General features: G+C 37.8%; 1 protein-coding gene, 1 long non-coding RNA gene and 1 pseudogene across 6 annotated transcripts; 2 read left to right on the forward strand and 1 right to left on the reverse strand.

The window, feature by feature from the left end:
- Nucleotides 1–9,611: 9,611 nt before the first annotated feature.
- On the reverse strand, nucleotides 9,612–10,887 carry LOC145792329 (uncharacterized). Its single transcript, XR_014331712.1, has 2 exons — nucleotides 10,581–10,887; nucleotides 9,612–9,970 (listed from the first exon to the last, which is right to left on the reverse strand). It is a non-coding gene; the product is annotated as an uncharacterized LOC145792329 (long non-coding RNA).
- A 1,984-nt stretch (nucleotides 10,888–12,871) lies between these two features.
- LOC114301935 (putative mitochondrial protein AtMg00810) lies at nucleotides 12,872–22,207 on the forward strand. 4 transcript variants are annotated; one of them, XR_014332659.1, is made up of 4 exons: nucleotides 16,253–17,051; nucleotides 17,338–17,421; nucleotides 21,880–21,969; nucleotides 22,102–22,207. XR_014332659.1 is itself a non-coding variant. In XM_082874223.1 (3 exons), exons 2-3 carry the CDS (start codon nucleotides 16,433–16,435, stop codon nucleotides 17,373–17,375), a joined length of 657 nt encoding a protein of 218 aa, XP_082730349.1. In that variant the 5' UTR covers nucleotides 15,562–15,899; nucleotides 16,418–16,432; the 3' UTR covers nucleotides 17,376–21,082. The 4 variants fall into 4 exon arrangements, 3 of the variants coding, with proteins under 3 accessions (XP_082730348.1, XP_082730349.1, XP_082730346.1); XM_082874223.1 differs by lacking the exons at nucleotides 21,880–21,969; nucleotides 22,102–22,207 and adding an exon at nucleotides 15,562–15,899 and having other exon boundaries at nucleotides 16,418–17,051; nucleotides 17,338–21,082; XM_082874222.1 differs by lacking the exons at nucleotides 16,253–17,051; nucleotides 21,880–21,969; nucleotides 22,102–22,207 and adding an exon at nucleotides 12,872–12,996 and having other exon boundaries at nucleotides 17,338–21,082.
- Nucleotides 12,994–31,592, forward strand: LOC114301931 (uncharacterized; annotated as a pseudogene). The gene is made up of 7 exons (XR_014332657.1): nucleotides 12,994–14,903; nucleotides 26,719–27,041; nucleotides 28,030–28,308; nucleotides 28,424–29,319; nucleotides 29,941–29,997; nucleotides 30,453–30,500; nucleotides 30,981–31,592. The product of XR_014332657.1 is annotated as an uncharacterized LOC114301931 (transcript).
- Nucleotides 31,593–72,089: the final 40,497 nt, after the last annotated feature.

The raw sequence follows: 72,089 nt of genomic DNA on the forward strand, positions 1-72,089 counted from the left end.
CAACTTACTATCAACTCCTACAGGGTGATTAACGGTATTATAACTTTAGCTAGGCAGGAGAATCTTAGGATCACCCTGGCCGACCTTCAGTACTGTTATACAATGTGCCCCCTTAACCTGAAAGATAGGGGCTTCGTATATTACCTTAAGCCGAGGTCTACTGAGTTCAAAATTGTAACCGACCTCCCAGACTCCAACAAGGGGGCTAGGGATGACTTTCTTATTGCTTCGGGAAGTTGGGAATTTGGCCCAGATGAAGATGTCCACCTCTACCCTCTTCCTCGAACAATTACAGAGGGCAAGGGTAAGAGCCCAGTGCCAACGCTTAGTTGTTTTTATTTAAGTCCTTAAAATTTGTCTGTTTCTAATGTCTGTTTGCTTGTCCTGCAGATCTTCATCAACCACCAAAGAACTTCCGTCAATCCTTCTTTCCTGGTCCAGATTTAAAGAAGCTTCTTGGTCTTCCAATCCATAAGCGCAAGGCTCCCCTGTTACTGAACTTCATTCCAACATATAAATCCACTTTACCCGACGTCCCGAAAAGGAAGAAAAAGAGCCTTTCCCCTCCTACTGCCACAACTTTAACTGCGTCTTCATCCCGAACAGATCAAGGATCCACCTCTGACCCTGCTGATCTTCCATCTACCTCGGCCCCCTACTTAATACCTATTCCAGAACGAAAACGCCGACGTAGACTAATAAAAACTGCTGAGATGGTGCGTCCAAGGCCTGTCGCTCAAGATCTTCTGGCCGACCTTCCAACCGACGCTGATGCTGTACCTTCCCAATCAATGCCCCCACCAAAGCCGAAGAGAGTTAAAAAGGCTCAGCCCAAGGCCAAGGCTACAGATGCCGAGGCTGAGGATGCTTTGCCTATTTCTAAACTGGCAGAAAGCAAAAAATCAGCCTCTACTTCCACCAAGAGGTCTGCTGAGGGCCAATCCTCAGGGTCTACACAATCGAAAAAGGCGAGGTCATCGTCAGCGACGACCTCGGCTTCAAAGAAGCCCGACGTCCCCTGGGCTCCTCAACTAACTCTGGAGGATAGGCCCATCATGGCTAGTGAAAGTGCTGACGACATTAACGTTGGTGTCGCCCTCAATACTGCTCTTCTTCTTCCCAAGGATTTAAATCGAAATGCTGACCTTAGTGAGTATGAGAATTACGCTCTCATGCTCCAACACTCCGTTCAAGTAAGTATTTCTGTTTGCACTTGTGATTTTTCCTTCCGTTTCTTACTGAGAGTATTGTCTAACACTTCTGTTTTTCTGTAGGGATTAGTAAAATTAAAGGCATGCTTATACTCCACTAATCATACTTACTGCATGAAAAAGTGCATCATCGAATTTATTATTGAATTGTTTGGAGGTGAATTACACTAACAATTCTTATAATTTGGGGCTTGTTGTCACGACCCAAACCCGGCTCTATGGGTTTAGCACCGTAACCGGCCAGTAATCCGAGATTACCGAAGGCCTGCTTAACAGTAATACAGTAAAACAGAGTACAGGGCCTGGCGGAAGCCAATACAGTAATTAAACAATGCCCAACGAGCTGTGACAGTCTGTATGCAAAAGATTTTTCATGCATTCATACATAAACAGTGCAGAACAGTATACAAAATTAACAGTCACACAGTACAGGGACCTAATCCCTGTATAACAGTACAGTAAACAGTCAGTCTATACAGAACAGTTAGACAGTACAGAAGACAGGCGGGGGAAACGACCAAAACACCCCCAAGCCATAGCATGGCAACTCGGAACCTCGCAGTGAGGCGCAAAGGCTGGCTTGACAAAACTGGAGTTACCCTGACGCTCCTAGCTCCGATCTGGTGCCTGTACACCTACATATATATATGAGCAGTGAGCTAAAGCCCAGTGAATAACACAATATGTAAAGAGGTTAAGAATGAATGTCCTTACAGTATGAAAACAGTTCATTTCAATCAGTATTTCAGTCGTTCAGTACAGTAAACAGTCATATGTGGTACATCCATTAGCCTAACAGTAACAGTAGGTCTTGAAAGACTGAACAGTAATGATGGCCATCAGTCAGTAAACAGTAGTGGTTCCACGAGGGAACCGACAGAGAATTCTGTCGCAGTAACAGTAACAGTAAACAGTAAGTACTAAGGATGCCACAGTACAGTTCAGAAATAAAGGACATACATTCATTCAGTAAATAATACCAGTTCAGTAAACAGTTCAGTTCAGTATTCGAAAGATAATCAGTTGAACATATCTTTACACAATTGTTACTCACAGAATTCGGGCTACAGTAAGCTAGAGCGTGTCTCCCCAGTTGCCAACCCTACACAGTTAACAGATTGAACACACTAAGCTACACAGTTGGGAAATCTCATAACTTAATCCCTAATTTGCCTTAGTGTGTTCTACAATGATATCCTCATCTAAATGTCTTAAACTAGGCCTAAGAATGCCTAGGATGGGATGAGGATGCAAAAATACTCTTAGAAAACATTTTGCAAAGTTTGCTGAAAATAGGAGCTTCGCTCGAGCGAGACTTTCTCCGCTCGAGCGTAAGTCCAAAATCAAAGGCTTCGCTCGAGCGAGGAATCCTTCGCTCGAGCGGTCTGCAAAAACAGTAAAAATACTGGATGCTGTGATTTTACGCGCGATCGTCGCTCGATGGTCGCTCGAGCGGAGCCCTGGACAAAGGTGCTCGCTCGAGCGGGGAATCCTTCGCTCGAGCGAGGAAGCCAAATCTGGAATTTCCAGATCTGCCTTCCAAGCTCAAACCAAGCATTCAACCACTCCAAACTCGACCTCTTGGGACCAAATTCTGGAAAACATCATTAAATTCAATGTATAACAAGTTTCAAAGCTCAATTTGTGAATTCAAGCCCCAAAGGTGAGTCAATTAAAACCACATTCAAACCCATTTTCAAGAATATGAAGAACATGCAACATGCAAGGATTTAAACCAAATCAAAGCTTCAAAGCTTGATCAAATGAGCTCATTCTTTTCAAAACAAGATGAAAACATGGTCTATAACAACCATATGAGCATGCATGTACCAATGTCCATGTAATCAACCTCAAAATGCAACAAAACTAACATGCATGCAAGAAATGATCTTCAATCCATCATTAATGAACCAAATCATGACTTAGTTCTACAATGAAGCATGAACCATGCAAGAACTAGTTCAATAACATCATTAAGAAGATAAGATCCTTACCTAGAGCTTGAATTAGAAGACTAGGAGCTCAAATATGCAATCTATACTTCAATTCCTCAAACAATTCCAAGCAATTCAAGATGAAAACCAACTCCTCAAGTCTCTCTCTCTCTAAGGTCGGTTGAGGCAAGAAGAGGAGAAGAAATGTTTGGTTTGATCACATACGTGGAGTGTAAAAGGCTCAAGTGTGTGTGTGTGTGAGATAGTGGCCCACTCAAGGGCATAACGGTAAATAAGTCCAACTCTTTAATTAGCTTATTTAATCTAATTTAATCATACCTAATCAATTTTCAGATAAATATATCATAAAATCATATTAATTATGAGGGTCACGGAACATCAATCGGTTTCTAATTCGGCCGCCGATAAGGCCTTCAATTAGCAGTTTAAACATATAAACATGAACAGATAATCAGACAATCAAACAGATAGAATGCAATTAACTAACATATACTCAGTCAATTCAGTTTCAATTTCAGTCAGTCGTCAGTCATTATCAGTTTCGTTTAACAGTAATCGGTGATTATCGGTAATCGGTCAGTCATTAATCAGTAAACGGTATGAGGGTTGTTACACTTGTATTACTTAATCTTAACATTTTAATTGTTATACATTTAATCTTAAATTTTAAATTGCGTTTCAAATAAAGACAATTGAAGACGTTATTCCATTTGAAAGGCAAAGTCGTTATATAACTTATTTTGTGTTGGTTAATTTTTATGTTGTTTGAAATATAATCACTCTGTTTGTTTTCAATTTTAAGAATTCACTTTTCAGAAAATTTTAATTTTTCGTTTTTCATATATTTTGGTTTTCACCGAATTCTTTTAATAGTTTAAGCAATTTTTGTAAGATTTTTAAGCACACCTAACATGAATACATTTAGAGCATCTCCAATGCACTAGGTATATAATACTTGTTAGTTAAAATGCCTAGTGTAATTCACTTTTTTCAATTCCAATGCACTAGGCATATCATTAGGCATTTTGGCTCAACTCATATTCACTAGCTACATGTAGTTAGCCTTCAACGCTAGGCAAAATGTATTCAATCATTAGGATTATTTCCCTCCATCTTTGTTGTTGACGTGGCATTTTGTAAAATTAATAGTATTTGGATAAATAGTTAAAATAAAGAGCATGGTTAAAGTAAAAACATAAAACAATTGATAGGCAAAATAAAATATATACTTTATAGTAATATTTAGATAGGTAAAATGCCTACTATCGTTGGAGATGCTCTTAGAAGGTATAATATTCGTGAAAAAATCTTTAAACTATTCATTAAATACTAAAAATATAAATATATATATATATATATATATTAAATTTCAGTACATTTTTCGTATTTTTGTGTATTTATTAATTTTTTAAAATAGTTTTTTACAAATAATTTATTATTTAGATACATCTAAATAAGGTACATAGAAAAAAGTAAAAAAATTGCTTAAAATTTAAAAAATATTCACTAAAAACAAAAAACACGAAAAGTAAAAAACTCAATTTTCAGAAAACTGAAATCAAACACATTGAATGATTTTTTTTTTAATGAATAATGTTGAAACTTTTTTTGTTATAAAGTTCTATTTTATTTCGTTTCAGAATCTTTTTTCAGAATTTTTTTCTAAGAAACTAAAAATTAAATTAGTGAAAAAAATTAAAAACACATCATTTTAATATAATTTTATCTTTTGGGAGTGTAGAAATAATTTTTTTAAATTATATATATATATATATATTTTTATTTTCATTAAATTAGTTTTTATTTTTTGAAAAGTCAAATGTGGTGACAATTTTAATGTCATTATTAAGCCAATCCATTAAATAAAAAAATCTAAAGTTAAAAACATTTCATATATTAAACATATCAATTTTATATTAAAAACCTAATAACCATATATTACATGATAATCATAAAAAAATATCTGTTAAAAATAAATACAACCATCTATTACATGATAACCATCCAAAAATATTAATAAAAACAATCACCCATTACATGATCATGATCCAAACGCATGCTAAAAATAAATTTGGTAAAAAAATAAAAATAAATAAAAATATAAAAGATTTATCATTTTATATAATTTTATCTTTGGTAAGTAGAAATAATTTTTTAATATTTATTTTTGTCAAACTAATTTATATTTTATCAAATTGATGATTTTATTCTTAAAATAAAATAACAATGTTTTCAATTATCATTATTTAGAATGAAATTCAAAATTCAGGATAAAATGTATCACAATTGAAAAGTCATAGATCAAAGTAACATAAACTCAAAACTATAAGGACCGTTCGTATAATTTCTCCAATTGTTTATTTTATTAGAGTAAAAATTGTTATGATTAATACCATTCATAGTTCATGCAAACCTTAATCAAGTTGTCATCACGATTGTATTTCATTGGTTATCATTCGATAAGATTAGGTTTGACAACTAGACATTTCTATGTTTGGGATAATTTAAGTTATTGCTTTTATTACATTTCTAGTAGTAGTGTGTGTTCATAATTAAAGCCTGAAACATTATAAATTGACAATTCCTCATTGTGGATTCTTATACTTTCTTAAAAGAGTTTTAATTGAGCTAATAATAAATCATGCTTGAATAATTTGATTTTTATAATTCATATAAGCTTAATAAATCGAGTAATAACTAGTTCAAATTTATTTAAAAATTTAAGAACTTCTTAATAAACTTATGTAATATGATTCATTTAACAATACTAAACATGAAAATCTGAAGATATGAATCTGCAACTAAACACAAATGTGCAGCTTTTGGGGAGAGAGGACAGAGGGTGTGGAGCAGAGGGAACATGATGGCCTCCATGTTTACATATCCTCCCCAATCCATGCCTGTGTGACCTCTGACCTGTAGTCAGGGACGGATCCAGGATTATGACTTTGGGGGGGGCTAAAGTACGTTTAACCTCTAACCTATAAAATTTGAAGTTCAATACCAATTTCTTCTAACATGAAAAAAAAATCAGTGATGTTACGATAAAATATTGAACTATATATTCCTTGTCAACATAGTCTAGTACCAAAAGATGAGCATACAATTGAGAATATTTTTTTGCCCATATTCACTTACAAAAAGTAGTAACTATTTCGACATGCATTTATTTACTAAAGTTAAGCATCTTCAATTGAGCTCGACGTTCTTTCATAATATCAAAAGCATGAATGATAGAGTCTACATCAAACCCTCGAGCAATGTCTTTTTCAATGTACATAATCAAGTAACTACCCAGAAAACCATCTTTCATCCTATTCCTAAAAGTCATAAAATATATGGCAGCACAAAATAACATTTAGATTTTTATCCAAATTCTTAGAGGAAATTAACAAATCATAACCTAAAAGCCTATTCAATCATCAAGAAATCACACAACACAGTACCTGCCAATTACAATAAATCATAGTATTAAAAAAAAATCACAATATTTAGTTAACAATTGTACCAATAACAATTGTCAGATATTCATCGCAACTCCTGCCTTCTCCACCTTATGTCAGCCTCTCTGCCATAATTTCACCCAAAAAAACAACCAGCTTGCATTGGCCCCACATTGTCATTAAATTATTATTTATTTTTAAAAAAATTCAAAATCAATTGTTAACCCAAATAATGTTAGAGGTGGAGGGTTCTGATCTGTGTGTTGAAAGAGTGTATGTGTATTTATTTTTTTGATTGGCATAGTAAAATAAAAGAGTGTTGGGAGAGATAAGCGAAATCTATTGACAGTGAGGGTGTAATTATGGGTTATGTGACGTAGGAAGTTGGGGATTTGGGTTGTCAAGTTTGGGATACCAAAACTAAAACTTGGGTTGAAGATTTCTAGTTGTTTGCAAGCTTATGGGTGACCAATAACAACCAATAACAAATTAATGGCAAAATAATCGCATTATTCAGTCTAAAATCACAATGAATCATATTATTCAGTCTAAAAACAGAATAATCACATTGAAGCTGAAGGAATATCAGATAACTAACCAGTGAGAGTCCACGGTTTCACCGTCCACGCCGACCAACTCTGACGAAGTCCAACAACAAAGCTTCTCCGTTTCTTTCCTCATCTCTTCGCTCCTCTCCTCTCTTTCGAATCGCAACAAGTCACTCAGATTAGTTGTTTTCTTTTCTTTTTTTAATCTTAATGCTGTGTTTGAACAAGCTTCTCTAGCAAGCCTTATAGTTTATATATTTGTAAAAATTTCATATTTTACACTTTGACCCATTAAAGTTTCTAAAATTTTGCTTTCATCTTGACCTAATTTAAAAAATACATATACATGAAATTTAAAATAGATTATTATATATGTTAACTAATTCCAAAAAAAAAAAAAAAAAAATTCCAAATAATTTAAAAAATTGGGGGGCTACTCTATATAATTTTGAAATTATCTCAAAAAAAATTTGGGAGTGCGAACTCCTATAATTTTAAATTATTTTAAAATCCCCCCTCCCCCCAGATCCATCCTTGTCTGTAGTCACATTATCAAGATTTCAAAATGAGTTTCAATGCCCTCAATGGCATCAAATCTCTTGAGACTCTCCCCAACCCAACTTCAATCTCTCTCTCTCTCTGCGCGCGCGCACCAACTAGATGCTTTTTACCATATTTTTGAGTTGGGTCTAATCTGGTGAGTTTGGAACCCAAACACCGGGAAGGAATGGCAGCATGTTTATGTCAGCAATACAACAGTAGAAACCATAAAATAAAAAAAATATTCATTCTACTGTGTTCTTGGAAGTAGTTGCATACTTTGAAATGTGTTAAAAAACAATAGTAATAATAACCTATATCACTTAAAATTTTAGAAAACATTTGGTTTGAGTTTTTTGAATTAAGTTTTTTGAAAATTCAGTTTTTTGATTTTTATGTTTTTTTATTTTTAGTGAATATTTTTAAAATTTTAAACATTTTTTTTTATTTTTTTAGATGCACCTTACTTAGATGTATCTAAAAAGTAAAAAATTTGTGAAAAAATATTTTAAAAATTTAATAAATACATAACAATATAAAAAATGTACTGAATTCTCGTATTTTTTTTTGTATTTTTGATATTTAGTGAATTTTTACAATTTTTTTACTTTTTAGGTATATTTATGTTAGGTATGTCTAAAAAGTAAAAAAAATTACTTAAAATATTAAAAAAATTCACTAAAAACAAAAAAATACGAAAAATAAGAAAGTAGAATTTTATGAAAAGTATTTTTGAAAAAACACAACCAAGCAAGCTGATTACATTTTCATATAAGTTTTTTTTGGGGGGGGGGCTGGAGTTCTTATTTATGATAAAATAATAATAGTATAACAATTGTATCAACTCTGTATAGTAATAACAAGCGTTGATACTTTTTACACTTTCTTCCTTGTTGATGTAAGTTTTTACATGTATTACTTTTTTCATCAATAAAGTTTTATTTTGCTGATAAAAAAAAAAAAAAAAAAGAACTCTGTGTAGTGACGTAGAATTTTCTTTTTCAGCCTCTATAAAAGAAAATGAAAAAGAAAAAGAAAATTAGATTGAGATATGTCATGCTCTGACTGAATTCAAAAGGCAAATGAGTTGGTGAAAGACTGTGGGGCCATCCAAAGGGGAAAAGAAGTGAATAAGACACGACATACCAGAGGGTATAGCAGTTTAAAAGTCAAAGGTCATCTTTGATTCACAAGATTAATAGTGAAGTATTAATAATCTTATCAAATTAGTGTGGTATTCACTATCCAATTAGATTAATAGGATAAATTATCCATTGGATTAATAATCCCACCCCTATCCCATTACTAATAATCTTACAAATTTGTTGGATTAATTATCCATTGGATTAATAATCCTAAACTAAAATATTAAAACAAACATAAAATAATTGGGCTCACGAATTAATAATCTCAATCCCATGCTCTAATCCTTCCAATCAAACATGCCCAAAGAGTAAGAAATTACTACCAGACAAAAAAAACAAGGAATGATGCTTGCTTAGAGCAACGGAGGGAAAGAGAGAGAGGAGGAAATGGAGAGAGTAGAGCTCATAGTGGGCTTCATGGGGCTTAGACTTCGATTCAAATTTTGACCGGAGAGAATCCATTCTCTACTTAAAACTCCTCCTAGTCCAAAAAATAAAATAAAATAAAATAAATAAACTTATATCTTTTCTCTTCAAAATAGTGGTAGGGCTATCTCGAGCAATCTTACATCTCTCGTCCCTTGGTAAGGAATTTTATATTTGAATATCTCCTGTTTCTCTATTCCAATGGCTCTCATCACCAATTAGATTAGAGAGGTATCATGCACACATAATGAAATGATGAAATGATATTTATAGAAGATCTTGTTGGTATTTTCTCATGATAATATAAGAAAATTATATAAAATAAAATAAAAATAAATAGAAATGAGAAAATAAATTATTTATTTATTTATTAAAGAATTAAATATAGAATAAACTATACAACTAAAAACACATAAATAAACTAGATTACATTATGAAACATATTACAAGATGAATTCTCATGAACATATAAAATAATATGCAAGGAGTAATTCAAGTCTAAAAATATGAAGAACAAAAGATAAGAGATGCAAACCGAAACCTGTGTGATACCACAGTTTCCTTAAAACATATTCACCGCCTCCCAATAAGTGCTAGAGATATGCTGGCGTCTGTCTCCCAAGATACGACAGTTGAAACCAGTTAATGTAGAAGCACCTTCTGAATAGCTCCGGTGAACTTGACAATGGCAGCGCTCTCTCTCTAGCAAGAACCAAAGAAGGGGTTAGCACAAAGAAAATAGAAAAATTTCTTTGGCATAAAAGTTTTCTCTAACTTTATCTAAAGAAAATTACAAATTTTCCATCTCAAAAATATTTCTATCTCATCTATCTAAGTTGGAGGGGAAGGCCATTTTTATATTTGTAGGGAAGGGGTTTTAACCATGAAGGCTACCATAAAACCTAGCATCAATAGCCATCAACTCTAGCCATTAGGGCTAAAGTTACAAAGGTGCAAAACTCTTGTGTGTATAATATGATCATTAACTCCATTATCAAAAGATAAGAGTTACAAAAGTTAAAAACCTCATTTTCATTATATATATGTATATATATATATATGTATAATGTTGTTTAAATAATCCAACTAGATGGGTCGTAAAATGAATAAAGGTGTTGGTTCACAATCTGATCCAAACCCAATTTAAAATATATGCACAAGGCAGTTTAAAATAAAGAACAAATACACATAGAACATGAGATCATTCAATCAACAGCTAAAACTATACCCAATTAAAACCATCAGAACGAAAAAATTCACCCTGAAAAGAGTACAATGAGTGAGAAAAACAGAAAAGGTGTTAGGGTTTTACCTTCGCATATCGGTCCAGAGACTCAGTTAGGGTTTTGTGCCGAAACAGCAAGCAAAGAGCATGTATAAGGTGGTTCAAGCTGAAATTGCAGTGTCTGAGCCAGTTCTAGGGCTACAAATCACATGCATTGTGGCCGAGAATGGGTTCATTGTGGCGGGGACGATCAATTCAACATCTTTTTGTTTGTGAAATTTGAGTGATTTCGATTTACGGAGCAGATAATCATCGATAACAGGTGATAAGCGCGATCGAATTGTGCAAATCCATTAGACTACACAGAACAACTCATCTCCTCTCTCTCTCTCTCTCTCTCTCTCTCACATGTGCAGAGTGAGTCGCTATCGACTCTATCTGGGTTCGATCTTCTCTCTTCTCTGGGGCAGTTGGTTTAGACCTGGCTAGGGTACGTACACCACATATATATATATATATATATATGTATGTATATATATAGGTTGGACTCGCAGGAGATATGTAATGGGCCTAACTCAGATCATTAAATTTCAGTAACCATTTGATATTGATATGAGTGGTGTTTTGGATAGTTGGTAAAATGTTGATTTTTTAGATTTTTTATTTTATTTTATTTTTTTGTAAGTAAGAAATATAAGAGATAATGTGACTCAAAATATGTAAAAAGTTAAAAATTGATTTTTCTTTTTTTACTTCCCAAAAGACCGAAATTGATGATCTCACCTCGGTTGCATCTTAAAATGTAGAGCTTCTGGAAAATTAAAAGTACTACTCCCTCTATCCCAAAATAATGGTCCTTTTTAGGGAATCTAAGGCTCTGTTTGGTTGTGATTTGTAATCAATTTTCTATACGTGTGCTTGAGTATGATGTTTGGTTATGGTTTTGAAATCAATTTTCCACACTCTCTGCAGAGAACTCTGATGCACAGGCCGCATTTTTGTCAAAATTTTGCCTGAGGAAGTCCACCCGGAAGACCACTCGGATGTCTACCCGGATGTCCTTGGGGACGTCCACCCAGATGTCCTCTGAATTCCAGATTTTTTTTTTTGGCAATTGATTTACATACTCGGGAAAAATATTTTCTGAATTTTTTAAAATTTTTTATGTGTTTTAAAATAATTTTGAGTTGTATGTTTAGTTATGAATTGTAAATTTTTGTATCACATATCAAATGTCACATCAACAATTCTCCACTCAAATCAAACCTCTTTTCCAAAACTATTTTCAAAACTCTTTACCAAACAAATTTTCTACACTCAAATCATAATTCTACAACACACAAACTCAAAATAAAACTCATACTCTCAAATCACATTTACAAAACACAACCAAATGCAGGCTAACTTTTTTTGATAGTACAATTATTGTACTTTAAAAAAATTGATTTTTCAAAATTACCCTTTTGATAGTACATTTTTTGGGAATATCAATGTCATAATTGTACTTTTATATTGTTTATTAATTTTTTTAAAAAAAAATAAAATAGAAAATTTATATTATTTTTGTATTTAATTTTTGAAGAGGGACTAATATTTTGGGACAATAAAAAATGAAATAAGGGACTAATATTTTAGGACGGAGTGAGTACTATTTTTGTTTGATAATAAAGTATTTTAAATATATATATATAAAAATAAAAGAAAATGGTTGAGAAATTTATTTTTATTTTTATTTTTAGAGGTGTATGAGATTAGGTTAAAGGATTGTTTTGTTTTTTTTGAATATATATTTAATGAAATTATTTGGTGATAAATCATAAGTTATTATTTTGAGAAATAATTTTTTCAATTTATACTCATCACCGCCAGATTGCCCATTCAACGGTCATTCAAAAATTCATTAAGGTCAAGTTTGGGAAGTTTCAAAAAAGTTAAAAAGTTAAAAAGTTACTCAAAAAATTAAAAAGTTATCACTATTCACCAAAAGTCAACAGTTACGGCCGCACAACTCCCAATTCTAATTTTCTCCTACAAACTAATTTTTACAATTTTTTATTACACATTTTTCCATAAAAAGTCAAAAAGTTAACCCAAACGTTCATATTTTCAACCTCAACTTTTTAGTCAAAAAAGACAAAAAGTACACTTATTTAAGACATTCCAAACAACTCCTAAAAATGGCTGACTTTAACTTAGTGATGATAATAATAATAATATAAATAAATGCATTAATTAAGTAGATAAGTCGATACCATGTAAATAGATAATATGATACTTTAAATTAGAACTTGCGACTATTATTCTAAAAATTTCAAAATTAAATTTAGGGGCTTATGACTCACTGTTTAGCAATCTGAACCAGTGAATTCGACTGCTTGCGTGAATTCGTGTGTTTGCTCATCGTTCCGATCCATTCTCATTCCTCATCACTCTAGTCGATCGGAGTTTCCATACATTTTTTCTTTTTCTTTTTTGAACGAGATTGGAGCTTCCTTCCATACATGTAAGTCCTAATTTGCTCATCTTTACATGCTTTCTATATATACTCAAAACCGTCCATTTTCATACCCTAATAACAATCAACTCTTACCACAGTGAATGGCAAGACCTCCGCAATCTCTCACAACCCTCTTCCTCCGCCACCAAAACCATCGCTCCATCCAAAACCTCAACCCCCAAATCCGAAACCTCTGCCTCAGCAATGGCGGCGAAGAATTTCTTCAGACCCATCAACAGCCGAAGACCCAGGGCTTAACCCAGATCGCTAAAGAGGTTTCGAGGGTCATTCGGACTCGACCCAGATGGGAACAAACTCTACTCTCAGATTTTCCCTCAATCAATCTCTTCGATCCCAACATTTTTATTGAGCTTTGGAAGCAGCAAAACAATGTGCTTCTTTCTCTCCGTTTCTATCTTTGGCTAAGCTCTCAATGTAGCTTTGTACCGGATAAATTGGCGTGTGATGTGATTTTTGATGGTCTTGTAGAAGCTAAAGCTGCCAATGCTGCGAAATCGTTTTTGACTTCTGTAGATTTTACTCCTCAACCTGCTTCTTTAGAGGCTTATGTTAGATGTCTGTGTGAAAATGGGTCAATTGAGGAAGCACTGAAGGTGTTTGATGAATTGCAAAAGCTTGGTATTTGCCCGTTGTTAGAAACATGGAATTCGGCTTTGTTGGGTTCGGTTAGAGCTAGGCGAACCGATGCTGTTTGGAAGTTGTATGAAGAGATGATGGGTAGTGGTGTTGCAGGGGATGTGGATACAGTTGAGTATTTGATTCAAGCTTTTTGTATTGATAACAATGTTTCGAAAGGTTTTGAGCTTCTTAGGCAAGTTTTGGAAGATGGGTTTGTTCCCAGTAATGTTGCTTTTAATAAATTGATATCTGGATTTTGCAAGGATAGATACTATTCGAGAGTGTCTGCTCTCCTTCATACTATGATTGCAAAGAACCAACGCCCTGATATCTTTACGTATCAGGAAATTATCAGAGAGCTATGCAAGAGAAGAATGCGGCATGAAGGATTTCGGATTTTCAATGATTTAAAGGATAGAGGGTATGCTCCGGATAGGGTCATGTACACAACGATGATACATGGTCTTTGCAAGATGAAATGGATTGGGGAGGCTCGGAAGCTTTGGTTTGAGATGGTTCACAAAGGAATAGTTCCAAATGAATACACGTACAATGCATTCATTTATGGGTTATGTAGGATTGGTAATCTCGAAGAGGCGAAGGAGCTATACAATGAAATGTGTTGTAAAGGTTATAAAGAGACCACAGTGAGTTGCAACACTATGATTAGAGGGCTGTGTTTGCATGGAAGAACAGAGGAAGCTCATGTGTTGTTTCAAGAAATGGCTGAGAAGGGAATTGCTCGTGATATTATCACGTACAATTGTTTGATTCAGGGTTTCTGCAAGGAAGGGAAAATAGATGAAAGTATAAATCTTTTGGCTGAACTTTTAGAGAAGGGTTTGCAGCCTTCTGCTGCCACTTATACTGCCCCCATAGAAAAACTTTGTGAGATGGGTGATGTGGATGAAGCAAAAGAGTTGTGGGAGGATATGCAGAATAGGGGTGTGGAGCCAGCAGTATGTACTCGTGATTTCATCATAACTGGATTGAGCAATAAAGGGTATGTAGCCGAGGGGATGGAATGGTTGACTGCAATGTGGAGACGTAACCTCAAACCGCAAAAGCAAACTTTTGAGAGACTAATTCAATGTCTATCACAAGGAGATAAGCTGGATGAGGCTATACTTGTGTTGGATTATATGTTTAGCATAGGTTACACGCTCCGTGAATGTATTTGCCGTTCTCTGGTTGATAAACTATGTGAACAGAATTCCAAACATGTTGAGACATGTCTAGGTGGTATTCTGCAGAAAGATACTGCAGCATCTGAGGTCTTCTAGGCACTTTTTTATTTATTTTCTTATATTATCATCAATTTACAGGACTATGTTGTGCTTGTTATACATTTTTGTATGAAAAATATCATCCAAAGTTGTGCCAATTCTTTGCATTATTGTTTGTTACATGAGGATGGTCTCGCTGATATAATGAATATTTATAATGCTAACTGTGTGGTCTCTTTTTGGGTCGACCTATCTCATAGTGCACATGTATTCTGTGACCATCTTGCTATACGAACTAGCAATTATTATATGAATCCATTAAAACAACACAAGCTTTTTGTTTACCAATGACTTCCTTGGTTTCTGGGAAAAATTTTGAAACGTACCTGGCTGGCAGTATTGTCATATTCTACATGCGCTTTGTCATATTTTACATGCGCTTTCAGCCTTCTTAACTAGCGACTGTGGTCAATAAGATAAGACCGTATAACATCCCTGAGAAAATATGAGAAAATGTGTGTTTGCGTTTATTTATGAAGTCGTGCACACTGTCAACTTCACGCTGAAGGTTGTGAATTGTATTGTATTGTATTTGTATTTTATATTCTCAATTAGGGGTAATTTAGTCTTCTAGGTTATTATGGTTTATTCTATAAGTTTATATATTTTGTACTTAGCTTTGGTTTTAATCAATTTCAAAAAGCAGAATTCCTTTTCTCAGTTATCATGGTATCAGAGCAAGGTTACAAACATTAGCATACCTGCCGCAAGTCATCATCGACCATTGCAACTGTCTCTCTTTCATCGCAAGGCTATCGTAGCTCGTCTCTTTTTCATCGCAAGGCCATTGCAGCTCGTTCTCTCTCTTCACAAGGGCGTTGCAAGGCTTCGCTCGGATTCTCTTCTTCGCACATCGAAGCAGTTCGTCTCACACTTGCTGGTTCTGGTTCTGGTTCTGGTTCTGGTTCAATCGAAACCCTAGGAAGCCTTCATCGCTGGTCTCTGATCCTTCGTCACTGGTCTCTGGTTCATTCGGAAACCTAGGTTGGGTATCTCACTGATCTTCTCTCTATTTCGACCTATCTTTATCTCTGTTTGGTTTAGTTGAGGAGGAAGAGAATGACGAGGACCAAACAGGTCATTAATGTTTCTCTCTCTCTTTTCTCTGCTGCCTTTCACCCTGTTTTGAATTCACTGCGTAGTTTGGGTATAGCAATATGGCTGATGATAAATTGCAAGCTATCACTACTAAGTTGGATGGTACCAATTATTCTTATTGGTCTCATGTAATGAAAAATTTTATAATGGGTGCATGTGGAACTATGTTATTGGTGTAACAATTAGACCTATGGAATTCCAAGAAATTGAGGCTAATGTTGCTAAATGGGATAAGGGAAATGCATAAATTCTTACTTGGTTTCATAATTTAGTTCAAACTACCATTGGTATGAATTTTTCCAAGTATTCTACTTCTAAACAAGTTTGGGACTATTTGAAAACTATGTACCTTGAGTCTAACTTTGCAAAACAGTATGAACTTGAGATGTCTATTCACAATTCAGGAATTCTACAATGAGATGACAACTTATTGGGATCAACTTGCTTTAATGGAACCATCAGATTTGCAATTACTTGATAGTTATACCAAGTATCGGGAGAAGCAACGTCTTGTTCGGTCTCTTATGACCCTTCATGATCAATTTGAGCCACTTCGGGGAGCTATTCTTCATCGGTCCCCCTTGCCTTTTGTTGATGGTGCTATTCATGAGCTTATTGCGGAAGAAACTCGGTTCAAGGTGGCTCATGGTGCTCTTGCCTCCCAGTTAGTTTTTGCCACTCCTCCACTCTTGCCTACCCCACCATCTCATTTATTTCAAGTTATTGGTAAGCCCAAGCCTCGAGTTTCCATGGATGAGTGCAGCTTCTGTCATCAGAAAGGTCATTGGAAACATGCTTGTCCTAAACTTTTGCAGCCCAAGGGTCGTTCATCTGGTCCACCATCCTCTAAGCCAACATCTTCAGGATTTCGCTCATCTGCCGCCTTCTCTGCACCAGTTTTTGAGAACGATCTGTCTTCCAATATACAGTCTATGTTTGAGCAATTCAAGTCTTTCATGGTGGCCAATCCAAATTTTTCGTCCCAAGCCTCCGCTATGACTACCACTCAGTTAGGTTTGTCTGGTTCATCATCTTCAGGTAATATCCACACACTTCGTGGATTTTTCATTCTAGTTGTTCACATCATATGACCCCTGTTGCATCTTTCCTTAGTAATTGTGTCTCTCCTTCTTCTTCTATTATTATTGCTAATGCTAATGGTTTTTCTATGCCTGTTCACTCTATTGGTTCTATTTCCTCTTCCCATTTGTCTCTTTCTCCTGTATTTTATGTGTCTCACCTCTTACTCAATCTTATTTCTATTAGTCAATTATCTGATTTCGGTTTTGATGTTGTTTTCTCTTCTTCTCATTGTGTTGTGCAGGATCAGGTATCCAAGAGGCAGATTGGGATCGGGCGTAGAGTTGGAGAACTATATATCTTGGACAGCTTGCATGTTCCTCTAAAAGTGTCTTCTACTGCATTGTCTTCTTTTTGTTTAAACAATAAGTCTTTTTTATTTTATATTTGGCATTCTAAGTTAGGTCATCTGTCGAGTGATCGTTTGAGGATGTTAGTCCGGTCTGGACATTTAGGCAATTTTCCCATTGATGATATTTCTGAGTGTCGTGGTTGTAAAATGGCTAAAATGTCTGCTCTTCCTTTTAGTAAAAGTAGTTCTATTTCTTCTTCTCCTTTTCAATTGGTTCATACTGATGTTTGGGGTCCTTCCCCTATAGTTACCAAGGGTGGTTCGCAATATTATGTGTCTTTTGTGGATGATTATAGTCGGTTTACCTGGGTATATTTGATGACTCGAAAATCTGATTTTTACAAAATATATTCTAATTTTCACTCTAGGATTCGCACTCAGTTTTCTACCACCGTTAAAGTTCTCCATTCTGATTTGGGAGGTGAGTATTACTTGTCCGAGTTTGAGGAGTTTTTAGCCACTTATGCCACTATTCATCAGTCTTCATGTTCTGACACTCCTGCCCAAAATGGTCGAGCTGAGTGCAAACATCGCCATCTCCGTGATACAACTCGTTCTTTGTTGCTCTCGTCTTTTGTCCCTTCTGTCTTTTGGGGAGAAGCTGTACTCACTGCTGCATATCTTCTCAATCAGATGCCTACTCCTCTTCTTTCTAGCTCATCCCTGTATGAGCGTCTTTTTGGTGTTACTCCTAATTATTCTCTTTTGCGTATTTTCAGTTCTGCATGCTTTGTGCTCCTTTCTAAACGGGCACGCTCTGAGCTTAGTTCTCGTTGTGTCCTATGTGTCTTATGTGTCTTATTAGGGTATGGCATTAATCAGAAAGGTTATCGATGCTATGATCCTGCCGCCAAAAAAGCTATATGTGTCTAGGCATGTCACATTTTTAGAAAAATTACCCTACTACACTATGCATTCCACCCCTGTTCCTCTTACCAAGGATGAATTGGTTCATGTTGACCCATTTCCTCAAGATGTTTCTCCCGATGAGTTTGTTTCTAATCTTGAGGTCTCTACCTTGCTTCTTACTAACACTTCTGATATCTCGCCAGCTCCCTCTCCAGCTCCTGCTTCCCCTGCTCCTCTTCTTGTTTATCAGCGCCGCAAAACACTTCCGAGCTCGCCTGTGTCTAGCTCTACTGTCCCTCCAACTGTTTCTTTGGATCTTGTTCCTCTTGCACATCGCTTTCCAAGGCGAGACCGTCATCCTCCGAACTTGTATGGTTTTGGTAATACATGTTTTTCCCTTTCCTATCAGTCTTTTCTTTCTTGTCTTCATATTTATTTTGAGCCCAGGTCGTACAAGGAAGCTTGCAATGAATGACGAGTTAACTGCTTTGGCTAACACTCAGACTTGGGATTTGGTTCCATTTCCTGCTGGTAAGAATGTTGTAGGCTGTAAATGGGTGTATAAGGTCAAAACTCTTTCTGATGGTTCTTTAGAACAGTATAAAGCTCGTTTGGTGGCCCAGGGTTTTTCTTAGGAGTATGGGATTGATTACGATGAGACTTTTGGCCCCGTTGCCAAGATGACTACTGTTCGCACTCTTATTTTTGTTGCTGCTGCCCATCAATGGTCTTTGTTTCAACTTGATGTCAAAAACGCCTTTTTGAATGGGCATCTTGCTGAAGAAGTGTATATGCGTCCTCCACCGGGTCTTTCTCACCCTCGTGGTGTTGTTTGTCGTCTTCGCTGTGCTCTATATGGTCTCAAGCAGTCTCCTCGTGCTTGGTATGAGCGATTTCACTCTGTTGCACTTCAACTTGGATTTCGCTCTAGTCATCATGATTGTGCTTTATTTGTTCGGCGCACTTCTATTGGCCTTGTTCTCCTTCTCTTGTATGTGGATGATATGATCATCACTGGCTCTGATTCTAGTACTATTGAGGAGGTTAAGCATCAGTTGTTTCAGGAGTTCGAGATGAAGGATTTGGGGTCTCTTCAATATTTTCTTGGTATTGAGGTTGCTACTTCTCCTACTGAGTATTTTCTCTCTCAAACTAAATATATCCATGATATTCTTTCTCGTGTCAATCTCACTAATGACAAAATTATCGACACTCCTATTGAGTTGCATGCTAAGTTTTCTGCTTCTGATGGCATTCCTCTTGAGGATCCCACTTTGTATCGCGAGTTGGTTGGTTGTCTTGTTTATCTCACTGTTACTCGTCCGGATATCTCATATGCTGTGTACATTCTCAGTCAGTTTGTTTCTGCTACTCGTTCCACGCACTGGGCTGCCTTACTTCGTACTTTGCGCTACCTTCGTGGCACTTTGTTGCAATGTCTGCTGTTATCTGCGTCTTTGGATTTGACTCTTCGTGCCTATGTTGATGCTGATTGGGCAGGTGATGTCTCTGAGCGCAAATCCACTTTTGGTCTTTGTGTTTTTCTCAGAGATTCTCTCATATCTTGGAAGTGTAAGAAAAAGTCTGTTGTTGCTCGTTCCGCCACTGAGGCTGAATATCGCGCCATGGCTCATGCTACTTCTGAGATCGTTTGGCTTCGGTGACTTCTTTCTGATATGGGTGTCTCTCTTTCTGATCCGACTCCATTGTATTGTGATAATCAGAGTGCTGTCCAGATTACCCATAATTCAGTCTTCCATGAGCGGATTAAGCATGTTGAAATAGATTGTCACTTTGTTAGACAGCATCTTTAGGCTGGCACTATTATTCTCCCTTTTGTTCCCTCCTCTCTTCAGTTGGCCGATTTCTTTACGAAGACTCACACTGTTGCTCGTTTTCGTTTTTTTCTTAGCAAATTTCGATACTTTTTGCGCTCGCATCCTCAGTTTGAGGGGGTGTGTGAATTGTATTGTATTTGTATTTTATATTCTCAATTAAGGGTAATTTAGTCTTCTAGGTTATCAGGGTTTATTATATTCTCAATTGAGGGTAATTTAGTCTTTTAGGTTATTAGGGTTTACTTTATGAGTTTATATATTTTGTACTTAGCTTTGGTTTTAATCAATTTCAAAAAACAGAATTCCTCTTCTCAGTTATCAAAGATAACAATAACTAAACCTTCTCACACTTCAACTTATAGTCGTCAAGACTTCGAAGAAAAATTAGATGCAAAGACTTGTTTCAGAATTAACGTTAACAGGGGAAATAAAGCAAGCAGCAGGGTATACGAATAGGCTAACATCATTAGTAATATCTGGGATAGAAGTTTCACTTTCTATTTGAAATGCATTAGCTCTGCTGAAGATTTGATTGTGACCATGGATGCATGACCCCTTTTCAGTTGAGCTAAATAATATACAAAGTGCCAAGTCTTCAGGTTTCCATTCATTCTTTGGTTGCAACCAAATGATACAAACAGTTGTTGTTGTTGTTGTTATTTCCACTTCTGAAAATATCTGGAGAAATGTCTACATTGAACGTTGTTGTAATGATGCAATCAAAAAGCAGAAATTTGGAGAGTTTCTTCACCGATCAACTGTCCGGTGAATGGCCGGTGAATCACTGATCAAAGAGCAATCAGTCACCAGTTTTACTTGGTTGCTTTATCCATGGCTTTGGAGACGAGATTTTCAGGATCAAGAACCTCCCAAGAAATCTCTGGGGTGTTTGTGTAATTTAACGTGTATATTTAGGCAAAATAAGGGGTATTTTTATAATTTTAGAAAAATCTAGAAGCGCGACTGCATTAATGAGTAACCTCTGGGGCGTTTGTGTACGGGTTCGAGACCCTGAGCACGAAGGGGGACATAGAGGAGGGAACACTGTATCCTAGATCTCTACAATTTTACTATTTGTTTGATTTATAAAATTGGGATATTTTTAAAGGATTGAATTGGAATTTTGGCTTGGTTATTCTTTGACTTCCTTTTATACTTCTTCTTTTCTTTTTTCTTTTTTGTGGCTTAGTTTTTTCTCTTGATCATTTGGGGTTTTGACTCTCTTTTTTCAATTATTATAAAATTTTGTGGTGTTCTCTGGTTCATAGTTGCTTGTTTATTGCTGGTAATTGCTATAGAATAGAAGTATTAGGTTATGTATATATGTATCTATGTATGTACTATATTACTCTTCTGCATTAGTTAGCTTTGTGTCTACTATATCTCATCTTTTTTGGGATCTGCTAAAGAAAAATGCTCTGTAACCATGATTTTTGCCCCAAAATTTATCCCGAAAATGAGACGGTGGATGGTGTAAATTTAAAGTTGGTAGGATGCGAAGCATTTTTTTAGATAATTTTTATGGGTACGTAGTATTGTTGGCTTAACGATGGGCACGGGATTAGGATTAGTATGGTTTCCGTGCTGATGACAAGTAACAAACACAACCTCCGTGGTGATGAATTAAAGTTTTAGGGCAAAAAAATTTGGCATTAATGATGAGCGGTCACCATTCACTTAAAAGAATTCTTCTTGGCTTTACATGTCTAGTTTTGAATACTAACATGCAAGTCTCATTAAAATGCAGTGCTGTGGCCTATGTATGTGTATCGGCAAGCATCCACTGAACTTGATTATCCTTGGACTCTATACCGTGTGACTGAGTCTCACTGTTGGTGTAAGTTGTGCCAATACAGATGGCTGATAGTTTCTTGCAAACTGCTTAAAATCTTAATGGGTGAAATGTTGACTGCATGATGATTGCATGAAACTATTGTGTGATATCTTTTTGCATTGGGAGTTTTTACAGGAAAAATTGTGCTTGAAGCCCTAATATTGACGTCAGATTTGGTAGCCTCCTTGCTAGGTACACTTTTTAGGTTTCTAAGAGCATCTCCGACGGTGCATTAATTTTTTTCACCAAATTTGAATAAAAACTTCATTTGATATCAAGTGCTCTAATGGAGGGTTTTGTAGTTTTACCAAACCACTGGTCTACCGGCTAGCGCAATTTTTTCACAAATTTTTGCCTTGAGGTGGTTCATTCGGGGAGACATCTAGGAGACATCCAGTGGTGAAAATCCAACGGTAATGAATAGTAATTTGATGAAAGGCACAATGATTCTCAGTTTGATGAAAGAAAAGTAAAATTCTGGATTTGATACGTATTTGATGAAACCATTGGAGCAGGAAAAGAAGCTATTTTTCATCAAATTTGAACTTGATGATAGTTTTGAATAACCATTCAGCTGGGAAAAAAAGAAGAAGAAAGAGTATTGTTAAAATTCACCAAAATTCACCATCACCTACCACACACTCACCTACTACACTCACCTACTCCTCACCTACCACCACCTACTCCACTACACCTACATCTATATAAATAACCATTTGTACTAGACAGGATCATAAGATATCAATCAATAATACATCAATTTATTCACTTGCTCTCTCTCTCTCTATCAATTTTTCTTACATGGTATCAGAGCTAGGTTAACAACCTAGCCATTCTGCTTCACCGGCGGGCGGCAGCCTCGCCTTGGCCGCCCGCCGGACCTCTACACATACCTTGACTCCGCTGCTACTAAACCCAATTCAACATTCACTTTCAAGAAATTTCCTCTTGTGGGTAACCTTGCTGTGGGTACCATTGCCATTATATATATGATTTGGCCTTGGCTTTGGCTTTGGCTCGTGCTCATCAGGTAGCTCCTGTGGGCGGACATTTGTTGTGTTTGCCATCTGAGCAGCGCATATAGAATCCGTTAGTTCAGCAATTGAGGCATCTGGACCACATCTATTCAGAGCCATTGAAGCCTCTTCCACTGTGCACCCCATATTTGCTAAAGACAATAATGTCTTCTCCTTACTGGACAAAGAATCTGTATTTTCCTCATCTTTAGACCAACTATCTAAATCAGAGAGATCATCCAGAATGTTCTCATCATATTCCGAAGAGCAGTGATCAGAACTGACAGGTGGTTGCTGTTGGGGAGTGTCTTCAAGAGCTGAGAAAACCCATTCCTACAAAATGTTGAATCAACTTGGAGTTGGAACAACCTGTTGATGAGCTTGCCTCTCCAGCACCTACGGTGAGCATAACGATGCTGTGCTTCACGTTCATTTGGCATGACGTCCCCTTCCTTCTTCAGAGTCTCTGCCATGGCAGTGTACAAAATGAAACCGATTGAACCTGAGGGTGAAGAGAAACCAGGATGGCTTCCTTCACTCAACTTCTCAACCAGCTTTTTCACTCTCAGTGGTCAACAGAGGATGCCACCCTGTGATCTCTGCTGCGAGGATTTCTGCTCAGTCATACTAGGTGATTATTATATGTGGTTTGTGATGTCGGCAAGCGTGGAAGGAGAAGGAAGCACGTGGAGATGAGTGTGCAACACGTGAGTTGCAGAGGAGCAGCCTTGAGTAGAGAGGAATATTAATCAATTTTTTAATATATCTCTCCTACCACCACAAATATTAATCAATTTTTTAATATATCTCTCCCACCACCACAACATCTTTTTCGCATTATTATATCACCTAATCAATACCCTTATGTTTTCCACTGGCAGTGTCCACCTTTAAACCCTCTCTTTTCCTTTTTTTTTTTTTTTTTTTCTTTTAATATTTACCTCCACTACCTTTTGTCTTTCAAACCACCACCTTACACCACACCACTTTTTTTTTTTTTTATTCGTTTTATTCTTATTATCATCCTCCTCATCATGTAACCCATTGCAGGTTTTCACAAAACCGTGGGCCACGAAACATTTTTTTTCATTCTTATTTCTTTGCAAAAAAAAAAAAAAAAAAAAAAAAAAAAAAAAAAAAAAAACAGCAGAAGAAGAAGATGAACTGCACACCAAACTCATTTTATTCATGTCGGGGCTCACCCCGATCACCATTTTACACCAAAAAAAAAAAAAAAAAAAAACAACAATCCACACACAACAACCTCATTCACAGGCGGGGATTTTCTTCTCTACTCTGCCGCCGGTCTCTTCTTCTTGCCTCCGTCCTGGGCGGCCCTTGACGGTGTTGCCTCCGTGTTTCCCACTCCACCGAGCACGTTCACTCCCCCATACTCCTCCACTGCAGCATATGGAGGACCTCCAAATCGGAACATTACGGTGGCCTTCCGCTTCAGCTCCTTGTTTTCTGCCCTTAGCACGCTAATCTCTGCTCGCGCATCCTTATACATGCGTTGGAGCAGAGCCAGCTGGGAGTTTAAATGCTGCACCTCATTTGTCCTACTCTGCAGCCGGTTCGACAAATTTGTGACCGCCGTCATGCTTTCCACACATGCCTTCAAAGTATGCTGATTGGCCTCCACATCCGACAGCCCTGCCATTCTTTGCTCCACAGACCGCATCGGAAAGTTCAACGGAGTATACCCAGCGGTGTTTGGTTGAGGTTCACTGGCCACCGCACCAGTTCTCTCTCCTGTTGACTCGTTGAGGTCGGGAAAGAGGGTGAGCAGCCCGCGGGAAGACGATGAAGCCATTTTCTGGGCAACAGAGTGTTTCAGAATATTACAGACTATCTCTCTCAGCAAAACGAAGAAGAGTTTTTGTTTTTTCAGAGGTTTTTCGCAGCTTTTCTCTGCCTCAGCCTCAGCCTCTGTCTTAAAGCCGAGGCAGCCACGCGCATCGCGCGCCTCTTGCCACCAGCCGACAAATGGGCACGCAAGCCAAGGCGCCCACGTGCCTCGCCATCATGTCCGGCACAACAACTGTCCCGACATTGATTCCGGTTAGTTTCTACAAGGGTCCAGCAAGACTCCGTAAACTGTCACAACAACTGTCACAACATTGTCTGCTACAACGGTCCGACATGACCCCATAAACTGTCTTCTACAACGGTCCGACATGACCCCATAAACTGTCTTCTACATCGGTCTGACACCACCATACAGTGTCCTCTACAACGTTATGACACCCCATACAGTGTCTTCACCAACGGTCTGACACGACCATACAGTGTTTCCTATCCTTTTTTATTTTTTATGTATTTTCTTGTTTTGTTACTCTCTCCAAACTCAAGTTGGTTAGTTCCTATCCCCCTTGAGTTTGCGGGGGGCTGTTAAAATTCACCAAAATTCACCATCACCTACCACACACTCACCTACTACACTCACCTACTCCTCACCTACCACCACCTACTCCACTACACCTACATCTATATAAATAACCATTTGTACTAGACAGGATCATAAGATATCAATCAATAATACATCAATTTATTCACTTGCTCTCTCTCTCTCTATCAATTTTTCTTACAAGTATGTTGTTTACTCAAATTACGAAGTAATTTCTTTATTCTGATTAGTTTTGGAGCTGATTGTTCTTGCATCTTTGAGTGTAAAATATTGAAGCTTGTATTCTTAAAAATGATTTATTCCTTTGGGAGTTTATGTGATAACTTCAATTTTTTTTTTTTTTTTCTAAAGAACTCAAGAGACTTTTATGGTTGCTAAACTCTTATTCTCTGCCAATATACATTTTGGATCACATTCAGAAACATGGTTTATTTAGTAAAGTGATCCAAAATTTTCTTACTTGTTTTTTATGAGGAAAAAAAAATTTCAAATATGATGATATAAAATCTAGAAAGATAGGAGTTTTGGCAAGAGAAGATCTAAAAAGTGACCATAATGCTTATAGGATAGTGATGTTAGTTGATTAATTTGAAGAATAAGAAAACCTAAAAGTAAGTAGATTTTAATAAATTTTGTTTTATTAAATGTCTAACTGTCTATAAAATGTAATTCTTACAGTTAGAAGTACTTAAGAATTCCAATGTTATAAGCTATATAAGCCTGCCTCAATTGCAAGCCTTTTTTTTAGGTTGTGTAATAGGGAGGTGTACCTTATACTAGGGCAAGTGGTATACCGTGTTTCGTATTCTTGTTAGTTGTTTTGTATACCATAATGCTAGAGTTGTTTTTGCCGTTCGTTATGCATGAGTCTTGACGCAAATTAGTAATCAGTTACATACTTCTGTTAGTAATTACAATCTTGTTTTTTGTTAACCTCCAGGCCACAATTTGTAACCTATTTTACTATAAGCTGTCCGATTGAGTCCCTACTATTCAATTTGTAACCTCTTTGTGCTCAAACTTGACTATTCAAATAACTGATACATCTGTGTGTGTGTATGTGTTTTGTAGTATTAAGTTGGGTTCATCCTTTCAAAAGCTGCATTATATTTAACATAACTGCTATTGATGATAACATGTATTTTGTTTGCTTATTGTTCACAAGACTATATGATCTAATCATGATATTATAGTCAATGCCTTTTGTAATGGTTGGTTACAAGTCACTGTATGTTTTCACTATTTTCATTTGGTGTCCTCCATTTTCTTAGTTCATGAAAATTCATCTTGATATAATTCTTCTGATGATTATACGTACTAATTTTGCAGTGTTCGTGTAGGGAAGGGTCTGCTCGTGGGTTTGGCATACGGGTAGCTCAGTCAGTTGAAGGGTCTGATTCGTGGGTTGATGATCCAATTACACACCATATTATAAGCCTATATATTAACAAAGAAGAGGAAGGAGAGAATCATCTCTTTTGGCCATTAATTTTGCACATAAAAAGCCAGTATTGCATCCTTGTATTGCCTTTAGTTGAACCCTGTCATCTAAAAGCATATGCGAGAATATGTAAAAGGTCTGATCGTGGAAATGCTGTTGGAGTGGATGGAAGTGTGTCTTCCCTTCTTCTTGATCTTCCATCCATCACAGGGTATGGTAAGTTACATGCAATATTATTCATGAAGCAGAACTAACAAGAACCAGACAGTGCTCCTACTGTTTTGTCTGTCCTCTACTTGGTTCTGACTGGAATTTGAGATTCCATGGAATAGGGATCTAGGATGCTTCTACTGCTTTTGAACAAAACAATACTAAAGCAACATAAGCACATAAAATCTTCTCCCATACCCTCTTCCGTGGAATCTTTTCACGTGTTTCTGCATACCTGAAATAGTGGTTGTCTGGTTTTGTTTCGTATATTTTGGCCAGATGTGGCAATCAGAGTCTCTGGCATCTTCAGACTCTCTCTCTCTCTCTCTGGTTGGCTACTTTTTTCTTGAGTTATGCCACCTAAGTCTTCCAAATCTTCATTTGGATCAACAAATATTTGAACAAAGATATGTGGAGTATTCTGTCTATCTTGATTTATTACTGAACCTAGCTGGTTTAAATTTTTAGTCATAGTGTTGTTTTCACTTGGGTTCAAAATTTTGCAAATGAAACTGTCACAACTATAGCATCCCAGGGCTCTTATTTCATTGTGTTTGTTGCTCGTAAAAAATTGGTTGTCAATGACTTTGGTTTTGCACACCTGACAAAATGGAACTGGTTAGTGTATGGTGCCACTTGTTTGAGTTGCCCTCCTTTAACTAATTCTGAAACTCCAGTTTTTTTTTTTTAATTTTATTTATTTATTTTTTCATTCTGTATGGGTGGTTCACTGTTTTTTCCATTAACTATGATTAATTGTCTGTGGTTTATTTCATTATTTATTTTTCTTTAGTTTTCAGATATACATTCTGATTAATTGAAGAACAGTCTGGTCATTTTTTGTTTTGTATTTCCTTTTTATTTATTTTTTCTGGTTTTTTCTTCTATTTCTCTTTTGCATGGTCTGTAGCACTGTTGCTCTAATATTGCTTACACAATCAATATGTTTTGTTTGATCTTTCCTGACATATGTCTTTTCCCATGTTTAGGGCCTTTATGGTGGCACATTCCATAGGGGATGTAGTTACAGGGGATGTTCCAGAACCTGAGGTGGTTGTTAGTGCTTCTCCATCCGTAGGGGGGTTGTTGGATTCCCTAACTGGCAGTATTGGGATTTCAGGTAAAACCTGTAGCTGCACCAGTTGCACCTTCTACCACCTCAAACACTGCTGTGACTGGAGCCATTGCATCAGATGCTCCAAAGATTGGTTCAAGGCCCCTGGACAAAGATGCACTTCGAACTTTTATTAGTAGCTCAATGCCATTTGGTCGGTACTTTTTAGTATGGTATTTCTCATCTCAAATTTCCTATATATTTTTTTATGTTGATCAGCTTATATTTATCTAATAACCACCTCTTATTCTTGTCTATTTTACATATAGGTACACCCTTGGATCTCAACTATTCCAATATTTCTGCTATTAAGCTTTATGGCTTTGCTTCATCAGATTTGCCCCCGGTGGACAGAAAACAGCCTGCGTGGAAACCATATCTCTATAAAGGAAAGCAGAGAATTATTTTTACAATTCACGAGGCTGTTCACGCTGCAATGTATGACCGGGACGAGATCCCAGATACTATATCAATTTCTAGGCAAGTGAATTGCCGAGCAGAATTAGAAGGATTGCCTGATGTTTCTTTCCCCATGATTGGGTTGGACAATGCTCGCATTGAGGTTTTATCATTTCATCCTTGTGCCCAAGTACCGGAACATGGAGTAGGTAAGCAGGCCCTGATGTTTTCACCACCATTGGGTAATTTTGTTTTAATGCGTTATTAAGCACTTTGTGGCATTGGGCCTCCAATAAAAGGATTCTACCAGCTGTCAATGGTCGCAGAAAATGAAGGTGCATTTCTATTTAAGTTGCACCTGATGGAAGGTTATAAATCTCCTCTTACAATGGAGTTCTGCACTGTGACTATGCCATTTCCTAGGAGAAGGTTGGTTTCATTTGATGGGACGCCTTCTGTTGGAACCGTTTCAACCACTGAGCATTCGGTTGAGTGGAAGATTATAACAAGTGGAGGAGGTATTACTGGGAAGAGCATTGAGGCAACTTTTCCTGGAACAGTTAGGTTTGCACCACGGCAGACTCAAAGATTGATTTCCTCTGGGTCAGTCTTGGGAAGCGTAGTTGATGAAGATAGTGATATGGAAACAGAGGCCACTAATAATGTGGTAAATGTAGAGGACTTTTTAATGGAAAAAATGAACAAGGACCTCCCACCAGTTGACCTTGAGGAGCCATTTTGCTGGCAGGCATACAATTATGCTAAAGTATGTCTACTCTCTGTCAGTTCAACTTTTAGTTGGAGTTACTATAAATTCTGGAAATCTTCAGTATTTACTGATTTTGCTTCTTGGTGTTATTTGTTATCTGGTCTGGATGTGCTTTGCTATTGTTTCTTTAGTGTTAATGTGAACTATGGATGCTTGAAGTAGGCTTTAGATTCCACATGATGGCTGCAACAAAAAGGAAAGGGCTAATATATGGTCCTTCTTGTTGACACTTTTTGGTTCCTCCTCCATTAGTCAGCAAGATACTAACAGACATTTATAACTTTATTGCCATGGAAGAGATAATGTGTCGGTACCTCTTCTCCCCCTCTAATGACCACGAATCCCAACTTTTAATAAAGCAAATTTATAGAAAGGAACAGAGAGGAAAAAAGATTTTTCAGAGAAGATTTAACTTACAAGTAGAAACCAATGAATCTGGCTTTAATGGCCATCAAATGATTAAAATTTAAACTGACTTAATTTGGATTTTACTAACCAAGGAGAGCAGATGATATTGAACAAGTACATGGTTGTTAAAACTCATCATGGCAGTTGAGCCTGTTATATTGAAGAATTAGCTTTTTGACAAAGTGCTCATATTTTGATTCATTAATGCAGGTATCTTTCAAGATCGTGGGGGCATCCTTATCTGGAATGTCCATCGATCCTAAATCTGTAAGTCCATACTTGTATGGCAGTCATTTATCTGCACAATAAATATTTTTTCTAGATTTCAAACTAATAGTTACTGCCTCTGTTATCAAGCTCTTTTGCTGCTATTATATGAATCTCTTTGATGGCACATGTTGGTTCTTTAGCAGAGACAGTTTTCCCTAACATAAGCTGCAAATGTGGCCTTTCGCATTCTCGAGATGAATTCCCATTAACATTTCCGTAGCTCTAATTGAACTGGACAGCTCTTAATCTTAATTTTGTGATCACATCTAATACAGAATCATTTACTTTTCCTATAAAAAAGTTAGGACTCAACATCTGCTCGTTTTTGTGGGTTGGTTGGTTCCCTGTATCAAATCTCAGCAGCTTCAGTTGGCTGTTTGTTTTCATTTCATATTGGAACTGTTTAATTTATATTAGGCTTGCAAACTTTTTTAAGTTTGTGCTGTATGCAGGTGAGCATTTTTCCAGCTGTTAAAGCACCTGTGGAGTCCTCAACTCAGGTAACCTTATATTGATGTATAAAAACTCACTTTTGGAGATGACCTACAAAACTGTAGTTTTTTTCAGACAATGATTTAGCGGTTTGTTTGAATGTTGAAAAGATTTGACATGACAGCTTATAGAGGGTTGTGAATGTTCTTGGGTTCTAATATATAGTTACGTATGCATAAGCTTGAAAATGATCTTTAAAATGGTATGCATAATGAATGTATGAATTGACATGGAAACAGACTTTCTGAAAATTGAATGTAAAAGTTAAATAAATGTAGGACAAATTAGGAAACTTGGCGTAATTTTGCATACTGTCATAAATTTAGTTCAGCGATTATGTGCCACGTGCACAAAATAGCTGGTTTCCATGAAGTAATATTAATGTTTCTGAGCCTCCTATTGGTTGTAGAAAATTAAATTGCAGTGTTGCGTACAGTGTAAAAGCATATATATTTGAATGCAATCTTTACTTTTGTTTCTTGCAACAGGTTACTTCTGGGGATTATATATTGTGGAACACATTGGGGCAATGCCTGTCTACTGCCACAGCAAAAGTATAAAGGGATGATGGATTGGGAAATCTTAATGTGAAATGTTGTAATTTGTTTGGCAAAGATGTTTTGTCCTTAAAATATTCCTTAGCAGGGCAAGAGAGAACCGTGCTCGGGCCATCAGTTCAGGTTCACTCCATGCATGATTAGCCTCAAGTATTTATTTGTGTTGCAGATGAAGTCTGATGTCTCGTGTTTTTTGAACAAGATTGCTGCAAGGCATGGGTGTTGATTACCATCGAGTTATTGTGAGAAAGCAATTACAGCAGCATGAGGTTGAGCCACACAGGCAAGCCATTCTCTCTCTCTTTTAGTTTAATGTTTTTGTTGTTATTTAATGTAGTTATCATTTGTGCGAGACAACAAGGCTTCTGTGGGTAGGTTTCATTTTTTTTATATAGTAAGTTTGGATTCATTTTGGATAGTGTGAACTTAAGAAGAAAGAGAGAACACAAGAATTTCTTTTGTATGAGTTGGACCTTTTCGGTTGCTTGACTTCAGGCTCTATTTGGATATTTGAAATGAAGCAATTTGATGTTATTAATAGAAGGTTACTTATTGGAGGTAGTTTTATAATTAATTAAGTAGATGATTGAATTGAGAACTCAAAAACAAAAATCATTATGAAGGATTTCGAATAATTATATTCACCAAAATTATTTCAAATTTATCTATCTCAATTTCATTATACCAAATTCACTATCATTGCTGATCTTACGATGACGTCTGCCAAACACTTCTTTTTCTTTTTCCCCTTTTTCATTCTCTACCAACAAATTTACTTTAGATAACAAATTTGACCATTGTGTAACCACTCTGTGACTATACAGATTAAAGGGATTAGTAAAATAAAAGGCATGTTTATACTCCACTAATCATACTTACTGCATGAAAAAGTGCATCATCGAATTTATTATTGAATTGTTTGGAGGTGAATTACACTAACAGTTTTTATAATTTGGGGCTTGTATTACTTAATCTTAACATTTTAATTGTTATACATTTAATCTTAAATTTTAAATTGCGTTTCAAATAAAGACAATTGAAGACGTTATTCTATTTGAAAGGCAAAGTCGTTATATAACTTATTTTGTGTTGGTTAATTTTTATGTTGTTTGAAATATAATCACTCTGTTTGTTTTTAATTTTAAGAATTCACTTTTCAGAAAATTTTAATTTTTCGTTTTTCATATATTTTGGTTTTCACCGAATTCTTTTAATAGTTTAAGCAATTTTTGTAAGATTTTTAAGCACACCTAACATGAATACATTTAGAGCATCTTCATGCACTAGGTATATAATACTTGTTAGTTAAAATGCCTAATGCGATTCACTTTTTTCAATTCCAATGCACTAGGCATATCATTAGGCATTTTGGCTCAACTTATATTCTCTAGCTACATGTAGTTAGCCTTCAACGCTAGGCAAAATGTATTCAATCATTAGGATCATTTCCCTCCATCTTTGTTGTTGACGTGGCATTCTATAAAATTAATAGTATTTGGATAAATAGCTAAAATAAAGAGCATGGTTAAAGTAAAAACATAAAACAGTTGATAGGCAAAATAAAATATATACTTTATAGTAATATTTAGATAGGTAAAATGCCTACTATCGTTGGAGATGCTCTTAGAAGGTATAATATTCGTGAAAAAATCTTTAAACTATTCATTAAATACTAAAAATATAAAAATATATATATATATATATATATTAAATTTCAGTACATTTTTCGTATTTTTGTGTATTTATTAATTTTTTAAAATATTTTTTTACAAATAATTTATTATTTAGATACATCTAAATAAGGTACATAGAAAAAAGTAAAAAAATTGCTTAAAATTTAAAAAATATTCACTAAAAACAAAAAATACGAAAAATAAAAAACTAAATTTTCAGAAAACTGAAATCAAACACATTGAATGACTTTTTTTTTAATGAATAATGTTGAAACTTTTTTTGTTATAAAGTTCTATTTTATTTTGTTTCAGAATCTTTTTTCAGAATTTTTTTCTAAGAAACTAAAAATTAAATTAGTGAAAAAAATTAAAAACACATCATTTTAATATAATTTTATCTTTTGGGAGTGTAGAAATAATTTTTTTAAATTATATATATATATATATATATATTTATTTTCATTAAATTAGTTTTTATTTTTTGAAAAGTCAAATGTGGTGACAATTTTAATGTCATTATTAAGCCAATCCATTAAATAAAAAAATCTAAAGCTAAAAACATTTCATATATTAAACATATCAATTTTATATTAAAAACTTAATAACCATATATTACATGATAACCATAAAAAAATATCTGTTAAAAATAAATACAACCATCTATTACATGATAACCATCCAAAAATATTAATAAAAACAATCACCCATTACATGATCATGATCCAAACACATGCTAAAAATAAATTTGGTAAAAAAATAAAAATAAATAAAAATATAAAAGATTTATCATTTTATATAATTTTATCTTTGGTAAGTAGAAATAATTTTTTAATATTTATTTTTGTCAAACTAATTTATATTTTATCAAATTGATGATTTTATTCTTAAAATAGAATAACAATGTTTTCAATTATCATTATTTAGAATGAAATTCAAAATTCAGGATAAAATGTATCACAATTGAAAAGTCATAGATCAAAGTAACATAAACTCAAAACTATAAGGACCGTTGGTATAATTTCTCCAATTGTTTATTTTATTAGAGTAAAAATTGTTATGATTAATACCATTCATAGTTCATGCAAACCTTAATCAAGTTGTCATCACGATTGTATTTCATTGGTTATCATTCGATAAGATTAGGTTTGACAACTAGACATTTCTATGTTTGGGATAATTTAAGTTATTGCTTTTATTACATTTCTAGTAGTAGTGTGTGTTCATAATTAAAGCCTGAAACATTATAAATTGACAATTCCTCATTGTGGATTCTTATACTTTCTTAAAAGAGTTTTAATTGAGCTAATAATAAATCATGCTTGAATAATTTGATTTTTATAATTCATATAAGTTTAATAAATCGAGTAATAACTAGTTCAAATTTATTTAAAAATTTAAGAACTTCTTAATAAACTTATGTAATATGATTCATTTAACAATACTGCACATGAAAATCTGAAGATATGAATCTGCAACTAAACACAAATGTGCAGCTTTTGAGGAGAGAGGACAGAGGGTGTGGAGCAGAGGGAACATGATGGCCTCCATGTTTACATATCCTCCACAATCCATGCCTGTGTAACCTCAGACCTGTAGTCAGGGACGGATCCAGGATTATGACTTTGGGGGGGCTAAAGTACGTTTAACCTCTAACCAATAAAATTTGAAGTTCAATACCAATTTCTTCTAACATGAAAAAAAAATCAGTGATGTTACGATAAAATATTGAACTATATATTCCTTGTCAACATAGTCTAGTACCAAAAGATGAGCATACAATTGAGAATATTTTTTTTGCCCATATTCACTTACAAAAAGTAGTAACTATTTCGACATGCATTTATTTACTAAAGTTAAGCATCTTCAATTGAGCTCGACGTTCTTTCATAATATCAAAAGCATGAATGATAGAGTCTACATCAAACCCTCGAGCAATGTCTTTTTCAATGTACATAATCAAGTAACTACCCAGAAAACCATCTTTCATCTTATTCCTAAAAGTCATAAAATATATAGCAGCACAAAATAACATTTAGATTTTTATCCAAATTCTTAGAGGAAATTAACAAATCATAACCTAAAAGCCTATTCAATCATCAAGAAATCACACAACACAGTACCTACCAATTACAATAAATCATAGTATTAAAAAAAAAATCACAATATTTAGTTAACAATTGTACCAATAACAATTATCAGATATTCATCGCAACTCCTGCCTTCTCCACCTTATGTCAGCCTCTCTGCCATAATTTCACCCAAAAAAACAACCAGCTTGCATTGGCCCCACATTGTCATTAAATTATTATTTATTTTTTAAAAAATTCAAAATCAATTGCTAACCCAGATAATGTTAGAGGTGGAGGGTTCTGATCTGTGTGTTGAAAGAGTGTATGTGCATTTATTTTTTTGATTGGCATAGTAAAATAAAAGAGTGTTGGGAGAGAGAAGCGAAATCTATTGACAGTGAGGGTGTAATTGTGGGTTATGTGACGTAGGAAGTTGGGGATTTGGGTTGTCAAGTTTGGGATACCAAAACTAAAACTTGGGTTGAAGATTTCTAGTTGTCTGCAAGCTTATGGGTGACCAATAACAACCAATAACAAATTAATGGCAAAATAATCGCATTATTCAGTCTAAATTCACAATGAATCATATTATTCAGTCTAAAAACAGAATAATCACATTGAAGTTGAAGGGATATCAAATAACTTACCAGTGAGAGTCCACGGTTTCACCGTCCACGCCGACCAGCTCTGACGAAGTCCAACAACAAAGCTTCTCCGTTTCTTTCCTCATCTCTTCGCTCCTCTCCTCTCTTTCGAATCGCAACAAGTCACTCAGATCAGTTGTTTTCTTTTCTTTTTTTAATCTTAGTGCTGTGTTTGAACAAGCTTCTCTAGCAAGCCTTATAGTTTATATATTTGTAAAAATTTCATATTTTACACTTTGACCCATTAAAGTTTCTAAAATTTTGCTTTCATCTTGACCTAATTTAAAAGATACATATACATGAAATTTAAAATAGATTATTATATATGTTAACTAATTCCAAAAAAAAAAAAATTCCAAATAATTTAAAAAATTGGGGGGCTACTCTATATAATTTTGAAATTATCTAAAAAAAATTTGGGAGTGCGAACTCCTATAATTTTAAATTATTTTAAAATTTCTAGTATAATATATGATATTTTTTAAATTTTTGGGGGTGCGGCCACCGCCCCCGGCCCCCCCCCCCCAGATCCATCCTTGCCTGTAGTCACATTATCAAGATTTCAAAATGAGTTTCAATGCCCTCAATGGCATCGAATCTCTTGAGACTCTCCCCAACCCAACTTCAATCTCTCTCTCTCTGCGCGCGCGCACCAACTAGAGGCTTTTTACCATATTTTTGAGTTGGGTCTAATCTGGTGAGTTTGGAACCCAAACACCGGGAAGGAATGGCAGTATGTTTATGTCAGCAATACAACAGTAGAAACTATAAAATAAAAAAAATATTCATTCTACTGTGTTCTTGGAAGTAGTTGCATACTTTGAAATGTGTTAAAAAACAATAGTAATAATAACCTATATCACTTAAAATTTTAGAAAACATTTGGTTTGAGTTTTTTGAATTAAGTTTTTTGAAAATTCAGTTTTTTGATTTTTATGTTTTTTTATTTTTAGTGAATATTTTTAAAATTTTAAACATTTTTTTATTTTATTTTTTTAGATGCACCTTACTTAGATGTATCTAAAAAGTGCATCATCGAATTTATTATTGAATTGTTTGGAGGTGAATTACACTAACAGTTCTTATAATTTAGGGCTTGTATTACTTAATCTTAACATTTTAATTGTTATACATTTAATCTTAAATTTTAAATCGCGTTTCAAATAAAGACAATTGAAGACGTTATTCCATTTGAAAGGCAAAGTCGTTATATAACTTATTTTGTGTTGGTTAATTTTTATGTTGTTTGAAATATAATCACTCTGTTTGTTTTCAATTTTAAGAATTCACTTTTCAGAAAATTTTAATTTTTCATTTTTCGTATATTTTGGTTTTCACCGAATTCTTTTAATAGTTTAAGCAATTTTTGTAAGATTTTTAAGCACACCTAACATGAATACACTTAGAAGGTATAATATTCGTGAAAAAATCTTTAAACTATTCATTAAATACTAAAAATATAAATATATATATATATATATTGAAATTCAGTACATTTTTCGTATTTTTGTGTGTTTATTAATTTTTTAAAATATTTTTTTACAAATAATTTATTATTTAGATACATCTACATAAGGTACATAGAAAAAAGTAAAAAAATTGCTTAAAATTTTAAAAATATTCACTAAAAACAAAAAACACGAAAAATAAAAAACTCAATTTTCAGAAAACTGAAATCAAACACATTGAATGACTTTTTTTTTAATGAATAATGTTGAAACTTTTTTTGTTATAAAGTTCTATTTTATTTCGTTTCAGAATCTTTTTTCAGAATTTTTTTCTAAGAAACTAAAAATTAAATTGGTGAAAAAAATTAAAAACACATCATTTTAATATAATTTTATCTTTTGGGAGTGTAGAAATAATTTTTTTTAAATATATATATATATATATTTATTTTCATTAAATTAGTTTTTATTTTTTGAAAAGTCAAATGTGACGACAATTTTAATGTCATTATTAAGCCAATTTATTAAATTAAAAAATCTAAAGCTAAAAACATTTCATATATTAAACACATCAATTTTATATTAAAAACCTAATAACCATATATTACATGATAATCATAAAAAAATATCTGTTAAAAATAAATACAACCATTTATTACATGATAACCATCCAAAAATATTAATAAAAACAATCACCCATTACATGATCATGATCCAAACACATGCTAAAAATAAATTTGGTAAAAAAATAAAAATAAATAAAAATATAAAAGATTTATCATTTTATATAATTTTATCTTTGGTAAATAGAAATAATTTTTTAATATTTATTTTTGTCAAACTAATTTATATTTTATCAAATTGATGATTTTATTCTTAAAATAGAATAACAATGTTTTCAATTATCATTATTTAGAATGAAATTCAAAATTCAGGATAAAATGTATCACAATTAAAAAGTCATAGATCAAAGTAACACAAACTCAAAACTATAAGGACTGTTGGTATAATTTCTCCAATTGTTTATTTTATTAGAGTAAAAATTGTTATGATTAAGCCCATTCATAGTTCACGCAAACCTTAATCAAGTTGTTATCACGATTGTATTTCATTGGTTATCCTTCGATAAGATTAGGTTTGACAACTAGACATTTCTATGTTTGGGATAATTTAAGTTATTGCTTTTATTACATTTCTAGTAGTGTGTGTTCATAATTAAAGCCTGAAACATTATAAATTGACAATTCCTCATTGTAGATTCTTATACTTTCTTAAAAGAGTTTTAATTGAGCTAATAATAAATCATGCTTGAATAATTTGATTTTTATAATTCATATAAGTTTAATAAATCAAGTAATAACTTGTTCAAATTTATTTAAAAATTTAAGAACTTCTTAATAAACTTATGTAATATGATTCATTTAACAATACTAAACATGAAAATCTGAAGATATGAATCTGCAACTAAACACAAATGTGCAGCTTTTGGGGAGAGAGGACAGAGGGTTTGGAGCAGAGGGAACATGATGGCCTCCATGTTTACATATCCTCCACAATCGATGCCTGTGTGACCTGAGACCTGTAGTCACATTATGAAGATTTCAAAATGAGTTTCAATGCCCTCAATGGCATCAAATCTCTCTCTCTCTCTCTCTCTGCGTGCGCGCACACCAACTAGAGGCTTTTTACCATATTTTTGAGTTGGGTCTAATCTGGTGAGTTTAGAACCCAAACACCAGGAAGGAATGGTAGCATGTTTATGTCAGCAATACAACAGTAGAAATCATAAAATAAAAAAAATATTCATTCTACTGTGTTCTTGGAAGAAGTTGCATACTTTGAAATGTGTTAAAAAATAATAGTAATAATAACCTATATCACTTAAAATTTTAGAAAACATTACATTTTCATATAAGTTTTTTTTTTTTTTTTTTTTTGGGGAGAGGGCTGGAGTTCTTATTTATGATAAAATAATAATGGTATAACAATTGTATCAACTCTGTATAGTAATAACAAGCGTTGATACTTTTTGCACTTTTTCCTTGTTGATGTAAGTTTTTACATGTATTATTTTTTTCATCAATAAAGTTTCATTTTACTGATAAAAAAAAAAAAAAAAAAAAAACTCTGTATAGTGACATGGAATTTTCTTTTTCAGCCCCTATAAAAGCAAATGAAAAAGAAAAAGAAAATTAGATTGAGATATGTCATGCTCTGACTGAATTCAAAAGGCAAATGAGTTGGTGAAAGACTGCGTGGCCATCCAAAGGGGAAAAGAAGTGAATAAGACACAACATACAAGAGAGTATAGCAGTGTAAAAGTCAAAGAGTAAGAAATTACTACCACACAAAAAAACAAGGAATGATGCTTGCTTAGAGCAACGGAGGGAAAGAGAGAGAGAGAGGAGAAAAGGGAGAGAGTAGAGCTCATAGTGGGCTTCATGGGGCTTAGACTTTGGTTCAGATTTTGACAAGAGAGAATCCATTCTCTACTTAAAACTCCTCCAAGTCCAAAAAATAAAATAAAATAAAATAAATAAACTTAAAATATCTTTTCTCTTTGAAATAGTGGCAGGCCTACCTCGAGCAATCTTACATCTTTCGTCCCTTGGTAAGGAATTTTATATTTGAATATCTCTTGTTTCTCTATTCCAATGGCTCTCATCACCAATTAGATTAGAGAGGTATCTTGCACACATAATGAAATGATGAAATGATATTTAGATAGAAGATCTTGTTGGTATTTTCTCATGACAATATAAGAAAATTATATAAAATAAAATAAATAGAAATGGGAAAATAAATTATTTATTTATTTATTAAAGAATAAAATATAGAATAAACTATACAACTAAAAATACATAAATAAACTAGATTACATTATGAAACATATTACAAGATGGATTCTCATGAACATATAAAATAATATGCAAGAAGTAATTCAAGTCTAAAAATTTGAAGAATAAAAGATAAGAGATGCAAACCGAAACCTGTGTGATACCACAGTTTCCTTAAAACATATTCACCGCCTCCCGATAAGTGCTAGAGATATGCTGGCGTCTGTCTCCCAAGATACGACGGTCGAAACCAGTTAATGTAGAAGCACCTTCTGAATAGTTCTGGTAAACTTGACAATGGCAGCGCTTTCTCTCTAGCAAGAACCAAAGAAGGGGTTAGCACAAAGAAAATAGAAAAATTTCTTTGGTATAAATTTTTCTCTAACTTTATCTAAAGAAAATCACAAATTTTTCATCTCAAAAATATTTCTATCTCATCTATCTAAGTTGGAGGGGAAGGCCATTTTTATATTTGTAGGGAAGGGGTTTTAACCATGAAGGCTATCATAAAACTTAGCATCAATGGCCATTAACTCTAGTCATTAGGACTAAAGTTACAAAGGTGCAAAACTTCCATGTGCATAATATGATCATCAACTCCATCATCAAAAGATGAGAGTTACAAAGGTTAAAAACCTCATTTGCATTATATGTATATATATATATATATATAATGTTATTTAAATAATCCAACTAGATGGGTCGCAAAATGAATAAGTGTGTTGGATCACAATCTGATCCAAACCCAGTTTAAAATACATGCACAAGACAAGCCCAGTCCAGTATAGCACAATCTGGCTCATGTCTAAGACTAACGCATGCACATACACAAGCCTAGGCCAGTCCAAATCAAGACTAAGACTAGACCCAAGCCCAACTTCTATTGATACTCACTTTATGAGACAATTTCCATTCACAACTTAATGGTTTCAGCTCATTATTTTTGTGTTGTAATCTTCTCACTTAAGAGAATACAAAACCACTCAAAGCCACCTCAATCAGAGGTTGGGTTTCACTTTAATTTTGAATTAAAGTTGCCGAAAAATCATTATTTTCTAATTGATCTCACCTCCTCAACCCAATTTTTTCTATATATATATATATATATAAAGATGGGTTTGTTTCTATTAAACTGGTGACTGAAATTTAATAAAAATTTTGATTCTATTAAATCAATGTATGTAGTGGCTGAAAAACCCAAGCCCATGAATTTGTGCACTCTCCAAAGTTGAAATGAAAGTAACCAAAAGTTCTTCTCCATTCCACACCAAATGCCAGTATTGACATTACTTTTTGAATTGCATTCATTGAAAAGTGCAGTCACTAAGATTTTGGACACAGAACTATTCAACTTCAAAATCTTTGTAGCAACAACTTCAACTATAAAAAGAGTGGTTGGGGTACCACCACCACTACCCATAGCACAATATTCTAATGTGCGCATGGCACAGTAGCACTCACTCACTCACATATGTCTTATAGTGCTCTCTACACGACTCTCTTCTTCCTCTAATGCTGTGTTTGGTTAGAAGATTTGAGGGAGGATTTGGAAAGAAAAATGAAAAATGTAGGTGAAATGAGAATAAAATATGCTTAAATTTTACATAGTTTCACACACTTTTTCCCTTTCTCTTTCCAAATCCCTCCCCAAATCCTTTAACCAAACACAGCATAAGAGAAATAATTCACGGACAAAAATTTTACGCAAAATAATATAATAGTGATATTTAAAAAAAAATAAAAAAAATACAAGACATAATAATGAGTATGTATTTTGGCTCGAAATGAAAGAGTGCTAAAGGTCATATATCATTTTCTTATGTAAGGTTGTCCAATGAATTAAGTTATTCAAATTAAATTCGATTTATATTTTACTTGTTTAAAATTCGTTTGAAATCAGTTGATAATAACTAATCCAAATGTCGACTCATTTGGAGACTCGGTGGGTCCAACATGCCCATAAATGATCTTTGGATGAAGTATTGGACCACAATATGATGTGTGTGCCATGAATGAATAGGGACACATAAATTAGATGGTTTAAGTTTGGTGGGGCTAACCACAGTGGTTGTCGGGGACAAATTGGTCCTATTAGTAGAACCAGTGGTCCTTTAGTTGATATTTTTGTGTTTTTTTTTTTAAAGAATTAAAAAGGTTTATATGTGTAGAAAGTTAAAAAATTTATTTTGTAGAATGAAAAAGTTAAAAGGAACATGTATTTAAAATTAAAAAATAATTATTTTAAAGTTGCCAAACAGTCCCTAATCATAGGGGTTGTCTGGCACACATTTGTTCTATTATTTTGGTCGGTTAGTCTGGAAAAATTATTAAATGCTCTTAAAGTGTCACGTGATCATATTTTTCAATAATTATCATATATTATACCTTCTTATGTTTTTCAATCATCGAATATAAAATTATAAATTTTACATTCTCTACCAATGATAACACCTTGGAGCATTTGGTGGCCATGCTCCAAGAACACCCAATAATTAGTCGTTAGTCTGAGATTAAAAAGGTATTTGGTGGGTTCAGATTAAGATTAGGAGGGTTATAAATTATTATTATTATTACTTTCTCCTTTTTGACCCCTGCTTATCAAAAGTCAAGAGATCTTAAAAAGGGTGATTGTTTGTGGTAACATCTTTTCATGTAAAAGGTGGATTTTGATAAGAGTTTGTTTTCAGACTTCACAAGACAGATTTGGTCCAACATACGGTGTATCATCCTCTTTAGATTTGGAAGTGGTTGACCATTCCTTTATAAACAGAGTACAGAAAATATATATATATATATATTTAGAATATATTCTTAATTTAAATGTATATATAGTAAGTTTAAATTTAATATGACGTGAATTAAAATAAATTTAGTTCATATATTTTTAATTTTATTATTATTATTTATTTTTTTTTTTTTTTAAAAGTACATGAGGAGAGAATATATTATTTTAAGCAGTAGGTTAAAAGTTAATTTTTTAAGTTTGATAGGGAGAGGCCCACAAAGGTCATGAACCACTATAAACAATCCAAGCCCATCAATCGGAGCTCAATACATAACCCAGCCGATGAAGTCCACAACAGTTGGAATTCAACATGGCATAAAGAACCAATGGCATTCAGGCACGTGGCGGGTGAAGGACGAGCCATATCAGCAGACAAAGATCTGTAAAGTTATTGCCACTGCACATCACCATTAATGCAGCGCGTCACAACATTTATTACGACAATACCTCCCCGTTGGAACAGGGTCCCCTTACCCTGAACGAGGTAAGCTACAGCATAGACTTTCGGCGAGGAGGGCAGGTCGGAAGAGACAGCGAAATGATTATCAAAAGATATAAACAAACGTTGAAGACAAGAAGAAGGTTAAGCTTTTTATCCCTAATCTCTCCCTATATACTCTACCCTTCTTCCTAACTTGCTCATCGGAGGGTTCACTGGGGGACTATCCCGTTCCCCGTTAAACTTGTTTGCAGGTTATCCGGTGGGCTTCATCATTTGGACGTGGGCCTGAGGAGCTTGGACCTGTCCGATCCATTCACTGGGACGAACTGTACTATCAGTTGGCGCCGTCTGTAGGAACACTTTACTCCTCGCGCCAGTTGTGTTCACTGTCGCCGGAGACCCAGTTCAACAACCTTTTCCTCTTACCCGTCAAAGTGTATGGTCACGACTAGATCCATGGCTTCTTACAATAATGCTGTCGACCATCAGGCCGACCCCACCAATCCAAACAGCCCACCGTAGTATATTATCGAGCTTACCAACAGCATTAACCGCATGGTCGAGCAAAACCAGGCCCTGATAAATGCTTTGCTTCAAAGAAACCTTTCGATGCCTCCTCCACCACCTCCAGATATTCCACCCAACCAAGAAAGAGCTCCGAGCCATACTGCTCCGCAACCCCATCCACCCAACTTGGCAGGTCTGCAACCTCCTTACCCACACATAAATCCTCCACCTTCGCCTCCACACCCGTCGGTTGGGGCACCAGCGGCTGATAGGGAAGCCAGCAGCGTCCAGCCCCCATTGACTGACCATGGTGACCACGTTCCCCTCTGGGACGCCGAACTCCGAGCAATGAAGCTCCAACTACAAGGGGTTATGCAGAACATTCAGCATAAACCCTCTACTACCGCAAATTCACCATTTGTTGCCTCTATCCGGGACAAACCTCTGCCCGCCAAGTTCAAGATGCCCACCATTGACTCTTTTGACGGTATGACGGACCCAGTCGACCATCTGGAGACCTACCGTACTCTCATGATCCTCCATGCCTTTCCTGACGAGATCATGTGTCGGGCTTTCCCCGTGACACTGAAGGGGCCAGCTCGACTGTGGTTTAGCCAATTACTAGCAGACTCTGTCTCCACTTTCCAGCATCTCTGCGACTTCTTCCTTAGCCATTTCATTAGAGCCCAACGCCAACGCCGCCCGGCAACCCAACTCCTCAACATCCGTCAGACCGAGGGGGAGTCACTGCGCAGTTTTGTTACCCGTTTCAACACCGAAGCCCTGCAAGTAGCGGAAAACGATGACAAGGTCATCTTCACGGCTTTCATGGCCGGGTTACGATCGTCCGATTTCCTCTTTTCCTTCTCCAAAAATCCCCTGACTTCCATGGCAGCCCTACTCTCCAAAGCCCAGAAATACATGAATGCTGAAGATTCATTAGCCGCTCGGCAGGATTCCATGGCTAAAAACCCGACCCCCAGGGAAAAGAGAAAAGACTCAGAACCCAGAAACACCCAGTATAATAGCCAAACGCCCCACTATACTGACCGACCCCCCCGCGCTGACCGGTCGGCACCAACCCGACCACCTGGTCGGTTCGAGCGGTACACCCCTCTTAATTCTCCTATGGAACAAGTCCTCAACCAGATCCAACGGGACTACCTCCTCAAATGGCCCCTACCTTCACGGACCCATTCCAATCGGAAAGACCAGTCCAAATATTGTCGTTTCCACCAGGACCACGGCCATAACACTGATGACTGCATCAACCTCAAGGATTAGGTCGAGACCCTAATACGTCAAGGGCGTCTCAACCGGTTCACGGACACCCGCCCACAGCAAAGGCAAATAATCGAGCCCCCCAAAAACAACCGCTGGCACACCCCACCTCGGCAGCCAGCCCAACCCAACCAAGGCCATGATCACCCTCCACAACAGCCTCGGCCACTAGGCAATCCCCCTCCACCAGTTGGTGAAATTCGAGTCATTTCAGGTGGCCTTGCGTGTGGTGGACCATCCCACTCGGCTCAAAGGACAGAACTCAGGAAGATAAGACAAGGCTCAAACAAAGCAGTCGTCACGGTAGACCGACCCTCCAAATAGCCGAAGCAGTGGACAGAGCCCATCACCTTCACGAATGCCGACTGTACTGGCATCCGTTATCCTCATGATGACCCCCTCGTCATTTCTGCCCTCCTTTCCAACTATAAGGTCAAACGGGTTCTCATCGACAATGGCAGTTCTTCAGACATCATATTCCTCAGCTGCTTCCGCCAGCTCAAAATTGGGGAGGAAAGTCTATCTCCCCTCCAAACCCCTTTGGTCGGTTTCACTGGTGACCGGGTGACCTCCATCGGCTCCATCGATCTCCCCATCACCATCGGCGAATACCCACGACAGACTACCAAGTTGCTTACTTTCCTTGTGGTCGACTGTCCCTCTGCCTACAACATCATCCTTGGTCGCACCGCCCTCAACGCTTTTCAAACCATCACTTCAACGTACCACCTCGCCATAAAGTTCCCTACCGACCAGGGCGTCGGGACAGTACGGGGAGAGCAGACCATAGCCAGGGAATGTTATGTCGCTTCACTAAAGGAAGTCAAGCTGCAGGAGGCCATGATCATTGAAGGACTTGACGCCAGAGATGAGGACGAGTTGGTTAGAGGCGAACCGGTGGAGAAGCTCGTTGAGATTCCCATCGATCCCGCCAACCCAATGAAAACTGCCAAGATCGGCAACCAACTATCCCCCCAAGCTAAGGTCGACCTTACGGCCCTTCTGACCGAGCACAATGATGTATTTTCCTGGACTCATTCAGACATGCCAGGCATTGACCCTTCTTTCATAACTTATCACCTCAGTATTGAACCTCATTTCCGACCTTACCGCCAGAAGCAGCGCATCTTTCATCCAGAGCGCAATACCCTTATAGCCGCAGAGGTCGACAAGCTCCTTGAGGCCCAATTCATCAAAAACGTCGACTACCCTAAATGGCTGTCAAACGTGGTCCTAGTCTGCAAGAACAATGGCAAATGGCGACTCTGTGTCGATTACTCCGACCTGAACCGAGCTTGCCCCAAAGACAGCTATCCTCTTCCTCGCATAGATCTGCTGGTCGATGCCATGGCCGGTCATCAAATGCTTAGCTTCATGGATGCTTTCTCTGGTTACAACCAAATCCTGATGCACCCGTCCGATCGGGAACATACATCCTTCATTACCGACTGAGGTACCTACCATTACCGAGTGATGCCATTCGGATTGAAGAACGCTGGGGCCACCTACCAACGGTTGGTCAATGCCGTCTTCTATCACCAGATAGGTCGAAATATGGAAGTATACGTCAACGACATGCTAGTCAAGAGCAAACTCTCCACTGACCATCTGACCGACCTGCGAGAGACTTTCGCAACCCTACGCAAGTACCAAATGAAGCTCAACCCGGAGAAATGCACCTTCGGCGTAGGATTTGAAAAGTTTCTGGGTTTTATGGTCAGCCAGCGGGGCATTGAAGCTAATCCTGAAAAGATCAAGGCCTTGATTGAGATACAGTCACCCAGAACGGTCGAGGAGGTACAAAGGCTCACTGGTCGAGTTGCGGCCCTCAACCGCTTCATTTCCCGCGCAACAGATAAGTGCCTACCATTCTTCAAAGTTCTTCGGCAAACTTTTGAATGGACAACTGAATCTGAAGAGGCTTTCCAGCAGTTGAAGCAGTGCATGGCCAATCCCCCCTCCTCTCACAAGCAATTACGGGCGAGCTCCTCTTCCTCTATTTAACCGTCTAAAGCACCGCAGTCAGTGCAGCTTTTATCAGGGAAGACGACTCTGTCCAACGGCCGGTCTACTACATCAGTCGAGCTCTTAGGGGAGCAGAGCAGAATTACCCGTTGTTAGAAAATTATCCTTGGCCTTGGTCACCGCCTCCAGACGGCTCTGCCCTTACTTCCAGGCCCATTCCATAGTTGTTCTCACCGACCAACCCTTGAAGAAGGTCATGCAACAACCAGAACTTTTCGGCAGACTCATGCAGTAGTCAGTGGAACTCAGCCAGTTCGACATCTCCTACCAGCCTCGAACAACAATTAAGGGATAGGCTGTCGCGGATTTCATCCTGGAATTCAGCAATCCCACACCAAGCACTGTCCTCCCAACCCAACCAACCCCTACCGAGCCAGAAGACCCGCATTCTTGAACTCTCAACGTCGACAGGTCATCCCGCAGGGAAGGTAGTGGGGCTGGCCTCATTCTCATCTCCCCTGAGGGTGGCTATTTCAAATGTGCTCTCCGTTTCCTATTCAAAGCCAGTAACAATGGGGCTGAATATGAGGCATTGATAGCCGGCCTCCGCCTCGCCCAGGACATTGGAGTCAGCCACATCCGAGTGTTCAGCGACTCCCAGTTCATCGTCGGCCAGATTACGGGGGAATTCGATGCCAAGGAGGACACAATGCGGGCTTACAGGGATATGGCACTCCCCGTTGTTCGCCTCTTCAATACCTTCAACATCCAGCACATACCTCGGGCGGAAAACTCTAAGGCAGATGAGATGACTCAGTTGGCCTCTGTAGAACAATCTGACCTCAACCACGGTGTCCGCCTCGAATACCTAACCCACCCAGCCATCTCACCCGGCCTACCACAAGTACAGTTCCTCCAAAACAAACCCATCCCTTGGTCCTCCGACATCTCCCTATTTTTGACAACGAGGGAACTTCCAGATGACCAACAGCAGGCCGCCAAAGTTAGGGCCCGGTCGTCCAATTACATCCTGGTTAGTGGTGTCTTGTACAAACGTGGTTTTCACGACCATACCTGCGATGCCTCAATTCGGCTCAAGCAACCTATGTAATGCGGGAAATCCATGAGGGAATCTGTGGTAATCATTCGGGCGACAGGTCTCTAGCGCACAAAATACTCCGTACTGGTTATTTCTGGCCAACTCTTAATCATGATGCGACAGACTTCGTGCTCAAATGTGATAAGTGTCAACGTTTTGCCAACATCTCCCATGCACCTCCTACAGAGTTGATCACACTTTGCAGCCCTTATCCGTTCACCAAATGGGGGATCGACTTGGTCGGTCCGCTCCCCACCGGCCGAGGCCAGACCAAGTTCGCGATCGTCGCCATTGATTACTTCACCAAGTGGGTAGAGGCAGAACCCTTTGCCACCATTACTGAACGGAACACAACCAAGTTCATCTGGCAGTCGATCGTTTGCAGGTTTGGCATTCCTCAGGACATCGTCTTTGACAACGGTAAATAATTTGACAACGCCAAGTACAGGAAGTTCTGTGCCGACCTCCAGATTCAACCATGTTTCTCTTCCCCTGGTCTTCCCCAGGCCAATGGCCAAGTTGAGGTCACCAACCGTTCTCTCTTGAAGATCATCAAAACTAAGCTAGAAGCTACTAAGGGACTTTGGGCTGAGGAGCTACCGAATGTACTCTGGGCTTATCGAACTACAGCTCGGACTCCCACTGGGGAAACCCCTTTCCGCTTAACATACGGCGCTGAGGCTGTTATCCCAGTTGAAGTCTGTCTGCCTACTCCCAGGGTTTTACATCTGGATCCAGCACTAACCGAAGAACTCCGTCAGGCAGACCCGGACCTAATTGAAGAACTCAGAGAGACCACCACTGTCTGACTGGCCTCATACCAACAGAAAATGAGAACACACTACAACCGTAAGGTCCGACCAAGGGAGTTCGCTGTAGGGGATCTTGTCTTGAGAGAAGCAACTCTTGCTACCAAAAATCCGACTGAGGGTAAATTGGCAGCCAAATGGGAGGGACCTTACATTGTGAAAGCCCGACCCCGACCAAGCACTTACCGACTTCAGGACATGGAAGGTCGAGGCCTCCCGCACCCATGGAACGCCGAACACCTGAAGCGTTAGTTTCAATAAGCTCCTATTTTTGTATTGCTTAGTTACTGTATTTTCTTTTCGGCAAATTCACACATTCTTGATATCCCCCTACGCAATGTAACTTTTTGATTAACTGGGTTACACTTTCCCCGCCAACAATTATATATCTCAGCTATCTGTGTGTTGTCTCAATAACATTCTTATTTGCAACACTAAAAGCCTCAGCCAGACTGAACATCATAAGTCTCAGCCAGACTGAGCACTACAAACCTCAGCTAGACTGAGCACCAGAAACTTCAGCCAGTCCGACTGTTAATAGCCTCAGCCGGACTAAGCACTAAAAGCCTCAGCCAGACTGAGTGTGAGCCGCCTAGGCCAGTCCGACCGTTAACAACCTCAGCCAGACTGAGCACGAAAAGCCTCAGCCAGACTAAGCACTAAAAGCCTCAGCCAGACTGAGCACTAAAAGCCTCAGCTAGACTGAGCATGAGCTGCCTCGGCCAGTCCGACCGTTAACAGCCTCAGCCAGACTGAGCATGAAAACCCTCAGCCAAAGCCCCATCCAGACTGAGCGTGAAGCACTCGGCCAGACCTAGCGTGCAGGGCTCGGTCAAAAGCACCCATGCAAAACCTCATACTTGTGGAATTAGTAGACACACTTAGTCACAATTCTAGGTCCAAGTCTCCACACCACTCTTTGCTTAGTCGAACTCCAAAGACGTTCTTATTATTTTATTACATTTCAAATTTCACTCTGCATTGAGGAGTTTTTAACTTTACTCTGCATTGAGTCTTTATTACAAATTTAAATTTCACTCTGCATTGAGGAGTTCTTAACTTTACTCTGCATTGAATCTTTATTACAAGCTTAAATTTCACTCTGCATTGAGGAGTTCTTAACTTTGCTCTGCATTGAGTTTTTATTACAAGTTTAACTTTACTCTGCATTGAGTTTTTATTACAAGTCCAATTTCGCTCTGCCTTAAGGAGTCTATCCAGTCCTTATTACAATTTCAACCCCACTCTGTCTTGAGGAATTCCTAAATTCAGCTTCTATCACAAGTTTACCACAAGTTTTTATCACATGTTTTCATTCATCTCAGATGCACAAGCAGAAACAATCAAATGACAAACACAACTGAAATTTTATTCATTCACAACTTTGTACAAAAGTTCATTACAACAGTCCGAACAAAAAAAAAAAACAAAAAACAAAAAACACAAAGCAAAAACAATATCGGTGCACAGTCTCTTTCTCCTTCCTCCCCAGTTACTCCTCCTCACTGGAGAGGAGGTCTTCTTCTTCAATGCCCTCATCTAGGGGGGTTTGGGCCACATCGTCTTCGCCAATCGTTACACCACTAAGGTCTAAGTCTGGGAACAGCTCTTCAGCTCTACGTTTGAACATCTTCCAGCCACTGTCCCAGTACTCAGCCATTTCGTGCTTATAAAAGTCTGACTGCTGGAAGCTTTCAATAACTTCTGCTTTAGTTCTGCCTCCAGCAGTCGTCCTCGATGGGCCCGTCCCTCCCAGATTCTTGCCTAGCCAGACTGCTCGCGACCGCGGCATCAACCGCCATCTGAAATTCGGCAGACCCTTTGAATTGCTCCACTGCTGCGACGCACAGATCGGGATAAGTCGCCCTTTCAGAGGCTGCCTTCGCCCTCTCTTCGTCCAGCCCTTTCTGCAGGGTCGCCCTGTAATAACCCTCGTCACTGTTTACTGAATAACCACTGATTACCGTTAAACTGAACTGATTATGACTAATAACTGAACTGATTATGACTGATAAGTGAACTAAATAAACTACTGAATTGACCGACTGAAATCTGGAATTAATTGATTGATTGTGTCTGATTAAATGCATAATCCATCTGTTTGACCGTTTGACTATCTATTCATGTTTTATGTTTAAACTGTAAATTGAAGGCCTTATCGGCGGCCGAACCGGAAACCGATTAGTGTTTTATGATCATTGTAATTTATGTGATTTTATGGTATAGTTATCCGAAAATTGATGTGGTATGATTAAATTAGATTAAAATAAGCCAATTAAAGAGTTAGGCTTAATTACCAAATTGCCATCCTAGTGGGTCACTTACTTGATACTTTGAGGACTCATTCTTATGCATTACAAAACATTTGCTCAGCTCATTCCTTGCCTTTGCCGACCAGAGAGAGAGAGATAAGGAAGAGAGTTAGATTTCATCTCACTTTGCTTGGTCTTGCTTGGAAATTAAGAGGATTGAAGTATAAATTTGCATAATTGAGCTTCCTTGCCTATAATTCAAGACTTAGGTAAGAGAATTTAACCTTCTAGTAATGTATTTGAACTTGTTCATGCTTAGTTCTTGAGCCTCTAGTGATTTGAGCCTTGAATTGGTCCATGTATGTTGAATTGGAGCCTAGTTCATGCATGCATGCTTTCATTTTGAAGTTTTGAAGTTGTCTTTCATAAAAATTGTACATGCATGCTCATATTTTTACAAGAGACCATGAACTCATCATGTTTTTGAAAGATTTGGCTCACTAGAGCATGAAATTGAAGCTTTGAAATGGTTTGAATTCATGCATGTTGCATGTTCATCTTGTTCATAAAAATTGGTTTGAAATTGAGTTTGAATTAAACACCCTTGGGCTTTGATTTCTCAAATTGAGTTTTGAAACATGTCATTCTATATGTTTACAAGTGTTTTCTGGAAATTCAGCCCAAGAGGATCGGTTTGGATGCATTTAAACTTGGTTTTTGGCTTGAAGGTGCAATCTGGGTTTTCCAGATTTTGCACCCTCGCTCGAGCGGGGAAAGTGACGCTCGAGCGGGGAATCCGAGCATCTAGTATCTTTGCACTGTTTTACAGTCCGCTCGAGCAGAGGATTGGACGCTCGAGCGGAGGCATGTGTCTCACGATCGAGCGGGCGTCGAGCGTCCGTCGAGCGGAGATTTCACCCATCCAGTACTTTTACAGTACGCTCGAGCGGGGGATTTAACGCTCGAGCGTGTACCTTTGTTGCATGTCCGCTCGAGCGGGGAAACCTGAGCTCGAGCGGGACTCTGTTTTTTTGGAAATTCTGAAACTGTTTTCTGATCACATCTTTGCATCCTCACCCCATCCTAGGCATTCTTAGGCCTAGTTTAAGACATCTTATTGAGGATATAGATGTAGAACACACCGAGGCAAATTAGGGGTTAAGTTTTTATCTTTCCCAACTGTGTGGCTTAGTGTGTGTTCAATCTGTTAACTGTGTAGGATTGGCTTTTTGAGGAGACGCTCTAGCTTACTGTAGCCCAGAACTCTGTGAGTAACAACTGTGTAAAGATATGTTCAAAATGATTATCTTCTGAACAATCGAACTATACTGCTTTCTGAACTGATACTGTTAATCGAATGAATGTATATCCTATATTCTGAACTGTATTATGGCATCCTTAGCACCTACTGTTTACTGTTACTGTTACAGAGATCTCTGTCGGTTCCCTTGTTCGAACCACTATTGTTTACTGATTGATGGCCATCATTTACTGTTCGGTCTTTTAAGACCTACTGTTTACTGTACTGCTATGCTAAGGGATGTACCACATATGACTGATATACTGAATGACTGATATACTGAATTAATGAACTGTTTTCACTACTGTAAGGACATTCATTCTTAACCTCTTTACGCTTTATGTTATTCACTGGGCTTTAGCTCACTGTTTATATATATATGTAGGTGTTCAGGCACCAGATCGTGACTAGAAGCGTCGGGGTAAACTCCAGTTTTGTCCAGCCAACCTATGTGCCTCACTGCGAAGTACCGAGCCTGCCATGCTATGGCTTAGGGGTCTTTTATTTTCCCCCTTCTGTCTCTGTATCTGTTTTGTGAACTGTATAGACTGGTAGCACTGTACTGTACTACTGTTATATAGGGGATTGAGTCCCTATTTTGAATGAATGTAAATATTGTACATACTGTTCTGTACTGTTTACGTATATATGTATGAAAAGTTATTTTGCATACTGACTGGCACAGTTCATTGGACACTGTTTATTTACTGTTTTGGCTTCCGCCAGGCCCTTTACTCTGTTTTACTGTATTACTGTTAAGCAGGCCTTCGGTAATCTCGGATTACTGGCCGGTTGCGGTGCTAAAGCCATAGGGCCGGGTTTGGGTCGTGACAGTGTGGTATCAGAGCGATGTTTACCACGAGTTATACCGCACACACGTGTCCAAATGAGCTATAGAGTGTCCTAGAAAAGTGATTAGGGCATTTCATGAGCATGATAAGTGTGTGCCTATGACATGACTGAACGTATGCTAATATGTTAATCTGTCTAAACAAATGACTGCTTATGTTGATAACTGCTTATAGTGAAATGGATAATGCAAACGCTGCAAATGAAACTGAATCCTCATCCCCTGAGGCCAGAATGGCCATACTGGAACGAATGATGGAACTGATAACTGAAAGGTTAGGGCAACAACAGAAACAACAGCCCCCACCTCCTCTAGTACAGCCAGAACCACCTGTTAATGATGACATAATTGCTCTCACCCGGAAGTTCAGCAAAATGAAACCGCCATCCATTCAGGGGGGCCTTGAACCGTTAAAGGCTGAAGCTTGGGTGCTTGAGACAGAAAAGTTATTTGAAGTTTTTTCATGTTCTGAGGCACACAAAGTGCTGTTGGCTACCTTTACTCTGCAAGAGGAAGCCAGAAGATGGTGGATGTTAGTTCGTGACACCAACACCATTATGACTTGGGCTTAATTCAAAGGAGCCTTCTTTGAAAAATATTTCCCTCAGTGTGTCAGGGATAGGAAAGTGACAGAGTTTGAACAGCTGAGACAGGGCACAATGTCTGTTGCTGAATATGAAACAAATTCACCGAACTTGCTAGATATGCACCACATATGGTGGACACCGAGTACAAGAAGGCCAGAAAATTCGAAGACGGCCTTAATGTTGCAATTCTCGACAGAATCAATGTTTTGAAGCTACCGAACTATGTAAATTTCCTTGACCGAGCCTTGATGGCTGAATCAAACATCAAGGCACTGAAAACCGAAACACCAGCGTCTGAATGGCGTGGTAAAAGGCAGGGTTTCAAGTTTAAGAAAGGTAAGCATAATCTACTAAACAAGAAACAGAATACGGGGTCAGCAACTAGCCCCAGCCGAGGGAGTGGTTCCATACCACCCTGTTCTGAGTGTGGCAAGAAGCACAAAGGGGTCTGTTACAAAATATCTGGAGCCTGTTACAGGTGTGGCAAAGTGGGCCACATGGTTAAAGACTGTCCCTCTGCTCCACAGGCCAATAGTAAAGCTACACCAAGCGTAGCAGCCTCAACTGTTGCACCAAAACCGAACCCCAAAGCTACTGGAAAAGAGCCTATGAGGCAGGGCCGAGTATTCGCCCTAGTACCGGGAGACGTACAAAATACAGAGACCGTTGTGTCAGGTATCCTCTCTATTTGTACTCAAAATGCATATGTACTGATTGATTCGGGGTCTACCCATTCATATGTGTCACATGCTTTTTCGCCAAAATTGAATAGACCCTTAGAACCCATGAATTACCTGTTAGCCGTATCTTCACCTGTTGGGGGATCTATGACCTGTGCATATATGTATCCTGCTTGCGAAATTATTATCGGAGATGCACATCTGTTTATTGATTTACTGCCACTGAACATTGACCATTTTGATGTAATATTGGGAATGGACTGGTTAACGAAATATTATGCCACCATAGACTGTGTAACGAAACAAGTAGTTTTCCGTCCACCTGGTTTGCCTGAATTTGTGTTTAATGGGGTTGGAGTAGTACCTTCCCCATATCTGATTTCATCTGTGAAAGCTGTTAAATTGATTAGAAAGAGATGTAAAGGATATCTGTGTTCTGTATTGACTGTATCTACTGATGATAATGCTAATGTGAACTGTATTCCTATAGTCAGAGAATTCTCAGATGTTTTTCCAGATAATCTGCCAGGGGATTTGATTGACAGGGAGATTGAATTCACCGTGGATGTGATTCCCGGAACACAGCCAGTTTCTAAAGCTCCTTACCGAATGGCTCCATCTGAACTGAAAGAACTGAAAGTGCAATTGCAAGAACTGCTAGATAAGAAGTTTATCAGGCCTAGTACTTCACCGTGGGGTGCACCTGTTTTGTTTGTAAAGAAGAAAGACGGCTCATTGAGACTGTGTATTGACTACCGTGAACTGAACAAGGTAATTGTGAAAAATAAATACCCATTGCCTCATATTGACGACTTATTTGATCAGTTACAGGGTGCTCAAGTATTCTCTAAGATTGATCTCAGATCCGGATATCATCAGTTGAAAGTTAAACCAGAAGACATAGACAAAACTGCTTTTTGAACGAGGTATGGACATTACGAATTTTTAGTTATGCCTTTCGGAGTTACCAATGCACCAACTGCATTTATGGACCTCATGAACCGAATCTTTAAACCGTACCTTGATGACTTTATTATTGTATTCATTGATGACATATTGATTTACTCCAAAAGTGTAGAAGAACATGAACATCATCTGAGACTTGCCCTACAAACCCTAAGGGAACCGAAACTTTATGCTAAATTGTCTAAATGTGAATTTTGGCTCGATCATATTATGTTTTTGGGGCATGTTGTTAGCAAAGATGGAATTTTTGTTGATCCGCAGAAAATCGAAAGCTGTAGTGAACTGGCCTAGACCAACAAATATGACAAAGTCTGAAGCTTTTTGGGACTAGCCGGGTATTACAAAAGATTTGTCAAAGATTTCTCCAAAATTGCCTTACCATTGACTCAACTGACTCAGAATGGGATATCATTTGACTGGACTGACCAAAGAGAATCAGCATTCCAAGTGTTGAAAACTAGACTCGTGACTACACCATTTCTTACCTTACCTTCAGGTACGGATGGTTTTACCATATTTAGTGATGCCTCTCATAAGGGTTTGGGGTGTGTTTTAATGCAGAATGGGAGAGTAATTGCCTATGCTTCCCAATAACTGAGACCGCATGAAAAGAACTACCCGACCCATGATCTGGAACTTGCTGCAGTAGTATTTGCACTGAAAATCTAGCGTCACTATTTGTATGGGGCGACATGTGAAGTATATACCGACCACAAAAGCCTGAAATATTTCTTCACACAGAAAGAACTGAACATGAGACAGCGGAGATGGCTAGAACTGATTAAAGACCATGACCTACAAATTTTGTACCATCCGGGAAAAGCCGACACCGTTGCCGACGCATTGAGTCAGAAATCAATTGGGAACTTAGCCTGTTTGCTCACCGGGCAGAAAGAATTACTTTGTAACCTTGAAAAATCTGAAATTGAAGTTGTTTTGCGAGAACAAGGTGGAACAATAGCTGCTATTTCTGCTCAACCGGCACTGATTGAGGAAATTAAAGAGAAACAGCAACAGGATGACTTCTTGAAGAAGATTATCGAAGAAAGGGAATCTAAACCAAGACCGGGTTTCAAATTTGAAAACAATGTACTGAAATTTCAAAAAATACTGTGTGTACCGAATGATACCGAACTGAAAAGAAGAGTTTTGCAAGAGGGCCACAATTCCAAACTGTCTATCCATCCGGGGAACACGAAAATGTATCAAGACCTGAAACTGAATTTCTGGTGGCCGGGAATGAAGAAAGAAATTGCTGATTTTGTATCAAAATGTCTTCATTGCCAACAAGTCAAGGCCGAACATCAACGACCCGCAGGCTTATTGCAGCCATTGCCTATACCGGAATAGAAGTGGGAACATATTACCATGGATTTTATTGTGGGATTGCCTCGCTCCAGTAAAGGTATGGACTCAATTTTGGTTATTGTTGATAGACTGACTAAATCTGCTCACTTCTTACTTGTCAAAATAATTTATAATGCGGATAAATTGGCCGTGATTTATATTGATGAAATTGTTAGACTGCATGGCGTGCCTGTGTCCATTGTTTCTGACAGAGACTCGAAGTTTACATCAAGATTTTGGCAAAGCCTACAGACTGCATTGGGTACCGAACTGAGACTGAGTAGTGCCTATCATCCTCAAACAGATGGTCAATCAGAAAGGACCATCTAGACTCTGGAGGATTTATTGAGAATGTGTGTCCTTGATTTTCAGGAAAACTGGGAAAGCCATTTGCCCCTAGCTGAATTCGCCTACAACAACAGCTATCATTCAAGTATTGACATGGCGCCTTTCGAGGCATTGTATGGCAGAAAATGTAGATCTCCGATTTGCTGGGCAGAAGTTGGAGATGGGCCTTTGCTTGGGCCCGAGATCGTATCTGAAACGACTGAAAAAGTGAAACTGATACAACAGAGATTGAAAACTGCACAGAGCAGACAGAAAAGCTATGCTGACGTCAGAAGGCGAGATAGAGAATATGAAGTGGGTGATCACGTGTTTGTGAAAGTGACACCGATGAAAGGCAAGTTAGCGCCAAGATATGTCGGACCGTATGAGATTATTGAGAAAATCAATCCAGTGGCGTATCAAGTTGCGCTTCCTCCCAAAATGGAGCATATGCATAACGTCTTCCACATTTCTATGTTGAGAGACTACCTCCGGGATCCTTTCCATGTGATAGAGCCTACTCGTATAGTGCTGAGTGATGACTACACTTACGAGGAACGGCCCATACAGATTATGAACAGACGGATCAAGAAGTTGAGAAATGAAGAGATCCCGTTAGTAAAAGTTGACTGGCAAAACCATGGTGGCGTGTATGCCACTTGGGAAAGGGAAGATGACATGGCTAAGAGATATCCTGAACTGTTTCCACTGAACCCTGTTTTCTTCCAGAATGAAGGTAACTCGAGTTTAGAGGACTAAACTCTTTTTAAGGAGGGGAGACTGTAATAACCCTCGTCACTGTTTACCGAATAACCACTGATTACCGTTAAATTGAACTGATTATGACTAATAACTGAACTGATTATGACTGATAAGTAAACTAAATGAACTACTGAATTGACCGACTAAAATCTAGAATTAATTGATTGACTGTGTCTGGTTAAATGCATAATCTATCTGTTCGACTGTTTGACTATCTGTTCATGTTTTATGTTTAAACTGCAAATTAAAGGCCTTATCGGCGGCCGAACCGGAAACCGATTAGTGTTTTATGATCATTGTAATTTATGTGATTTTATGGTATAGTTATCCGAAAATTGATCTGGTATGATTAAATTAGATTAAAATAAGCCAATTAAAGAGTTAGGCTTAATTACCAAATTGTCATCCTAGTGGGTCACTTACTTAATACTTTGAGGACTCATTCTTATGCATTACAAAACATTTGCTCAGCTCATTCCTTGCCTTTGCCGACCAGAGAGAGAGAGATAAGGGAGAGAGTTAGATTTCATCTCACTTTGCTTGGTCTTGCTTGGAAATTAAGAGGATTGAAGTATAAATTTGCATAATTGAGCTTCCTTGCCTATAATTCAAGAATTAGGTAAGAGAATTTAACCTTCTAGTAATGTATTTGAACTTGTTCATGCTTAGTTCTTGAGCCTCTAGTGATTTGAGCCTTGAATTGGTCCATGTATGTTGAATTGGAGCCTAGTTCATGCATGCATGCCTTCATTTTGAAGTTTTGAAGTTGTCTTTCATAAAAATTGTACATGCATGCTCATATTTTTACAAGAGACCATGAACTCATCATGTTTTTGAAAGATTTGGCTCACTAGAGCATGAAATTGAAGCTTTGAAATGGTTTGAATTCATGCATGTTGCATGTTCATCTTGTTCATGAAAATTGGTTTGAAATTGAATTTGAATTAAACACCCTTAGGCTTTGATTTCTCAAATTGAGTTTTGAAACATGTCATTCTATATGTTTACAAGTGTTTTCTGGAAATTCAGCCCAAGAGGATCGGTTTGGATGCATTTAAACTTGATTTTTGGCTTGAAGGTGCAATCTGGGTTTTTCAAATTTTGCACCCTCGCTCGAGCGGGGAAAGTGACGCTCGAGCGGGGAATCCGAGCATCCAATATCTTTGCACTGTTTTACAGTCCGCTCGAGCGGAGGATTGGACGCTCGAGCGGAGGCATGTGTCTCACGATCGAGCGGGCGTCGAGCGGAGATTTCACCCATCCAGTACTTTTACAGTACGCTCGAGCGAGGGATTTAACGCTCGAGCGTGTACCTTTGTTGCATGTCCGCTCGAGCGGGGAAACCTGAGCTCGAGCGGGACTCTGTTTTTCTGGAAATTCTGAAACTGTTTTCTGATCACATCTTTGCATCCTCACCCCATCCTAGGCATTCTTAGGCCTAGTTTAAGACATCTTATTGAGGATATAGATGTAGAACACACCGAGGCAAATTAGGGGTTAAGTTTTTATCTTTCCCAACTGTGTGGCTTAGTGTGTGTTCAATCTGTTAACTGTGTAGGATTGGCTTTTTGAGGAGACGCTCTAGCTTACTGTAGCCCAGAACTCTGTGAGTAACAACTGTGTAAAGATATGTTCAAAATGATTATCTTCTGAACAATCGAACTGTACTGCTTTCTGAACTGATACTGTTAATCGAATGAATGTATGTCCTATATTCTGAACTGTATTGTGGCATCCTTAGCACCTACTGTTTACTGTTACTGTTACAGAGATCTCTGTCGGTTCCCTTGTTGGAACCACTATTGTTTACTGATTGATGGCCATCATTTACTGTTCGGTCTTTTAAGACCTACTGTTTACTGTACTGCTATGCTAAGGGATGTACCACATATGACTGATATACTGAATGACTGATATACTGAATTAATGAACTGTTTTCACTACTGTAAGGACATTCATTCTTAACCTCTTTACGCTTTATGTTATTCACTGGGCTTTAGCTCACTGTTTATATATATATGTAGGTGTTCAGGCACCAGATCGTGACTAGAAGCGTCGGGATAAACTCCAGTTTTGTCCAGCTAACCTATGTGCCTCACTGCAAAGTACCGAGCCTGCCATGCTATGGCTTAGGGGTCTTTTATTTTCCCCCTTCTGTCTCTGTATCTGTTTTGTGAACTGTATAGACTGGTAGCACTGTACTGTACTACTGTTATATAGGGGATTGAGTCCCTATTTTGAATGAATGTAAATATTGTACATACTGTTCTGTACTGTTTACGTATATATGTATGAAAAGTTGTTTTGCATACTGACTGGCACTGCTCATTTGACACTGTTTATTTACTGTTTTGGCTTCCGCCAGGCCCTGTACTCTGTTTTACTGTTAAGCAGGCCTTCGGTAATCTTGGATTACTGGCCGGCTACGGTGCTAAACCCATAGGGCCAGGTTTGGGTCATGACAGAGTGGTATCAGAGCGATGTTTACCACGAGTTATACCGCACACACGTGTCCAAATGAGCTATAGAGTGTCCTAGATAAGTGATTATGGCATTTCATGAGAATGATAAGTGTGTGCCTATGACATGACTGAACGTATGCTAATATGTTAATCTGTTTAAACAAATGACTGCTTATGTTGATAACTGTTATAACTGCTTATAGTGAAATGGATAATGCAAACGCTGCAAATGAAACTGAATCCTCATCCCCTGAGGCCAGAATGGACACAGGCACTCCATGCAGTCTAACAATTTCATCAATATAGAGTATAGCCAATTTGTCCGCATTATAAATTGTCTTAACAGGTAAGAAGTGAGCAGATTTAGTCAATCTATCAACAATAACCCAAATTGAGTCCATACCTTTACTAGAGCGAGGTAATCCAACGATAAAATCTATAGTAATATGTTCCCATTTCCACTCCGGTACCGGTAAGGGCTGCAATAAGCCTGTGGGTCGTTGATGTTCGGCTTTAACTTGTTGGCAATGAAGACATTTCGATACAAAATCAGCAATTTTTTTCTTCATTCCCGGCCACCAGAAATTCAATTTTAGATCTTGGTACATTTTCGTATTCCCTAGATGGATGGAAAATTTTGAATTGTGGCCCTCTTGCAGAACTCTTCTTTTCAGTTCAGTATCATTCGGTACACACAATCTTTCTTGAAATTTCAGTACATTATTCTCAAATTTGAATCCCGGTCTCGGTTTAGATTCTCTTTCTTCGATGATCTTTTTCAAGAAGTCATCCAGTTGCTGTTTCTCCTTAATCTCTTCAATGAGTGCCGGTAGAGCAGAAATAGCAGCTAAGGTTCCACCTTGTTCTCGCAAAACAATTTCAATTCCAGATTTTTCAAGGTCACGAAGCAACTCTTTCTGTCCGGTAAGCAAACATGCTAAGTTTCCAATCGATTTCCAGCTCAATGCATCGGCAACGGTATTGGCTTTTCCCAGATTGTACAATATCTGTAGGTCATAGTCCTTTATCAGTTCTAGCCATCTCCGCTGTCTCATGTTCAGTTCTTTCTGTGTGAAGAAATATTTCAAACTCTTGTGGTCGGTTTATACTTCACATGTCACCCCATACAGATAGTGACGCCAGATTTTCAGTGCAAATACTACTGCAGTAAGTTCCAGATCATGGGTCGGGTAGTTCTTTTCATGCGGTCTCAGTTGTCGGGAAGCATAAGCAATAACTCTCCCATTTTGCATTAAAACACATCCCAAACCCTTATGAGAAGCATCACTAAATACAGTATAACCATCTATACCTGAAGGTAAGGTCAGAACAGGTGCAGTCACTAATCGAGTTTTCAACTCCTGGAAAGCAGATTCCCTTTGGTCAGTCTAGTCAAACGATATCTCCTTCTGAGTCAGTTGGGTCTATGGTAAGACAATTTTGGAGAAATCTTTGACGAATCTTTTGTAATACCCGGCTAATCCCAAAAAGGTTCAGATTTCTGTCACATTCGTTGGTCTAGGCCAGTTCACTACAGCTTCGATTTTCTGCAGATCAACGGAAATTCCATCTTTGCTAACAACATGCCCCAAAAACATAACATGGTCAAGCCAAAATTCACATTTAGACAGTTTAGCGTACAGTTTCTGTTCTCTTAGAGTCTGTAGGGCAAGTCTCAGATGATATTCATATTCTTCTATACTCTTGGAGTAAATCAATATGTCATCAATAAATACAACAATAAAATTGTCAAGGTATGGTTTAAAAATTATGTTCATGAGGTCCATAAATGCAGCAGGTGCATTGGTAACTCCGAAAGGCATAACTAAAAACTCGTAATGTCCATACCTCGTTCTAAAAGCAGTTTTATCAATGTCATCTAATTTAACCTTCAACTGATGTTATCCGGATCTGAGGTCGATCTTAGAAAACACCTGAGCACCCTGTAACTGATCAAATAAGTCATCAATGCGCGGTAATGGGTATTTATTTTTCACAGTTACCTTGTTCAGTTCACGGTAGTCAATACACAGTCTCAGTGAGCCGTCTTTCTTCTTTACAAACAAAACAGGTGCGCCCCACGGTGAAGTACTAGGCCTGATGAACTTTTTGTCTAACAGTTCTTGCAGTTGCACTTTCAGTTCTTTCAGTTCAGTTGGAGCTATTCGGTAAGGAGCTTTAGAAACTGGCTGTGTTCCGGGAATCACATCCACGGTGAATTCAATCTCCCTGTCAATCAAATCCCCTGGCAAATTTTCTGGAAAAATATCTGGGAATTCTCTGACTATAGGAATACAGTTTACATTAGCATTATCATCAGTAGATACAGTCAATACAGAACACAGATATCCTTTACATCCCTTTCTAATCAATTTAACAGCTTTCACAGATGAAATCAAATACGGAGGAGGTACTACTCCAACCCCATTAAACACAAATTCAGGCAGACCAGGCGGACGGAAAACTACTTGTTTCGTTACACAGTCTATGGTGGCATGATATTTCGTTAACCAGTTCATCCCCAATATTACGTCAAAATGATCAATGTTCAGTGGCAGTAAATCAATAAATAAATGTGCATCTCCAATAATAATTTCACAAGCAGGATACATATATGCACAGGTCATAGATCCCCTAACGGGTGAAGATACAGCTAACAGATAGTTCATAGGTTCTAAGGGTCTATTCAATTTACGCGAAAAAGCATGCGACACATAAGAATGCGTAGACCCCGAATCAATCAGCACATAAGCATTCTGAGTACAAATAGAGAGAATACCTGACACAACGGTCTCGGTATTCTGCACGTCTCCCGGTACTAGGGCGAACACTCGGCCTTGCCTCATGGGCTCTTTCCCGGTAGCTTTGGGGTTTAATTTTGGTGTAACAGTTGATGCCGCTACGCTTGGTGTAGCTTTCGTACTAGCTTGTGGAGCGGAGGGACAGTCTTTAACCATGTGGCCCACTTTGCCACACCTATAACAGGCTCCTGATATCTTGTAACAGACTCCCCTATGGTTTTTACCACATTCAGAACAGGGCGGTATTGTACGGTTTCCTTGACTAGGCGTAGTCGTTGACCCCGTATTCTGTTTCTTGTTCAATGGACTATGCTTGCCTTTCTTAAACTTAAAACTCTGCTTTTTACCCCGCCATTTAGACAATGGCGTTTCAGTTTTTAATGCTTCAATGTTTGATTCAGCCATCAAGGCTCTGTCAAGAACATTTACATAATTCGGTAGTTTCAGAACATTTATTCGGTCAAGAATTGCAACATTAAGGCCGCCTTCAAATTTTCTGGCCTTCTTATAATCAGTATCCACCATATGCGGTGCATATCTAGCAAGCTCGGTGAACTTCGTCTCATATTTAGCCACAGACATTGCCCCTTGTCTCAGCTGTTCAAACTCAGTTACTTTTCTGTCCCTAACACACTGAGGGAAGTACTTTTCAAAGAAGGCTCCCTTGAATTGAGCCCAAGTCAGAACGGTATTTTCATCACGGATGAGCATCCACCACCTTCTAGCTTTTTCTTGCAATGTAAAGGTGGCTAACAGTACCTTGTGTGCTTCAGAGCACGGGAAAACTTCAAACAATTTTTCAGTCTCCAGAACCCATGCTTTAGCTTTTAACAGTTCTAGGCCTCCCTAAAAGGACGGCGGTTTCATTTTGCTGAACTTATGGGTCAGTGCAATTATGTCCCCATCATTAACATTCATATTTTGTACATTCACATTCACATTTTGTTCCGGTACAGCCGGAGGAAGAGGTGGGGGCTGTTGATTCAATCTTGCAGTTATCAGTTCCATCATTTGTTCCAGTCTGGCCATTCTGGCCTCAGAGGATGAGGATTCAGTCTCATTTGCAGTGTTTGCGTTATCCATTTCACTATAAGCAGTTATAACAGTTTTAAACATAAGCAGTCGTTTAACAGTTTAACACGTTAACATATATTCAGTCATAACATAAACACACACTTATCATGCTAATGAGATGCCCTAATTACTTTTCTAGGACACCCTATAGCTCATTTGGACACGTGTGTGCGGTATAACTCGTGGTAAGTATCGCTCTGATACCACTCTGTCACGACCCAAACCCGGCCCTATGGGTTTAGCACCGTAACCGGCCAGTAATCCGAGATTACCGAAGGCCTGCTTAACAGTAATGCAGTAAAACAGAGTACAGGGCCTGGCGGAAGCCAATACAGTAAATAAACAATGCCCAATGAGCTGTGACAGTCTGTATGCAAAAGAATTTTCATATATATATATATATATATAAACAGTACAGAACAGTATGTACAATATTTACATTCATTCAGAATAGGGACTCAACCCCTCGATTACATTACAGTACAGTGCCATCAGTCTATACGGTTAACACAAAACAGATACAGAGACAGGAGGGGGAAAAAGACCCCTAAGCCATAGCATGGCAGGTTCGGAACCTCGCAGTGAGGCACAGTAGTTGGCTTGACAAAACTGGAGTTTACCCCGACGCTTCTAGCTGCGGTCTGGTGCCTGTACACCTACATATATATATGAGCAGCGAACTAAAGCCCAGTGAATAACACAGTGCGTAAAGAGGTTAAGAATGAATGTCCTTACAGTGATGAAAACAGTTCATTTAATCAGTGTTTCAGTCGTTCAGTCAGTACAGTCATATGTGGTACACCCATTAGCATAACAGTACGGTAAACAGTAGGTCTTAAAAGACCGAACAGTAATGATGGCCATCAGTCAGTGAACAGTAGTGGTTCCAACGAGGGAACCGACAGAGATCTCTGTAACAGTAACAGTAAACAGTAGGTGCTAAGAATGCCACAATACAGTTCAGAATATAGGACATACATTCAGTCAGTTAACAGTAATCAGTTCAGAAAGCAGTACAGTTCAATTGTTCAGAAGATAATCATTTTGAACATATCTTTACACAGATGTTACTCACAGAGTTCTGGGCTACAGTAAGGCTAGAGCGTGTCCCCAGTCGCCAACCCTACACAGTTAACAGATTGAACACACTAAGCTACACAGCTGGGAAAGATAATAACTTAATCCCTAATTTGCCTCAGTGTGTCCTACATCTATATCCTCGATAAGATGTCTTAAACTAGGCCTAAGAATGCCTAGGATGGGATGAGGATGCAAAGATGTGATCAGAAAACAGTTTCAGAATTTTTCAGAAAAACAGAGTCCCGCTCGAGCTCAGGTTTTCCCGCTCGAGCGGACATGCAAGAAAGGTACACGCTCGAGCGTCAAATATTCCGCTCGAGCGTACTGTAAAAGTACTGGATGGGTGAAATCTCCGCTTGACGGACGCTCGACGCCCGCTCGAGCTTGAGACACATGACTCCGCTCGAGCGCCCAATCCTCCGCTCGAGCGGACTGTAAAACAGTGCAGACAAGCTGGATGCTCGGATTCCACGCTCGAGCGTCACTTCCCCCGCTCGAGCGGAAGTGCAAAATCTGGAAATTTCCGATTGCACCTCTAAGCCAAAAACCAAGTTCAAAAGCATAATTTTCAATCCTCTTGGGCTAATTTCTGGAAAAGCACTTGTAAACACATGGAATAACCTGATTCAAAGCTCAATTTGAGAAATCAAAGCCCAAGGGTGTTTTATTCAAACCCAATTTCAAACCATTTTTCAAGAACAATCCTCAAACATGACATGCATGATCTTCAAATAACTTTCAAGCTTCAAAACATGTTCTAATGAGCCAATCAATTCACATACAAGATGAAAACATGGCCTACACTCAAGACATGGACATGCATGTGACAATTTGCCATGAACTCAACTCAAAATCCAACAATACTAACATGCATGTATGAATTCTAACTAAAATCAACATATAAAGCTATTTCATGACTCAATCCACTAAATTTGACATGAATCATGTAAGAACAAGCTCAATTCATAAACAATAGGGTAATTACTCTACCTTAGGTCTTGAATTAGAAGACTAGGAGCTCAAATTAGCAATCTACACTTCAAGGAGAATGGCTGAGCAAATGTGTTATGTGATCAAGTGTAAGGCTCAAATACGTTATATTGAGTGGTCCACTAAGGGTTAGTTTGGTAATTAAATCCAAAACTTGCAATCCATCAATATTTAATCTAATTTAATCATACTAAATCAAATTTTAGATAAATACACCATAAAATCACATTAATTATGAGGGTCGTGAAACCTCAATCAATTCTCGGTTCGGCCGCCGATAAGGCCTTCAATTAGCAGTTTAAACATTAAAATACGAACAGATCAAATAAACAATCAACAGATAGAACGCAATTCAAACAGATGTACTCAATCACTTCAGTTTCGAATTTCAGTCAGTCAGTTCAATATTTCATTCAGTTCGATTATCAGTCATAATCAGTTCAGTTTAGCGGTAATCAATGTTTATCGGTAAACAGTGGTGAGGGTTATTACAACAATGTCTGTTGCTGAATATGAAACAAAATTCACCGAACTTGCTAGATATGCACCACATATGGTGGACATCGAGTACAAGAAGGCCAGAAAATTCGAAGGCGGCCTTAATGTTGCAATTCTCGACAGAATCAATGTTCTGAAGCTACCGAACTATGTAAATTTCCTTGACCGAGCCTTGATGGCTGAATCGAACATCGAGGCACTGAAAACCGAAACACCAGCGTCTGAATGGCGTGGTAAAAGGCAGGGTTTCAAGTTTAAGAAAGGTAAGCATAATCCACTAAACAAGAAACAGAATACGGGGTCAGCAACTAGCCCCAGCCGAGGGAGTGGTTCCATACCACCATGTTCTGAGTGTGGCAAGAAGCACAAAGGGGTCTGTTACAAAATATCTGGAGCCTGTTACAGGTGTGGCAAAGTGGGCCACATGGTTAAAGACTGTCCCTCTGCTCCACAGGCCAATAGTAAAGCTACACCAAGCGTAGCAGCCTCAACTGTTGCACCAAAACCGAACCCCAAAGCTATTGGAAAAGAGCCTATGAGGCAGGGCCGAGTATTCGCCCTAGTACCGGGAGACGTACAAAATACAGAAACCGTTGTGTCAAGTATCCTCTCTATTTGTACTCAAAATGCATATGTACTGATTGATTCGGGGTCTACCCATTCGTATGTATCGCATGCTTTTTCGCGAAAATTGAATAGACCCTTAGAACCCATGAATTACCTGTTAGCCGTATCTTTACCTGTTGGGGGATCTATGACCTATGCATATATGTATCCTGCTTGCGAAATTATTGTCGGAGATGCACATCTGTTTATTGATTTACTGCCAGTAAACATTGACCATTTTGATGTAATATTGGGAATAGACTGGTTAACGAAATATCATGCCACCATAGACTGTGTAACGAAACAAGTAGTTTTTCGTCCACCTGGTTTGCCTGAATTTGTGTTTAATGGGGTTGGAGTAGTACCTCTCCCATATCTGATTTCATCTGTGAAAGCTGTTAAATTGATTAGAAAGGGATGTAAAGGATATCTGTATTCTGTATTGACTGTATCTACTGATGATAATGCTAATGTGAACTGTATTCCTATAGTCAGAGAATTCCCAGATGTTTTTCCAGATAATCTGCCAGGGGATTTGATTGACAGGGAGATTGAATTCACCGTGGATGTGATTCCCGGAACACAGCCAGTTTCTAAAGCTCCTTACCGAATGGCTCCATCTGAATTGAAAGAACTGAAAGTGCAATTGCAAGAACTGCTAGATAAGAAGTTTATCAGGCCTAGTACTTCACCGTGGGGCGCACCTGTTTTGTTTGTAAAGAAGAAAGACGGCTCATTGAGACTGTGTATTGACTACCGTGAACTGAACAAGGTAACTGTGAAAAATAAATACCCATTGCCTCGTATTGACGACTTATTTGATCAGTTACAGGGTGCTCAAGTATTCTCTAAGATTGATCTCAGATCCGGATATCATCAGTTGAAAGTTAAACCAGAAGACATAGACAAAACTGCTTTTCGAACGAGGTATGGACATTACGAATTTTTAGTTATGCCTTTCGGAGTTACCAATGCACCAGCTGCATTTATGGACCTCATGAATCGAATCTTTAAGCCGTACCTTGATGACTTTATTGTTGTATTCATTGATGACATATTGATTTACTCCAAAAGTGTAGAAGAACATGAACATTATCTGAGACTTGCCCTACAAACCCTAAGGGAACAGAAACTTTATGCTAAACTGTCTAAATGTGAATTTTGGCTCGATCATATTATGTTTTTGGGGCATGTTGTTAGCAAAGATGGAATTTCTGTTGATCCGCAGAAAATCGAAGCTGTAGTGAACTGGCCTAGACCAACAAATATGACAGAAGTCTGAAGCTTTTTGGGACTAGCCGGGTATTACAAAAGATTTGTCAAAGATTTCTCCAAAATTGCCTTACCATTGACTCAACTGACTCAGAATGGGATATCATTTGACTGGACTGACCAAAGAGAATCAGCATTCCAAGAGTTGAAAACTAGACTCGTGACTACACCAGTTCTTACCTTACCTTCAGGTACGGATGGTTTTACCATATTTAGTGATGCCTCTCATAAGGGTTTGGGGTGTGTTTTAATGCAGAATGGGAGAGTAATTGCCTATGCTTCCCAACAACTGAGACCGCATGAAAAGAACTACCTGACCCATGATCTGGAACTTGCTGCAGTAGTATTTGCACTGAAAATCTAGCGTCACTATCTGTATGGGGCGACATGTGAAGTATATACCGACCACAAAAGCCTGAAATATTTCTTCACATAAAAAGAACTGAACATGAGACAGCAGAGATGGCTAAAACTGATTAAAGACCATGACCTACAGATTTTGTACCATCCGGGAAAAGCCAACACCGTTGCCGACGCATTGAGTCGGAAATCAATTGGGAACTTAGCCTGTTTGCTCACCGGGCAGAAAGAATTGCTTTGTAACCTTGAAAAATCTGAAATTGAAGTTGTTTTGCGAGAACAAGGTGGAACAATAGCTGCTATTTCTGCTCAACCGGCACTGATTGAGGAAATTAAAGAGAAACAGCAACAGGATGACTTCTTGAAGAAGATCATCGAAGAAAGGGAATCTAAACCAAGACCAGGTTTCAAATTTGAAAACAATGTACTAAAATTTCAAGAAAGACTGTGTGTACCGAATGATACCGAACTGAAAAGAAGAGTTTTGCAAGAGGGCCACAATTCCAAACTGTCTATCCATCCGGGGAACACGAAAATGTATCAAGACCTGAAACTGAATTTCTGGTGGCCGGGAATGAAGAAAGAAATTGCTGATTTTGTATCAAAATGTCTTCATGGCCAACAAGTCAAGGCCGAACATCAACGACCTGCAGGCTTATTGCAGCCCTTGCCTATACCGGAATGGAAGTGGGAACATATCACCATGGATTTTATTATAGGATTGCCTCGCTCCAGTAAAGGTATGGACTCAATTTGGGTTATTGTTGATAGACTGACTAAATCTGCTCACTTCTTACCTGTCAAAATAATTTATAATTCGGATAAATTGGCCGTGATTTATATTAATGAAATTGTTAGACTGCATGGCGTGCCTGTGTCCATTGTTTCTGACAGAGACTCGAAGTTTACATCGAGATTTTGGCAAAGCCTACAGACTGCATTGGGTACCGAACTGAGACTGAGTAGTGCCTATCATCTTCAAACAGATGGTCAATCAGAAAGGACCATCCAAACTCTGGAGGATTTATTGAGAATGTGTGTCCTTGATTTTCAGGGAAACTGGGAAAGCCATTTGCCCCTAGCTGAATTCGCCTACAACAACAGCTATCATTCAAGTATTAACATGGCGCCTTTCGAGGCATTGTATGGCAGAAAATGTAGATCTCCGATTTGCTGGGCAGAAGTTGGAGATGGGCTTTTTCTTGGGCCCGAGATCGTATATGAAACGACTGAAAAAGTGAAACTGATACAACAGAGATTAAAAACTGCACAGAGTAGACAGAAAAACTATGCTGACGTCAGAAGGCGAGATAGAGAATATGAAGTGGGTGATCACGTGTTTGTGAAAGTGACACCAATGAAAGGCCAGACTTGCTTCGGAGTCAAAGGCAAGTTAGCGCCAAGATATGTCGGACCGTATGAGATTATTGAGAAAATCAATCCGGTGGCGTATCAAGTTGCGCTTCCTCCCGAAATGGAGCATATGCATAACGTCTTCCACATTTTTATGTTGAGAGACTACCTCCGGGATCCTTTCCATGTGATAGAGCCTACTCGTATAGTGCTGGGTGATGACTACATTTACGAGGAACGACCCATACAGATTGTGAACAGACGGATCAAGAAGTTGAGAAATAAAGAGATCCCGTTAGTAAAAGTTGGCTGGCAAAACCATGGTGGCGTGTATGCCACTTGGGAAAGGGAAGATGACATGGCTAAGAGATATCCTGAACTGTTTCCACTGAACCCTGTTTTCTTCCAGAATGAAGGTAACTCGAGTTTAGAGAACTAAACTCTTTTTAAGGAGGAGAGACTGTAATAACCCTCGTCACTGTTTACCGAATAACCACTGATTACCGTTAAACTGAACTGATTATGACTAATAACTGAACTGATTATGACTGATAAGTGAACTGAATAAACTACTGAATTGATCGACTGAAATTTGGAATTAATTGGTTGACTGTGTCTGGTTAAATGCATAATCTATCTGTTTGACTGTTTGACTATCTGTTCATGTTTTATGTTTAAACTGCAAATTGAAGGCCTTATCGGCGGCCGAACCGGAAACCGATTAGTGTTTTATGATCATTGTAATTTATGTGATTTTATGGTATAGTTATCCGAAAATTGATGTGGTATGATTAAATTAGATTAAAATAAGCCAATTAAAGAGTTAGGCTTAATTACCAAATTGCCATCCTAGTGGGTAGGGGTGTGCGCGGTGCAGGTCGGTGCGGTTTGAGAGAAAAATAGAAACCATATGGCGGGTGGCGGATTGATAAAAGTGTCACTAGAATTTACCATTTTTCTTATCAAAAACCGGCGGTTCGGTTGGCAAATAATGGCGGATTTGCCTTGGCGGTTCGGGCGGATTGGCGGTTTATAAAAAATATAATTCAAATTACAAAACTTAAATCAAAGAGTAAAAAAAAGACGAGAGATACCGTGATGTTAAGCATCTTGCGAAGCTTTCTTCTGATGCAGCAAGTGTAGCAACAACATGATAATATCAACGACTATGCCATCAATTCATTACAAGTATCTGTAGAAGCTACAATGATCAAATACAATACATAAAATTCCCCTCGAACAGTAATGTAATACTATATTCTAAGGTATAGAACAACAAGCAAACTTAAGTAAAAAAGAATTTTTAGAATCTTATAAAACAGGATTTAATAGCGATGCAGGTCGGTGCGGTTTGGAAGAAAAATAGAAACCGGCGGATTGATAAAAGTGTCACTAGAATTTGTCATTTTTCTTACCAAAAACCGGCGGTTCGATTGACAAATAATAACGAATTTGCCATGGCGGTGCGGTTCGGTGCGGTTTTGGCGGTTTCGGCGGTTTCGACGGTATTATGCACACCCCTACTAGTGGGTCACTTACTTAATACTTTGAGGACTCATTCTTATGCATTACAAAACATTTGCTCAGCTCATTCCTTGCCTTTGCCGACCAGAGAGAGAGAGATAAGGAAGAGAGTTAGATTTCATCTCACTTTGCTTGGTCTTGCTTGGAAATTAAGAGGATTGAAGTATAAATTTGCATAATTGAGCTTCCTTGCCTATAATTCAAGACTTAGGTAAGAGAATTTAACCTTCTAGTAATGTATTTGAACTTGTTCATGCTTAGTTCTTGAGCCTCTAGTGATTTGAGCCTTGAATTGGTCCATGTATGTTGAATTGGAGCCTAGTTCATGCATGCATGCCTTCATTTTGAAGTTTTGAAGTTGTCTTTCATAAAAATTGTACATGCATGCTC

Source organism: Camellia sinensis, chromosome 6, assembly GCF_055761805.1.
Source record: "Camellia sinensis isolate YWXY chromosome 6, ASM5576180v1, whole genome shotgun sequence".
NCBI classification, from domain to species: domain Eukaryota; kingdom Viridiplantae; phylum Streptophyta; class Magnoliopsida; order Ericales; family Theaceae; genus Camellia; species Camellia sinensis.

What these genes read in the sequence shown, in the direction of transcription:
- LOC114301935 (XM_082874222.1), top strand. Translation starts at nt 18,975, where the DNA reads ATGACTACTGTTCGCACTCTTATTTTTGTTGCTGCTGCCCATCAATGG.